This window comes from Strix uralensis, chromosome 13 (genome assembly GCF_047716275.1).
Source record: "Strix uralensis isolate ZFMK-TIS-50842 chromosome 13, bStrUra1, whole genome shotgun sequence".
Classification (NCBI taxonomy): domain Eukaryota; kingdom Metazoa; phylum Chordata; class Aves; order Strigiformes; family Strigidae; genus Strix; species Strix uralensis.
Genome location: NC_133984.1, coordinates 13,274,412 through 13,345,826, shown reverse-complemented (window position 1 = coordinate 13,345,826; position 71,415 = coordinate 13,274,412). Strand labels below are relative to the sequence as shown.

Genomic DNA, 71,415 nt, shown 5'->3' with positions numbered 1-71,415 from the left:
GGGTTATGGTTTGGTTTTAAGGTTTAGATCTAGGGTTAGGGTTAGGGGTTAAGGGGGGCTTAGGGTTAGGGTTAGGAGTTAGGGTTAGCGTTAGGAGTTAGGGTTAGCGTTTAGGGTTAGGGTTTAGGGTTAGGGTTATGGTTAGGGGCATAGGTTTAGGTTTAGGGTTATGGTTAGGTTTTATCGGTTATGTCTAGGGTTAGGGGTTAGGGTTAAGGGGGGGCTTAGGGTTAGTGTTAGTGTTAGGAGTTAGGGTTAGCGTTAGGAGTTAGAGTTAGCGTTTAGGGTTAGGGTTTAGGGTTAGGGTTACAGTTAGGGGCACAGGGTTAGCTTTAGGGTTATGGTTAGGTTTTAAGGTTTAGATCTAGGGTTAGGGTTTAAGGGGGGCTTAGGGTTAGGGTTAGTGTTAGGAGTTAGGGTTAGTGTTAGGAGTTAAGATTAGCGTTTAGGGTTAGGGTTTAGGGTTAGGGTTACGCTTAGGGACATAGGTTTAGGGTTATGGTTTGGTTTTAAGGGTTATGTGTAGGGTTAGGGTTAGGGGTTAGGGTTAAGGGGGGCTTAGGGTTAGGGTTAGGGTTAGGAGTTAGGGTTAGCGTTAGGAGTTAGGGTTAGCGTTTAGGGTTAGGGTTTAGGGTTAGGATTACGGTTAGGGGCATAGGGTTTGGTTTAGGGTTATGGTTAGGTTTTAAGGGTTATGTCTAGGGTTAGGGTTAGGGGTTAGGGTTAAGGGGGGCTCAGGGTTAGGGTTAGGGTTAGGAGTTAGGGTTAGCATTAGGAGTTAGGGTTAGCGTTTAGGGTTAGGGCTTAGGGTTAGGGTTACGGTTAGGGGCATAGGGTTAGGTTTAGGGTTATGGTTTGGTTTTAAGGCTTAGATCTAGGGTTAGGGTTTAGGATTAAGGGGGGCTTAGGGTTAGGGTTAGGGTTAGGAGTTAGGGTTAGCGTTAGGAGTTAAGGTTAGCATTTAGAGTTAGGGTTGAGGGTTAGGGTTATGGTTAAGGGCATAGGGTTAGGTTTAGGGTTATGGTTAGGTTTTAAGGGTTATGTCTAGGGTTAGGGTTAGGGGTTGGGGTTGGGTTGGTTAGGGTTTAGGGTTAGGGTTAGGGTTAGGTATTAGGGTTAGGAGTTGGGGTTAGGAGTTAGGGTTAGCGTTTAGGGTTAGGGTTTAGGCTTAGGGTTACGGTTAGGGGCATAGGTTTAGATTTAGGGTTATGGTTAGGTTTTAAGGGTTATGTCTAGGGTTAGGGTTAGGGGTTAGGGTTAAGGGGGGGCTTAGGGTTAGGGTTAGTGTTAGGAGTTAGGGTTAGCGTTAGGAGTTAGGGTTAGCGTTTAGGGTTAGGGTTTAGGGTTAGGGTTACGGTTAGGGGCATAGGGTTAGGTTTAGGGTTATGGTTAGGTTTTAAGGGTTATGTCTAGGGTTAGGGTTAGGGGTTAGGGTTAAGGGGGGCTCAGGGTTAGGGTTAGGGTTAGGAGTTAGGGTTAGCGTTAGGAGTTAGGGTTAGCGTTTAGGGTTAGGGTTTAGGGTTAGGGTTACGGTTAGGGGCATAGGGTTAGGTTTAGGTTTATGGTTTGGTTTTAAGGCTTAGATCTAGGGTAAGGCTTTAGGGTTAAGGGGGGCTTAGGGTTAGGGTTAGGGTTAGGAGTTAGGGTTAGCGTTTAGGGTTAGGGTTGAGGGTTAGGGTTATGGTTAAGGGCATAGGGTTAGGTTTAGGGTTATGGTTAGGTTTTAAGGGTTATGTCTAGGGTTAGGGTTAGGGGTTGGGGTTGGGTTGGTTAGGGTTTAGGGTTAGGGTTAGGTATTAGGGTTAGGAGTTGGGGTTAGGAGTTAGGGTTAGCGTTTTGGGTTAGGGTTTAGGCTTAGGGTTACGGTTAGGGGCATATGTTTAGATTTAGGGTTATGGTTAGGTTTTAAGGGTTATGTCTAGGGTTAGGGTTAGGGGTTAGGGTTAAGGGGGGGCTTAGGGTTAGGGTTAGTGTTAGGAGTTAGGGTTAGCGTTAGGAGTTAAGATTAGCGTTTAGGGTTAGGGTTTAGGTTTAGGGTTACGGTTAGGGGCATAGGGTTAGGTTTAGGGTTATGGTTAGGTTTTAAGGGTTATGTCTAGGGTTAGGGTTAGGGGTTAGGGTTAAGGGGGGCTCAGGGTTAGGGTTAGGGTTAGGAGTTAGGGTTAGCGTTAGGAGTTAGGGTTAGGGTTTAGGGTTAGCGTTTAGGGTTAGGGTTACGGTTAGGGGCATAGGGTTAGGTTTAGGGTTATGGTTAGGTTTTAAGGGTTATGTCTAGGGTTAGGGTTAGGGGTTAGGGTTAAGGGGGGCTCAGGGTTAGGGTTAGGGTTAGGAGTTAGGGTTAGCGTTAGGAGTTAGGGTTAGCGTTTAGGGTTAGGGTTTAGGGTTAGGGTTACGGTTAGGGGCATAGGGTTAGGTTTAGGGTTATGGTTTGGTTTTAAGGCTTAGATCTAGGGTTAGGGTTTAGGGTTAAGGGGGGCTTAGGGTTAGGGTTAGGGTTAGGGTTAGGAGTTAGGGTTAGCGTTAGGAGTTAAGGTTAGCGTTTAGGGTTAGGGTTTAGGGTTAGGGTTACGGTTAGGGGCATAGGGTTAGGTTTAGGGTTATGGTTAGGTTTTAAGGGTTATGTCTAGGGTTAGGGGTTAGGGTTAAGGGGGGCTCAGGGTTAGGGTTAGGGTTAGGAGTTAGGGTTAGCATTAGGAGTTAGGGTTAGCGTTTAGGGTTAGGGCTTAGGGTTAGGGTTACGGTTAGGGGCATAGGGTTAGGTTTAGGGTTATGGTTTGGTTTTAAGGCTTAGATCTAGGGTTAGGGTTTAGGATTAAGGGGGGCTTAGGGTTAGGGTTAGGGTTAGGAGTTAGGGTTAGCGTTAGGAGTTAAGGTTAGCATTTAGAGTTAGGGTTGAGGGTTAGGGTTATGGTTAAGGGCATAGGGTTAGGTTTAGGGTTATGGTTAGGTTTTAAGGGTTATGTCTAGGGTTAGGGTTAGGGGTTAGGGTTAAGGGGGGCTCAGGGTTAGGGTTAGGGTTAGGAGTTAGGGTTAGCGTTAGGAGTTAGGGTTAGCGTTTAGGGTTAGGGTTTAGGGTTAGGGTTACGGTTAGGGGCATAGGGTTAGGTTTAGGGTTATGGTTAGGTTTTAAGGCTTAGATCTAGGGTTAGGGTTTAGGGTTAAGGGGGGCTTAGGGTTAGGGTTAGGGTTAGGAGTTAGGGTTAGCGTTAGGAGTTAGGGTTAGCGTTTAGGGTTAGGGTTTAGGGTTAGGGTTACGGTTAGGGGCATAGGGTTAGGTTTAGGGTTATGGTTAGGTTTTAAGGTTTAGATCTAGGGTTAGGGTTAGGGGTTAAGGGGGGCTTAGGGTTAGGGTTAGGGTTAGGAGTTAGGGTTAGCGTTAGGAGTTAGGGTTAGCGTTTAGGGTTAGGGTTTAGGGTTAGAGTTACGGTTAGGGGCATAGGGTTAGGTTTAGGGTTATGGTTAGGTTTTAAGGGTTATGTCTAGGGTTAGGGTTAGGGGTTAGGGTTAAGGGGGGCTCAGGGTTAGGGTTAGGGTTAGGAGTTAGGGTTAGCATTAGGAGTTAGGGTTAGCATTTAGGGTTAGGGCTTAGGGTTAGGGGCATAGGGTTAAGTTTAGGGTTATGGTTTGGTTTTAAGGCTTAGATCTAGGGTTAGGGTTTAGGATTAAGGGGGGCTTAGGGTTAGGGTTAGGGTTAGGAGTTAGGGTTAGCGTTAGGAGTTAGGGTTAGCGTTTAGGGTTAGGGTTTAGGGTTAGGGTTATGGTTAGGGGCATAGGGTTAGGTTTAGGGTTATGGTTAGGTTTTAAGGGTTATGTCTAGGGTTAGGGTTAGGGGTTAGGGTTAAGGGGGGCTCAGGGTTAGGGTTAGGGTTAGGAGTTAGGGTTAGCGTTAGGAGTTAGGGTTAGCGTTTAGGGTTAGGGTTTAGGGTTAGGGTTACGGTTAGGGGCATAGGGTTAGGTTTAGGGTTATGGTTTGTTTTTAAGGCTTAGATCTAGGGTTAGGGTTTAGGGTTAAGGGGGGCTTAGGGTTAGGGTTAGGGTTAGGGTTAGGAGTTAGGGTTAGCGTTAGGAGTTAAGGTTAGCGTTTAGGGTTAGGGTTGAGGGTTAGGGTTATGGTTAAGGGCATAGGGTTAGGTTTAGGGTTATGGTTAGGTTTTAAGGGTTATGTCTAGGGTTAGGGTTAGGGGTTGGGGTTGGGTTGGTTAGGGTTTAGGGTTAGGGTTAGGGTTAGGTATTAGGGTTAGGAGTTGGGGTTAGGAGTTAGGGTTAGCGTTTAGGGTTAGGGTTTAGGCTTAGGGTTACGGTTAGGGGCATAGGTTTAGATTTAGGGTTATGGTTAGGTTTTAAGGGTTATATCTAGGGTTAGGGTTAGGGTTAAGGGGGGCTCAGGGTTAGGGTTAGGGTTAGGAGTTAGGGTTAGCGTTAGGAGTTAGGGTTAGCGTTTAGGGTTAGGGTTTAGGGTTAGGGTTACGGTTAGGGGCATAGGGTTATATTTAGGGTTATGGTTTTGTTTTAAGTTTTAGATCTAGGGTTAGAATTAGGGGTTAAGGGGGGTTAGGGTTAGGGTTAGGAGTTAGGGTTAGCGTTAGGAGTTAGGGTTAGCGTTTAGGGTTAGGGTTTAGGGTTAGGGTTACGGTTAGGGGCACAGGGTTAGCTTTAGGGCTATGGTTTGGTTTTAAGGCTTAGATCTAGGGTTAGGGTTTAGGATTAAGGGGGGCTTAGGGTTAGGGTTAGGAGTTAGGGTTAGCGTTAGGAGTTAGGTTTAGCATTTAGGGTTAGGGTTGAGGGTTAGGGTTGAGGGTTAGGGTTACGGTTACGGGCATAGGGTTAGGTTTAGGGTTATGGTTAGGTTTTAAGTGTTATGTCTAGGGTTAGGGTTAGGGTTAAGGGGGGGCTTAGGGTTAGTGTTAGTGTTAGGAGTTAGGGTTAGCGTTAGGAGTTAGAGTTAGCGTTTAGGGTTAGGGTTTAGGGTTAGGGTTACAGTTAGGGGCACAGGGTTAGCTTTAGGGTTATGGTTAGGTTTTAAGGTTTAGATCTAGGGTTAGGGTTTAAGGGGGGCTTAGGGTTAGGGTTAGTGTTAGGAGTTAGGGTTAGTGTTAGGAGTTAAGATTAGCGTTTAGGGTTAGGGTTTAGGGTTAGGGTTACGCTTAGGGTCATAGGTTTAGGGTTATGGTTTGGTTTTAAGGGTTATGTGTAGGGTTAGGGTTAGGGGTTAGGGTTAAGGGGGGCTTAGGGTTAGGGTTAGGGTTAGGAGTTAGGGTTAGCGTTAGGAGTTAGGGTTAGCGTTTAGGGTTAGGGTTTAGGGTTAGGATTACGGTTAGGGGCATAGGGTTTGGTTTAGGGTTATGGTTAGGTTTTAAGGGTTATGTCTAGGGTTAGGGTTAGGGGTTAGGGTTAAGGGGGGCTCAGGGTTAGGGTTAGGGTTAGGAGTTAGGGTTAGCATTAGGAGTTAGGGTTAGCGTTTAGGGTTAGGGCTTAGGGTTAGGGTTACGGTTAGGGGCATAGGGTTAGGTTTAGGGTTATGGTTTGGTTTTAAGGCTTAGATCTAGGGTTAGGGTTTAGGATTAAGGGGGGCATAGGGTTAGGGTTAGGGTTAGGAGTTAGGGTTAGCGTTAGGAGTTAAGGTTAGCATTTAGAGTTAGGGTTGAGGGTTAGGGTTATGGTTAAGGGCATAGGGTTAGGTTTAGGGTTATGGTTAGGTTTTAAGGGTTATGTCTAGGGTTAGGGTTAGGGGTTGGGGTTGGGTTGGTTAGGGTTTAGGGTTAGGGTTAGGGTTAGGTATTAGGGTTAGGAGTTGGGGTTAGGAGTTAGGGTTAGCGTTTAGGGTTAGGGTTTAGGCTTAGGGTTACGGTTAGGGGCATAGGTTTAGATTTAGGGTTATGGTTAGGTTTTAAGGGTTATGTCTAGGGTTAGGGTTAGGGGTTAGGGTTAAGGGGGGGCTTAGGGTTAGGGTTAGTGTTAGGAGTTAGGGTTAGCGTTAGGAGTTAGGGTTAGCGTTTAGGGGTAGGGTTTAGGGTTAGGGTTACGGTTAGGGGCATAGGGTTAGGTTTAGGGTTATGGTTAGGTTTTAAGGGTTATGTCTAGGGTTAGGGTTAGGGGTTAGGGTTAAGGGGGGCTCAGGGTTAGGGTTAGGGTTAGGAGTTAGGGTTAGCGTTAGGAGTTAGGGTTAGCGTTTAGGGTTAGGGTTTAGGGTTAGGGTTACGGTTAGGGGCATAGGGTTAGGTTTAGGTTTATGGTTTGGTTTTAAGGCTTAGATCTAGGGTAAGGCTTTAGGGTTAAGGGGGGCTTAGGGTTAGGGTTAGGGTTAGGAGTTAGGGTTAGCGTTTAGGGTTAGGGTTGAGGGTTAGGGTTATGGTTAAGGGCATAGGGTTAGGTTTAGGGTTATGGTTAGGTTTTAAGGGTTATGTCTAGGGTTAGGGTTAGGGGTTGGGGTTGGGTTGGTTAGGGTTTAGGGTTAGGGTTAGGTATTAGGGTTAGGAGTTGGGGTTAGGAGTTAGGGTTAGCGTTTAGGGTTAGGGTTTAGGCTTAGGGTTACGGTTAGGGGCATATGTTTAGATTTAGGGTTATGGTTAGGTTTTAAGGGTTATGTCTAGGGTTAGGGTTAGGGGTTAGGGTTAAGGGGGGGCTTAGGGTTAGGGTTAGTGTTAGGAGTTAGGGTTAGCGTTAGGAGTTAAGATTAGCGTTTAGGGTTAGGGTTTAGGTTTAGGGTTACGGTTAGGGGCATAGGGTTAGGTTTAGGGTTATGGTTAGGTTTTAAGGGTTATGTCTAGGGTTAGGGTTAGGGGTTAGGGTTAAGGGGGGCTCAGGGTTAGGGTTAGGGTTAGGAGTTAGGGTTAGCGTTAGGAGTTAGGGTTAGGGTTTAGGGTTAGCGTTTAGGGTTAGGGTTACGGTTAGGGGCATAGGGTTAGGTTTAGGGTTATGGTTAGGTTTTAAGGGTTATGTCTAGGGTTAGGGTTAGGGGTTAGGGTTAAGGGGGGCTCAGGGTTAGGGTTAGGGTTAGGAGTTAGGGTTAGCGTTAGGAGTTAGGGTTAGCGTTTAGGGTTAGGGTTTAGGGTTAGGGTTACGGTTAGGGGCATAGGGTTAGGTTTAGGGTTATGGTTTGGTTTTAAGGCTTAGATCTAGGGTTAGGGTTTAGGGTTAAGGGGGGCTTAGGGTTAGGGTTAGGGTTAGGAGTTAGGGTTAGCGTTAGGAGTTAAGGTTAGCGTTTAGGGTTAGGGTTTAGGGTTAGGGTTACGGTTAGGGGCATAGGGTTAGGTTTAGGGTTATGGTTTGGTTTTAAGGGTTATGTCTAGGGTTAGGGGTTAGGGTTAAGGGGGGCTCAGGGTTAGGGTTAGGGTTAGGAGTTAGGGTTAGCATTAGGAGTTAGGGTTAGCGTTTAGGGTTAGGGCTTAGGGTTAGGGTTACGGTTAGGGGCATAGGGTTAGGTTTAGGGTTATGGTTTGGTTTTAAGGCTTAGATCTAGGGTTAGGGTTTAGGATTAAGGGGGGCTTAGGGTTAGGGTTAGGGTTAGGAGTTAGGGTTAGCGTTAGGAGTTAAGGTTAGCATTTAGAGTTAGGGTTGAGGGTTAGGGTTATGGTTAAGGGCATAGGGTTAGGTTTAGGGTTATGGTTAGGTTTTAAGGGTTATGTCTAGGGTTAGGGTTAGGGGTTAGGGTTAAGGGGGGCTCAGGGTTAGGGTTAGGGTTAGGAGTTAGGGTTAGCGTTAGGAGTTAGGGTTAGCGTTTAGGGTTAGGGTTTAGGGTTAGGGTTACGGTTAGGGGCATAGGGTTAGGTTTAGGGTTATGGTTAGGTTTTAAGGCTTAGATCTAGGGTTAGGGTTTAGGGTTAAGGGGGGCTTAGGGTTAGGGTTAGGGTTAGGAGTTAGGGTTAGCGTTAGGAGTTAGGGTTAGCGTTTAGGGTTAGGGTTTAGGGTTAGGGTTACGGTTAGGGGCATAGGGTTAGGTTTAGGGTTATGGTTAGGTTTTAAGGTTTAGATCTAGGGTTAGGGTTAGGGGTTAAGGGGGGCTTAGGGTTAGGGTTAGGGTTAGGAGTTAGGGTTAGCGTTAGGAGTTAGGGTTAGCGTTTAGGGTTAGGGTTTAGGGTTAGAGTTACGGTTAGGGGCATAGGGTTAGGTTTAGGGTTATGGTTAGGTTTTAAGGGTTATGTCTAGGGTTAGGGTTAGGGGTTAGGGTTAAGGGGGGCTCAGGGTTAGGGTTAGGGTTAGGAGTTAGGGTTAGCATTAGGAGTTAGGGTTAGCATTTAGGGTTAGGGCTTAGGGTTAGGGGCATAGGGTTAAGTTTAGGGTTATGGTTTGGTTTTAAGGCTTAGATCTAGGGTTAGGGTTTAGGATTAAGGGGGGCTTAGGGTTAGGGTTAGGGTTAGGAGTTAGGGTTAGCGTTAGGAGTTAGGGTTAGCGTTTAGGGTTAGGGTTTAGGGTTAGGGTTATGGTTAGGGGCATAGGGTTAGGTTTAGGGTTATGGTTAGGTTTTAAGGGTTATGTCTAGGGTTAGGGTTAGGGGTTAGGGTTAAGGGGGGCTCAGGGTTAGGGTTAGGGTTAGGAGTTAGGGTTAGCGTTAGGAGTTAGGGTTAGCGTTTAGGGTTAGGGTTTAGGGTTAGGGTTACGGTTAGGGGCATAGGGTTAGGTTTAGGGTTATGGTTTGTTTTTAAGGCTTAGATCTAGGGTTAGGGTTTAGGGTTAAGGGGGGCTTAGGGTTAGGGTTAGGGTTAGGGTTAGGAGTTAGGGTTAGCGTTAGGAGTTAAGGTTAGCGTTTAGGGTTAGGGTTGAGGGTTAGGGTTATGGTTAAGGGCATAGGGTTAGGTTTAGGGTTATGGTTAGGTTTTAAGGGTTATGTCTAGGGTTAGGGTTAGGGGTTGGGGTTGGGTTGGTTAGGGTTTAGGGTTAGGGTTAGGGTTAGGTATTAGGGTTAGGAGTTGGGGTTAGGAGTTAGGGTTAGCGTTTAGGGTTAGGGTTTAGGCTTAGGGTTACGGTTAGGGGCATAGGTTTAGATTTAGGGTTATGGTTAGGTTTTAAGGGTTATATCTAGGGTTAGGGTTAGGGTTAAGGGGGGCTCAGGGTTAGGGTTAGGGTTAGGAGTTAGGGTTAGCGTTAGGAGTTAGGGTTAGCGTTTAGGGTTAGGGTTTAGGGTTAGGGTTACGGTTAGGGGCATAGGGTTATATTTAGGGTTATGGTTTTGTTTTAAGTTTTAGATCTAGGGTTAGAATTAGGGGTTAAGGGGGGTTAGGGTTAGGGTTAGGGTTAGGAGTTAGGGTTAGCGTTAGGAGTTAGGGTTAGCGTTTAGGGTTAGGGATTAGGGTTAGGGTTACGGTTAGGGGCACAGGGTTAGCTTTAGGGCTATGGTTTGGTTTTAAGGCTTAGATCTAGGGTTAGGGTTTAGGATTAAGGGGGGCTTAGGGTTAGGGTTAGGAGTTAGGGTTAGCGTTAGGAGTTAGGTTTAGCATTTAGGGTTAGGGTTGAGGGTTAGGGTTGAGGGTTAGGGTTACGGTTACGGGCATAGGGTTAGGTTTAGGGTTATGGTTAGGTTTTAAGTGTTATGTCTAGGGTTAGGGTTAGGGGTTAGGGTTGGGTTGGTTAGGGTTTAGGGTTAGGGTTAGGTATTAGGGCTAGGGTTAGGGTTAGGAGTTAGGGTTAGTGTTTAGGGTTAGGGTTTAGGGTTAGGGTTACGGTTAGGGGCATTGGTTTAGGTTTAGGGTTATGGTTAGGTTTTAAGGGTTATGTCTAGGGTTAGGGTTAGGGGTTAGGGTTAAGGGGGGCTTAGGGTTAGGGTTAGGGTTAGGAGTTAGGGTTAGCGTTAGGAGTTAAGGTTAGCGTTTAGGGTTAGGGTTGAGGGTTAGGGTTATGGTTAAGGGCATAGGGTTAGGTTTAGGGTTATAGTTAGATTTTAAGGGTTATGTCTAGGGTTAGGGTTAGGGGTTAGGGTTGGGTTGGTTAGGGTTTAGGGTTAGGGTTAGGGTTAGGTATTAGGGTTAGGGTTAGAAGTTAGGGTTAGCGTTTAGGGTTAGAGTTTAGGGTTAGGGTTATGGTTAGGGGCATAGGTTTAGATTTAGGGTTATGGTTAGGTTTTAAGGTTTAGATCTAGGGTTAGGGTTAGGGGTTAAGGGGGGCTTAGGGTTAGGGTTAGGGTTAGGGTTAGGAGTTAGGGTTAGCGTTAGGAGTTAGGGTTAGCGTTTAGGGTTAGGGTTTATGGTTAGGGTTACGGTTAGGGGCATAGGGTTAGGTTTAGGGTTATGGTTTGGTTTTAAGGCTTAGATCTAGGGTTAGGGTTTAGGGTTAAGGGGGGCTTAGGGTTAGGGTTAGGAGTTAGGGTTAGCGTTAGGAGTTAGGGTTAGCGTTTAGGGTTAGGGTTTAGGGTTAGGGTTACGGTTAGGGGCATAGGGTTAGGTTTAGGGTTATGGTTTTGTTTTAAGGTTTAGATCTAGGGTTAGGGTTTAGGGTTAAGGGGGGCTTAGGGTTAGGGTTAGGAGTTAGGGTTAGCGTTAGGAGTTAGGGTTAGCATTTAGGGTTAGGGTTGAGGGTTAGGGTTACGGTTAGGGGCATAGGGTTAGGTTTAGGGTTATGGTTAGGTTTTAAGGGTTATGTCTAGGGTTAGGGTTAGGGGTTAAGTTTGGGTTGGTTAGGGTTTAGGGTTAGGGTTAGGGTTAGGTATTAGGGTTAGGGTTAGGAGTTAGGGTTAGCGTTTAGGGTTAGGGTTTAGGCTTAGGGTTACGGTTAGGGGCATAGGGTTAGGTTTAGGGTTATGGTTTGGTTTTAAGGCTTAGATCTAGGGTTAGGGTTTAGGGTTAAGGGGGGCTTAGGGTTAGGGTTAGGGTTAGGAGTTAGGGTTAGCGTTAGGAGTTAAGGTTAGCGTTTAGGGTTAGGGTTTAGGGTTATGGTTACGGTTAGGGGCATAGGGTTAGGTTTAGGGTTATGGTTAGATTTTAAAGGTTCTGTCTGTTGTTAGGGTTAGGGGTTAGGGTTAAGGGGGGTTAGGGTTAGGAGTTAGGGTTAGCGTTAGGAGTTAGGGTTAGCATTTAGGGTTAGGGTTTAGGGTTAGGGTTACGGTTAGGGGCATAGGGTTAGCTTTAGGGTTATGGTTTGGTTTTAAGGTTTAGATCTAGGGTTAGGGTTAGGGGTTAAGGGGGGCTTAGGGTTAGGGTTAGGAGTTAGGGTTAGCGTTAGGAGTTAGGGTTAGCGTTTAGGGTTAGGGTTTAGGGTTAGGGTTATGGTTAGGGGCATAGGTTTAGGTTTAGGGTTATGGTTAGGTTTTATCGGTTATGTCTAGGGTTAGGGGTTAGGGTTAAGGGGGGGCTTAGGGTTAGTGTTAGTGTTAGGAGTTAGGGTTAGCGTTAGGAGTTAGAGTTAGCGTTTAGGGTTAGGGTTTAGGGTTAGGGTTACAGTTAGGGGCACAGGGTTAGCTTTAGGGTTATGGTTAGGTTTTAAGGTTTAGATCTAGGGTTAGGGTTTAAGGGGGGCTTAGGGTTAGGGTTAGTGTTAGGAGTTAGGGTTAGTGTTAGGAGTTAAGATTAGCGTTTAGGGTTAGGGTTTAGGGTTAGGGTTACGCTTAGGGTCATAGGTTTAGGGTTATGGTTTGGTTTTAAGGGTTATGTGTAGGGTTAGGGTTAGGGGTTAGGGTTAAGGGGGGCTTAGGGTTAGGGTTAGGGTTAGGAGTTAGGGTTAGCGTTAGGAGTTAGGGTTAGCGTTTAGGGTTAGGGTTTAGGGTTAGGATTACGGTTAGGGGCATAGGGTTTGGTTTAGGATTATGGTTAGGTTTTAAGTGTTATGTCTAGGGTTAGTGTTAGGGGTTAGGGTTAAGGGGGCTTAGGGTTAGGGTTAGGGTTAGGAGTTAGGGTTAGCGTTAGGAGTTAAGGTTAGCGTTTAGGGTTAGGGTTTAGGGTTAGGGGCATAGGGTTAGGTTTAGGGTTATGGTTAGATTTTAAGGGTTATGTCTAGGGTTAGGGTTAGGGGTTAGGGTTAAGGGGGGTTAGGGTTAGGGTTAGGGTTAGGAGTTAGGGTTAGCATTAGGAGTTAGGGTTAGCGTTAGGGTTACGGTTAGGGGCATAGGGTTAGGTTTAGGTTTATGGTTAGGTTTTAAGGGTTATGTCTAGGGTTAGGGTTAGGGGTTAGGGTTAAGGGGGGCTTAGGGTTAGGGTTAGGGTTAGGGTTACGGTTAGGGGCATAGGGTTAGGTTTAGGTTTATGGTTAGGTTTTAAGGGTTATGTCTAGGGTTAGGGTTAGGGGTTAGGGTTAAGGGGGGCTTAGGGTTAGGGTTAGGGTTAGGGTTACGGTTAGGGGCATAGGGTTAGGTTTAGGGTTATGGTTGGGTTTTTAAGGGTTATTTCTAGGGTTAGGGTTAGGGGTTAGGGTTAAGGGGGGCTTAGGGTTAGGGTTAGGGTTAGGAGTTAGGGTTAGGGTTGGGAGTTAGGGTTAGCGTTTACGGTTAGGATTTAGGGTTAGGGTCCACAATTCAAAATGCACTGCTATGTGAAGATACGTAATCTCGCTCTGGAGAGCTAAATTCTTAGCAGTCTAAAAGGAAAATAAGGCTACAAACTGTTATAGCTCTCCAGCTTAAATATAATTTTTGAAAGGATATGGAATATAGGTAACCAAAATAGAATGATACTTTAATGACACTTTGCCCATTAGGTTAATTAAGGAGATCAGTCCATTTGTTTCAGTTGCTTTTAATTATCTTCTGTGGAGTCATTCTGGTTTTATACTGGTATAAACACATCATATCCCCTGCTGTTTAATTTCCTTAAAGATTTTGTGTGCTTGTTTCTAATTTTATGAGGACTTTAACTTCCAGGTGTTTAAATCAGCAATGAAAGAAAAAGAAGATAATCTTAGAATGAAATGGAATCAATTGAAACTATATTTTAAGAGTGTTCATTTTCTTATACTGGCAATTCCCAGTCACCAATCTCAGGCAAGATAGCCTGACACTTTTAACCATATAAATACCGTAATTCTGAAAAAAATATGGGCTTCTGCTTGTTATTGCTTAAGATTCAACAGAGGATGCATCATAAATGGGCCTTTAAGGAAACCAATTGTATTATTCCTGCTAGCTGGGGCAATGACTACCATCGTGAAAGTAAAATTACTGCCATTAAATCAAGAAACTAATTAGAATCAGATCATCAAGTTCATTTTCTGCTGGAGACTTGGTCTACTGGCATGGGGTAGAATGATTTACTCAAGAGTACATATCAGGGCTGAACCAAGTCTGCTGGCTTAGCATATTTCTGATATTCAAGTTGCCTGAAAGCTCAGCAGTTCAAAAAGGCTCACAGGCACTTGTGTTAGGTAGATCTGGGCTAGCAACTCTCACTGAGAAGAAGGTTGGGAACATGCAGATCTGGAAATCTGGCTCATGCCTATACATGGAGGCAAAAGGAATCAGGTTTTAACCTTCCTCCACAATCCCAAGTGGACATGAAGCTCTCAGAGGACTGCATCAAAACCAAAGACACTATTTTTGCTTTTACCTTTCTTTTTCATTATCAAGAGCCCTCCATCCCCAAACTCTGACAGCAAAGATCAATATGATATCAAGTGGAAAGGATTATGGTCTGTCTATGTTCAAGCCCTTAAAACAGAGAGAGAATAAATCTCTCTAGTTCACATAATGAGACATGAACTGCATTTGACAGTATTTGTGAGACACTCTTTACGCTGAAAATCCTCTTTCATACACAGACACTGGAAATCCCCTATGCACATCATCATTTAACCTGTCTGCCAAACTCAATGTCTGCTTCCTACTGCCTATCTTCTCCCTCTGTAGGTGGTTCAGCAACTCAAAAGGCACATAATTCTTTCATAAATATCCATCAGAGAGCTTATTAAACTTCAGAAAAAAGCATAGGACTTTTTAAGTTCTGATCTTGTCCATACTTGATAATGCCATGATATGGTGATTCACTCCAAATGTAACATAACCATTTAGACAACTTTTCATTATCAAAGGATAATAATGAAAAAGATAATGAATAAGAGGATGCATCTTGCCACAGCAAGAGGTGCCATGATTAGAATCCAGGACCATTTTCTGAACTGTCAAAACAACTCATTAGTTTGAAGTAAATTCGGAAAGATTCCCCAAAAAGTCAACCTATTACCAAAGAAAACTCATTAATAAGTCTAATATCGATCTGTCAAAAGTGTATGATGGCTTTGCCTTTCCCTTTGAAAGCTCTCCCCACAGCAACACACTGGGAATTCACCAGAATGGTCCATGGGGAAATCATTAAGCAAAAATAATAGAAGGAGAGAAGAAAATGAAGAAAAGCTCAGACGTTTACTCTATGGGTTTCCGAGTTTTCTTTCACATGAATTAATGTCATGTTCAGGAAAAAAACCCAACCTGTCCATCTAGAGGAATGCATTATCCTTCAGAAGCACAATGACAAACCACTGGTCTCGAATACCCAACTATTTAAAGCATCTCCTTGAAGGCACCTACAATAACTCTGCATGGGGAAAAATTAAAACAAACTACTGCCAACATGTACACAAGGATGCAGACCAAGTTAAAAAACATCATCTTTGCATGCCTCTGAAACCAAGAGGATCACACATTGGAACTTTCTTATGCTCAAGTTGCTGTTGCAAACAGCACTGAATCTATTCAGACACAAAAGATCAAGACTATTGTGAAAGACGTGATTTAGAGATTCAGTCCCATCCCATACAATCCTAGGTTTGGGATCAGCAAACAGACAATTCCAGGTGAAGTACTTTGAGAAATTAAGAGGAGATCTAACTAACACTTCTCCACTACAAGGTTTACTTCCTCGGTAAGAAACTATAGTCACATGCCTGGTCAGCCTCCTCTCTGCTCTTCAGACAGAGCACTTCCCACAGCTGTGTCTGTTCTCCAACAGGCCTTTATGTTTCTGGTGAGGAGTTTGGATGCTTCCATATAAATGGAAATATATACATACATACATATACGAGTAGGTATTTTATAATGCTGGCTAATGGAACGTTATTGCATCTTCAGATGTTTTCCCATTAGGTTATTGCAATTTCTTGCTATTGAGAAAGGACTCACAAGGAAATCTGCAATCTGTATGTGCAGTTTGCATCAAAATGCACCCAAACATGGGAAGGTAGATGTTTGTTATTTATCACCACCTCAGGACACACAGTAAGTAAGAATATTTATCCAGTTGAAAGTGCAAAGCAAAATTAGGAAGGTAGAGCATAGTCATGCTAACTGGAATCTAGCCTATGCACTGAGGCTAATACCAAACCTTGGAAATGCAGCTGTAGCTTCTTCACAATCGCAAGTGGTAATTTCTGGTTTGCATCTCATCCTAAGGACAACCTTTCCTCGGGTTACGCTGGGGAGAGCATACAACACTCTCCAGCAACTCACAGAAGCAACACGTTGTACAAAAGCCTGGCATAAAAAGACACTTCTCTTCACAACCAGGATCTTCACTCACTGGATATTTCTCCCCAGGGTGGTTACCAGGTCTGACCAAGATGAAAGTATGCCTGCCTGCAGAGATGCTACTGTGACCAAGGACAGGATAGTAAGAGACAGTTTATCTTTTTTTCACAAAAGACATTTAGTCCTCTTTTCTCCACCATGAAGCCCAACGAAAAATGCAGCTACTGTGGTTTCCTACTACCAACCAAAGCATAGTTAACAACAGCTACCTACAAACACAGGTCTACATTTTCTTCTGTCTGAAACTCAGTGTACACTTTTAACATTTAATTAGTATGCACACTTCTGATCTTCCATGGATATCAGCCAGTCTCTAGCAACTTTAAGTAAAGATCAGTTTATTTCCTAATTAGAAATGTGAATTAATGGAAACTGAAAAACATTTTAAATACAGCAGGCCCTAAACAATGACTTCCTGAGATGCTGCATACCCTAGAGCATTTCCTTTGTAATATTTTCAAACTATCCACTCTCATCAATGATTTATGGTGTCTAGGTGCTACTTGGCAGTACTTTCCATGTCTGTGCTGATAAAGAAAACCTTTATTGTATCTTGAACTGAAAACAAATGCTTTGAAATTTCGTAAGTTCTTACGTTTGTTCTTCATATTTCCGGAGTTTAAAAAAAACAACCTCAAACTACCTGCCCTTTCATATAGAATAATGCTTATGAGCACCTCATTAGTGAGTCACATTAGCTTTCTCCATGTTGTGATTTAACCCCAGCTGGCAACTAAGCACTACACAGCTATCCCCCCACCCAGTGGGATGGAGGAGAGAATCGTAAAAAAAAAAAAAAAAAAAAATTGTGAATTAAGATAAAGACAGTTTAATAGGACAGAAAAGGAAGGAAACAGTAAAAATGGTGATAATAACAACAACAACAAAAGAATTAGGATCTAGAAAACGAGATGCACAATGCAATTGCTCACTACCTGCTGACTGATGCCCAGCCAGTTCCCAAGCAGTGGTCCCCGGCTGGCTTTTCCCCCCCACTTTATATACTGGGCATGATGTCAAATGGTATGGAATATCCCTTCGGCCAGTTGGGGTCAGCTGTCCTGGCTGTGTCCCCTCCCAATGTCTTGTGTCCCCAGTCTTCTCGCTGGCAGGGCATGAGAAGCTGAAAAGTCCTTGACTTAGTATAAATACTACTTAGCAACAACTAAAAAGGTCAGTGTGTTAACAACATTATTCTCATAATAAATCCAAAACACAACACTACACCAGCTACTAGGAGAAAAATTAACTCTATCCTAACCGAAACCAGGATGCTCCACCATCAGAATACACTTAATTCCCTTGACCTCACACCATAATTCTCCAACTGGGTACTGAACCTCATTGTGACAGCCCAATTAGTTCTGCTGGCAACATTAATGAGATTATGATTATTTGAGAAACATACCTAGCAAGTATGAATTCTTATGCAGCCCTCTGGTTAAAAGGGCTATTAGAACTTTAATAGAAGGAAACATCAAAAAGCATTTACCCACACAAAGGAATTCAACATTTGTGTTTAAATTTAATATAACATATGATAAAGAGATGAGCTGGAGTAAAACCTGTCACTGCTTCTCACACAATAGTATTTATGGCTCCATATAGGACCAACTCCATGACATTAGCAGATGGAAATCTTAATACCTTCTGACACAACTGGGTTGAGCCATCTATTATCACCCACAAATCCTTCAAAAACAAATACTGGTTTAAATAATTATGCCATTCAACATATTAACTTCCTAGACACCAACAAAGGGAACCACAGTGATAAAATGACATGTTTTAGGGAAGACCAGTGAAAAGAATTATCTGTATCCTGGGCTTCAAACCAAAAGCCTTTAACATTAGGATCACATTTTCCACTGAACAAATGTCAGAGAAATAAACTTGATAGAACAATATATTTTCCATGCTCTAAAATTATGAATTTTAAAAAGGACCAAGAACATGAAACTACAAAGTCTTTAACCTCTATGGAATAAATTCAAATACCAGGTCAGTAATAATCTAATGTCAACTGTTACCATAAAAAAAGTGGATGATGATAAATAATGAAGTATCAAGCTGCCAGGGAGGTATTTAGTGGGAACTGTGAGGATCTGTGTTATTCTCAGTTGTTCCATGTTATTCTCTGTGTATCTTGATTTGAATTTTAAAGAAAAGCTAATGTTTCTCCCAACCCTATTTCACCATCGTTTATAACCCTGAGCATGAAAACTGTCAGCCTACCTCTTAGATTCTTCCAGATACTGATCTTGTTCAGATTGGGTGCTTGCTAGCTTGTTTGCATCATTACTTTCTTGAGAAGGAAAATACAACATAGAGCCATCAATGAAAGGTGAATCTTTGGGTTGGAGAGGGTTAGTACACAATGCATTTTGCTGATCTAAATGGCATATACTTTCTTAATTACATTTTATTCCCTCCATAGTGTTGACAGCCCAAGTCTCATTGGCATTCAGCTGACTCCCCCTTCCTGTCGTATGGATAACTGCCCCTTCGATTCGCAGTTGCACACCTCTCTGATCACTACTATAATTTGTATGGTGGATAAAAGAAATGTTTATCATGTATAAATTATTTTAATTTCTTGTAGCAAACTAGATGAAAATGGAAATGGCCAGCACCAAGCAGTCCACTCTCTACAGAAAGCACTGAATGACTGAATCTTGAAATATTTGCACAATATGTAGGCAGACCTGTTTATTCCACTTTGCTTTACACTCCACTTCATCAATGCATTTACTCTTCTGCAACACTGTGGATCTATCTCATTAAGCTGGCCAAACTTTCTTTATGTTATAGGTATAGTTATACATATGTGTATATATATACACAACTATAATATACAGGTATAGTTGTAGCACAGAGGTCTCTCTTTCAAGAGAAACAAGATCACTTGAGCTGCTAACATCATGTGCAGCACTTAATCACACATGGAAGACAGTATCTCTGTCCTAAAGATCTCAGCCAAGCTGAGGCCTTGGCAAATCAGTCCAAATACAGCATGAGGTGCTTAGGCATAAAATAGCTCAGTGACTTACATGTGACAGACAAGACGCTATGCATCCCAGAACTGAAGAATAAGCTTTCTTGATAAAAAAAATTACATCCCTGAAAAGAAAAAAGTGTTATTAGCTAACCTGAAATAGCAATATTAAACCAAGGTCCCAGTATACAGAAGAGCTGCTTTTATCATGACGTACCTATCGAAATTGGACCTCGAGCTACAGGTAGATTTCATCCCCTGCAATACAAACTTCTTGCACCTTATTCCCATGACAGTGTCGCCTCCAAGGCTGTAGCTACACTACCCCTAGCAGAAACAGGTAGGCACCAGGCTGCCCACCAAGCCCCTGGCACCCCGAGCCGAGGGCCCGGCCTTGCCACCACCCTCGCCCGCGCCAGGGCGTGTGTCCCGCCACGACGCGCTGCCTGCCGCGGCCGGCACCCCGAGCCCGCGTTTTTCATAGAAAACGAACAACTACTGGAAAGCAAGAAGTAGTTTAAAGAAAGGTTATCTCTGTCCTCGGCTGCCTGAGGGGCGGGGAGGACGTGCGGAAGATGGCGGGAAGGCCCTCACACCGCCCGCGGCCCCTCAGCGGCTGCCGCCCCCCGCGGGGAGACGGGGCGGAGCCGCGCGCGAAGGGAACCGTGAGGGCGCCGGGGCCTGGGGTGAGTCGCGGGGAGCGTGAGGGTGGGCAGCGGGGCCTCGGCCCCCTCAGCGCCGCTCGGCGCTCGTACCCCAACGCCCCGGGGCCCCTTCCAGTGGTGGGGCGGGGGGTGCGGCGGGCTGCCGAGGGGCCTCGGCGAGGAGCCCCGGCTCTGGCGGCGGCGTGTGGAGAGGCGGCGGCCGTCTGAGAGCCCGCTTGTGCCTGGAGGGAAGGCTGGCCTGCAGGGGAAGGTGCCGGCTGCCAGCGGGGCCTCAGAGGGAGGCCTGACGCGGGTGTGGGTCCCTTCGGTGCGACAAGTTCCCTGCTTCGGCCACAGCGGAGCGAGTGAATGGGCCGGGGGGGCTCGTCCCTGGGATCGAGGAGGGCCTGATGTCGGTGCTAGTGGAGTGGTAAAAGATAGCCTAAGCGCCTGGGTCACCTTAGGGTTTTCTAACAGGGAATTTGTCAATTAAAATATATGTTAAATAGTTCTGAAAAATTCATGGTTTTGGCCTGGAAATGCAGGATTGTGAAACTGAAAAAAACCCCTAGCAAACCACAAACCAACACCCACCTCTGTGGCCTTTGGCTTTTAGCTAGAAAGGGCACAGTGAAGAGTTTCTTGACTGTTACTTGGTGGAATGTAGGTTTTTGACGAGTGTGGTGTGTTGCAATCACATTTTTACCTGCTGAGCAGACAGGGCTTCCTTCCCTCAGGTTTTCTTCTAATGCATTTCCCATTTTCAGTGACATATCACAGCAGGCTCTTCTCGGTGGTGAGGGAAGGTTTTGTCACCATGTCTGTAAGACAAAGTGATTCTTAGGAAAGAAACTCAAACAGTTCTGTGACTTCTTTTTCAGAAACCTTTCTGAAGCACAAAACTTGCCTTCTGCCCATCTGTTAAGGTAGATATTACCTCAGCCTTGTGAGGAATAAAAGCCGTATGATAGCAGATGCAACTTTAACGTTGTCTGTAAACGTTTTAATTGCTGTTTATAAATAACTGATGGCTTCTAAGTTATTTATCTGCCGATTTGTAACAAATACATATTTTTCACTGTGAAAATTGGCTACTATCAGTCATATCTGATACTATGAAGCATTTCTAGTTCAGCCAGTCATGTTATTTGATGAAATTCATCTTCTCCTTAACCATCCATGTGCTGCTTGTGCAGCTGCAACTTCTTAGGTCAGCTGTGGGCTGAAGAACTAATTGATTCTCTGTTTGCAATTCCTATTGTTTTTCTGATAAGTAGATCAGATCTTAATAACCAGTCTCCAGCCTGAATCGGTGGTGGTGTAATGAACAAAAGAGTTACTTGGTGTTTATTAAAACTTAACGTTTAGATCAGAACAATTCTTTAATTTTGGGGACCATGTTAAAACAAAAAGAAAACGTTTGGACCTAGAAATTTGACACTACAGATTAGTTTTAGAAGTCTAGCCTCAGGAAAGAAGTCCTGAATTTGGTTTAGGGGCACAGGGTCTTTACACAGTGCACAGAAAGACTTTGGCAGTAATGTGGCATGTCAAACAGGCAGCATGGCCATTTCCCTACAGAATATGCTAAAGTCAGCACCTTTAAAACGAAGTTACCTAAACCCCAGTAACAAACACCAAGTGCAGTGGCATACCTGAATTTCAGGCATGACAGAAAGTGCCTTTGTCTACCTACTGTTATCACATTGGGGTTCCTATCTTTCTGATGAAGGAGCCATGACTGCTGCAAGCATCTTTCCAGAGGGATGTTGCTCATACATTTACTCTCCTTACTTTATAGAGTAGGGAAGAAATTGGAGCAAAATTTTTCAGGACAAAATTGTTTGGGTCGTTAAATTCAAAGGAAGAAGGGGTATTGCATCATTCCAATAAAAAAGGGTAAAATAAGTAAGAACCAAGCTTTAAAATAAATCTGTTACATGATGGGTAACTATCTGAGGTCTGTTTTGTTCCTAGAGCTTGAATCTGGAAAACGTTATTTCTCTTTTTCACATTAGGAGCATGACTCCTCATTTGAGAGCATCAGCTGGCTGATGCTTATTTTGTTTTTTATTTTCTAGACAAAATCTAAGCAGAACAAGGAAGTTTTGCATTCTGAGTGGTGAAGAGGCTTCATAATCTGAAGGCAAAAAAATACCAGTTTTAAATTATTTTTTTGTTTTCATGAATGGTTTTATACAAGTGTCACTGTAATTCACTACAACTTTGAAAGGAAGGCTGCGCAGAATTCATTGCAAATGTTCAGTGATAATTGTTACTGAGGGTTTACCAGCAGATCTTAATGTGAGCTCCTTTGATCAGCACTAGTGCTTTGAAGGGTGTTGCCTTGATCCAATGTGCTGATTAAGTACTTATTTCATCCACCTGTTGTGGTAGCTAAATTGGGTCTGAGCTGAGTTGTAATAGTCCTCCATATGTCCCCCATTGCTATAAGTAATCCAGTCATTCTTCCTGTATAATTGAATCTGTTATATGCTTTTGTTTTTATTTGCAGTGCTTCACCATGACGACTGCCTCAGCAGATAGCTCTGGTAACTATGAAAAGTGGTGGATGGAATTGAGCCAGAGTTATGGTAGCTCTGGTTTGGACTCTGCAAAAAATACCTTTGAGTCCTTCAGTGAGGAGGAAGAAGATTTCTGGCAGTAAGAGAGTGAACCATCTAAATTGTATTGTTCCACAGAGGATTTCGAAGGGTGTGCTGTGTCAGATAGGTTGGAAAACATGCTATGGTTGGCAGGCCAAAATCATGTAGGTATGCAGAGCTTACCATGCTTGAGACCCGACTTTCACAGCTTTGAATCAGTGCAGTGGAGACTTGAATCAGCAAAAATAAAAATGTAGGAATTGTGTACAGTGTTCTTTCTGTGCAAAGCAACAGAACCTCAGTATGGTGACTAGATCTGTGTTTTGCACTCTTAGGATTTGCTGACAGCTACATGCAGAAGGGTGTGATTTGGCCATGAAAACCCTTCCTTAGTAACCATGTGATGTTGAAATTCTGTTGGCACGTTGAAAAAAAATCTTTAGGGTATCTTGACTGAGTTACCATGTATGAAAAGTAGTTGGGCTGTAAAATAATTTTTCTGAGGGGCACAGGGAAAGTTTCAGGACTTGAAATACTGAAGAGGGCTAGCTAGTACCTTAAAGCTACATCAGATGAGTGATAGAGCAGCAGGCAGCAGGACAAACTGCCTTAATGTCTTGTTAGGTTTTCTTCTGTCTCTGTGGGGTTCTTTGTCATTTTTCTACATTCTCCTTTTCTCCAAGTTTGGTCTGGTAAGTAGTGTGAGTACTTGAAGAGATTACTATTTTTTTAAATTTCTTTTTAGTTTTGGAGCTTGTCAACATATATAAATATAATAGTTTTAAAGATTAGCTACCACACTTTTAATACATTTTTAAAAGTAGTGTAGATTTAAGATACATTTTACCATCTATTTAGCTGTTACTCTTTTAAACCGTTTCTACTCAGCTCAACTTGATCAGCTGGCATATACCATATAATTAACCTTGTCTATACTTTAAAATTGGCAATATGTTTCTTTTCCTACTACAGACAAGTCTAGTAGAGATGTTCCTCCTGTCCCTCATCCATCCAACACTTCCTGTGTGTTGGTTTTTTTTTTTCACTCTGCAGTAATAACAAGCACCATTATCATTAGGAATCCTTTTAAAATACAGTTTAAGCATGAAATCCCAACAGTGCAGGATAAAATTTGCTGTCAGATATGTAAATGTACATGATTGTAAACCCTGTTTATCATAGCACAGAATATAGCATTACGTATCAGTGCTTCAAATATCTGAATAAAGAGATGACCATTGCCTTGGAGTCAGTTCATGCTACATTGATATATTTAAACAGCGTCTAATAGATTTCAAAGTTTTGCTTAATTTTTTTTTTTTTTTTTTTTTTACAAGTGATAGGTTTTAATAGACCTTTTTTTTTCTGGAGGTATAACAGGTTTTTTAAAAATTATTCCATGTCTAACTGTTGAAATCCTTCTGTCATCAAAGAGTACAAGGTAGGAGGTATCCTTGCTGTGTGTGTAGAGGTTTTTTTAATAACTGTTACCATTTTTTATCTTTACAAGGTTAATGTTTCATAAAATTATGGAGTCTTCTGAATACTACCAGTTAAATGAGAAGCTAGGGAATAATTCTTAGGAAAATGTTGTGGGAAATTGATCACTTTCCATGGTATATATCTTACCAAGAACAGCATATATAAATAATAAAAACTATAGAAAACCTGTCATGCTGGTGTCCCCATAGGGACATACTATTTCCTTGTATAAGCGCACTGAACTTGCTGTTAGTACCCTGAAAAATAGAGAAGTCGGGTGCTTCTCGAGTATGCTCAGTGTTTTGAACTGGGACCATGCCATCTGCATCTTGCTGTCAGCGGCAGTGACTTTTCAGACCTCTCAAGTCTTTTGTCTTTTTCCCAGCTATTCGCTTTCACATCTTTGCTGTTTCCTCAGTTTCTGCAGAACTGAAGTTGTATTGGAACAAGCTGGAGAACAGGGAGCTGATACAGATTTTTTTTTTTATTTCCCCTGTCCCACATTATTTTTCACTTGGATCAATACCTTGAGACAGTTCACCTGAGCTCCCAAGAGTACTTGTACTGCCACAAATGAAGAGCCTATGCAGGGCTGAAATTAAGTGATGGGGCTGAATGAGGGAGAAAGTAGATTGACGTTAAGTTAACATTACAGATAAAATTGAATGTGTCAACATGCTCTAAGCAGTAGTCTCAGTTTTTCTCAGTGTATCCTATATTGTCATTGAGTGGGGTGATTAGCAATGAGCAGTATGAGACGCTTTGTGAGACAGAAGCTTGCTCAGCATTTCCTCCTGAAATCGCTGATATCATCTGTGTAGTCCTGTGGCTTGGGGTTTCTTTTTCCTCAACAGGGAAAACTCATGTTCAGCTGGAGGATTATTTGCCTTCCACTTTGTTTTTCTGCAGTCCTGCTTTCTTTACAACGTATGTTCAAAGCTACCTTTTTTCATTATAGATGAGCAGTCTGAAGTAGCAGATTCTGTGGCTATAGGAAGAGATGTCGTAGGAAAATGGATTGATCTAAAAAATAAAGTAGCTGGCATTAAGCAAGACAAATCTGTCATCAAAACTCATGCTGGTGAGTTCAGTAACTTTAATAGAGGTTATAATTCTTGTTTCTTTTGAAAGGGGATGTAAACTTTTAACTAAACTTAAATTTTATATACAAGCTATTAAAGTTAGGCCAGGTAATTAGCCTGGCTTAATTAGCCAGGTCATTAAGTATGAAGTTTCTCTTTTATGCTTTCTAGGAAAACAGTTTGTCTCCCATAACACACATGGCTTTGATGCTCCTGACATAGTGACGTTATCCTAGCGATGCATTACCACAAGATCTGGATAAATACATTAAAAAAAAGTATCCACATTTTAAATTTATCTGCAATCCTCAAAATTTTACTGGACTCTTTAGTTTTTCCCTCTTTCCCTCCAGCTGCACAGGTCCTAGGAGTGGGGTTTTTTCCCTTCCAAAATAAACACGACTTCCGAATTTGTTGTGTGAAATGTTTTTCCCCCTCTTGATCAGCTGTGTTAATTACTGAATTACTTGTTTGCCATGTTTTAGTTCCTTTCCCAAGCTGAGGGAGGCAGCAGGGCACCAATTTTGGCAAGAACAATGGAGCAGCCTTAACCAACACAATGATGTGGTGTATGGAGGAGGAGAGGGGAAGGGAGGAAGGAAGGATGCTGTTTGCATGTACTGGTTATGCAAGCAACTGTGAGAGCAGATGGTGGGATGCAAGTCCTGCTTAAGTCTTTCTAAAAAGTGGGTCAGAGATACTATTTTTAATTAAAAAAAGAGCAAGAAAGCTGTAGTTGAGCAAAAAATAATTGAAGCAGAAGGGGAATCTTCCTCAGTCTGTATGTATATGAAAAGTGGACAAACTCAGAAGTTCTGTAGGTCACCTGTAAGACTGACTGACCAGGTTGATCTTCTTGCCTAGATGCTTCGTGGCATTGCATTTGCATGCAAGCGTCCTCAAACTGCCCGTATATCATAGGGAAACATGACCTAAGATAATTTTTAGGCTATTCCTAATTTCGTAGCTCATTCACAACTGGTGAGTCAGTGTTATGAATTCCTGACTCATCTCAGCATTTATCTTTCTATAACTGGTTTTCCAAGACTGCCACGTAGTCAAGTGAGAAGACAGTTAATGTAGATCATCTCATCTGTAGTAGAAAGGCTTCTCCTGGTGAGCTGCTCTGAGATAGTCTTCCTAAAATACATCAGAATCTTGTGACAATTTGATTCACAGAGAAATTGAAAAAGACCTGATGAGTTCAGATTCACTGAATGAATGATAAACAACAGTATAACATTGAGGAAGCTTCCCATCTCTGGAGAGCTTTCCCCTGAAAGTTACACTTGGGAAGATTTTATCCTCTTAATCAATTTCAGATTTTTGTAGTTCTGCACAAGGGGCTTTTGCCTTTGGTTTATGGACTTTGATGGACAAGGAGAGTCAGAGTGGTCACTCAGTCTTGAGTAGCAAGTTCTGTTTTATTAGCTTGCGCTGATGTATGAAGTGAAGCATTGTCTTCTGTCTGCCTGTCCTGTCGCTTGTCAGCAGCTAAGTACTTTATAGGTACATCGTTAACAGTGCTTCCAACCACTGTCAATAAGAAGAGCACAACATAAGGTTCATGCTTATGCTTCTTCCATGCAAACACAGTATGCTGTCATGTGAGTGACAAGTTATCCCCAAATTCATCAGCATCAATTATACTTAGCCATGTACTACATTTTTTTTTGGCAGAGTATTAACATACAAACAAAATAAGCACAGCAACTTTTGTATACTGACATCTATAAATGCCTTCTTCTCTTTGACTTATTAATTCAGTACTCAGTAGCCCCCAAGCCTCTTATTATTTTATCAACTTGGAGATTTATTTTTTAAAATATAATAGAAGCTGAGCTCACCTAGAACTAGGTTGCTACACAGTTACTCCCCTCTGGAAATTCAGCAAAATGAATGATATATGCACTGAGCATCTGTGGTACTTTTGAATTTATCTTCAGGTAATAAAACAAAAATTCTTTTTATTATATTACTACTGATAGGGTTAAATGTGGGGGGAAAAAATCGAGGTTTGCATATGGGAATGCTCTGAAATGTTGTTTTTCATAGTTGTCTTTGTGGACTGAAAGAAGAAAAACCTAGATGCTGGCCACAAGAGAAGGGAAAAATTTTTGTCATAGCTGTCTTTCTGTCTTCCTTTTCTCTGGCTACTTACCCAGTGTTGTAGCAACTAGCTGTTATTAGACAAATGCATCATAAAATGACTGTAAGTTCCCAATTCTGTATAGATTATTCTACTGTTAGCCATCTTTAAAATTTACTGCAGGAAACTGCCATTCTTCAACTTAGATGTATCTGAAAGTTCAAGTGGGGTTTTTTAATGCTCTGATTTGTACTGTATTCAGAAATTTGTTCTCACCTTTGTAATGTGTCTACATTAAACGTTTTGCTCCTCTATTTTTCTGCAGTGTTACCACTGCACTATTGCTGGCAAAAGTGAGAGAGCTTTAGTTGTTAATGTATGTTATTTAGGAGCATAGCAATGTTTGAGCAGCATCAGTTTTTGTGGCTGAAATACAGTTCAGTCAATATTACCAATTTAACCATTATTGTTATTATGACAGTGGTGTCAACGATGGGAAATCTAAAAGTAAAAAAGGCCAGTGTAGATACAGGCAAATAAATACCTGTGGTTTGTGTTGCTAAGGTGAAAGGTGCTGCCATGTGCGTGTAGACATGTGTGCACTGAGGGAAGTATGAGTTTCTTTTTCTGCATCAGATTTTTTCCAGCTTGCCCAGAGTATTTCTGAGTAGATCTAGTTTATTATATTCACTTTGTGAACAAATTTTCATATGTCCAAGCGTCTAATTATTGACTTACCAAATAGTCACAGTAGTTTATTAAGAGTATTTATTAAACACAGTAGTAGTCTTATTTATGAGAATTTAGAAAACATCCTACTGCTGTGTTTGGAGAAGGGAGCAGGTATCCAGTCTATACTGTTGCTTTCTTATTCCTGAGCTTTTCAGCACCAAAGCTTACTGCTTGATAACACGTGCAGGTTGTGGGATTCCTGCAGACCTAGTTAGGCCCTGAGATTCCAGACTTTTCTTCTGATTCTGTAGTAAAATAGTATGAATGTAGGCTAGATGGGGAAATTCCAACCAGAAACATCTAAATGGAAACACCTGCTTGTAAAGAAAGTTCATCGAGTTCATTAATGCCTTTATGGAACTGGGAAAGAATGAGTTTCTTCCGAAAAACATGGATTCTGCAAGAGAATTCAGACTGTTTATATCAGTTCTGTGTTATCTGACAAATCTTTCAAACTATGTTTGCTGATTGGACTGTCAGCATGTTAATCTGAGCTGCTGCACTCAATTGTACAAATGCAATTTAGATAATTATGAAAATGTTATCTTGAGATGTGGAGTTAAAATCTTTCTGAAGAGTAGTTATCAGTTACTGCCTTTCACAGTTATCTCCCCTTTAAATGTTTTACATATTTTTCTTCTTAAAATAGAGTATTAGTAGAGTATAACAACAACAAAATGCCTGCCTATTTTCCTATTAAATCAAAGTTAGACATCAAAGGAAAAGGAAACTCAATAAAGATTTTCTTTATTTCTGTCTCTTCACTCCTATGGATTTAAAATGTCATTCTTAAAGATGTAGTTGCACACAGAAAGCAAAATCTATGCAGGTCGCTTAGTTATAAGCCACATAGCAGAGTTTAGAGTGTAGACATGGAGATTAGCTTATCTCCATTGGTACATGCTGAGTGCTTCTGTAATGAGAGCAGCTTCGTGGTCCAGTTTGTTGTGTTTTACTTTCTAAATATTATGTGCTTCGTGACCTTACTGCTGTGCGATACATGACTCTGACTTGATGTCTGTTCTAGTGTCTGGCTTTGTTGCTCTTGTCACCTGTTCCTGCCTTATTCCTCTCCAGTGAAGAGGATGTGGGAATACAGGATTCGGGGCAACCAAGCATCAGCAAAATGTACTTCTGGAACAGTAATTGGCACTGGCAGGGATTCTCTGTAGACAGACGTGCAGTGACATTTAAGTCTGCCACCACAAATGGAGATTGAGCGTTCGAGCATGTCTAGTTCAAAGATGGAATGGAGGGAATATGTGAAAGACACAAGAAATAAAACCATCCACCAAAGCAGGTGCATAGATCCTCTTGTATGCATCTCTTTTCTTTGAGCTGAATGACAGGTGAACCTCGTATACCTGGAAGAAAGTCTGAAAGTGTCATTGTGCAGTTAAAAGACTAACTTTTCAGAATTTACCTGTGTGCTGATGTTTCTCATCCTTTTTTTTGTTCTTGTTTCAGTAAAATTATAGTCCTTGATCTTTGATAATTTTTATTCTTAGCTTATTTACTGTTGAACGTGGATGAATATCAAACAAGTAACTTTTTGAAATTGGTTGTGCAGTCAAGTTTAAAAATTGCTGTTCTCTTTGCTAGTGTTTCTTCTAATGTCTGTAGGTGTAAATGAGCAAATGGGTGGGTGTAGGGCAGCACACATTCATGCACTATTAGAAACCAATTCTTAATTAAAATGCGTTTCTATATGTCATGAGAAACTTAAGTGAATTAATTAGGCTGGTATTAAATTGTCACAAAATATTTAGCAGACCCCATGTGTTTTACTTATGCATTTGGGTACTCAACTTAGTATATGTAAATGCTTCTAGGGTTTTTTTTCCCCCCACAGTAATAACTTTTAAATCTTTTTATTCATTCTATGGGCAACATAATGAATATGCCACTGTTTTATTAGTGCAATCAAACCCAGTGTGGCCCATGATTTACACTGTTTTACAGGAATTCTACATTGCAATTGTAAGGAAAATAACCTGATGACTGAAATGGTAGTTTCCACTGAGATGTTTATGATCCTACCCAAGAAAAGCTTTTCATTCAATTATATTTTAAAGTTTTGTTAATTCTTATTCATCTGTCTGTAAACTATCACTATGTCTTTGTCCTAAGTCAGTTTGATACCTCATCTTCTAAGGAGGCATAAGTTGCTTTATGATGCTTGATTCTGAACTGTGGTAGTTGCACTTAAATCACATCTCTTCCTTGCTGTCTAAAGCAAAGCTCACTGATTACTGCTTTGCTTAGTCTTAACTATAGATCCACTTATTTTTTACACAGATTGCATTTCTGAAGAGATACTGAGTTTTCTTGCAAAATTCCACAGCTCTATCTTGTGTATTTGAGATTAAATTAATCGCAGGATATTTAGGTGAAGTTTTACGTTCATATTGTTCAGTGTTTTAAGAATTTGTATTGTGGTAATGCCAAGGTACCCCATAGGACTGGAATGTCAATCCACTAGTAGTCAGACAAGCACCCTGAGCTATGCAGTGAAATACGCAGTGCCTGTCTAGAAAAAGTAAAACTGAATTTAATCACTGAAAATTACTGAATCAGGCAATATGGATGATTGTTTAAATGATATAATCATACTTTCCAGCTAAATGGGCATTATAATTTGTTTCTGAATACTCTGAGTTAAAACAAACTGACCCTACCTTACCTCTGTAGTCATTATCAGTTGTCTTGACTTTTTTTTGTGTTAGCACTAGCTATGTGCAAAGGTGTTCACAAGACTTCTAGTAATGCTTACTGTAATGTTTCATTTTCTCCTCATTTCTCCTTTAATTACACACATTTAGTTTAGTGTTTAAACATTAGTGTTTAGTTGGGCTTCAGTAGTTGCGTAAAAGCAAAATCTGTGTAATAAAGGTAGAGAGGTACTCTTCCCTGATTAAATAGTTGAAAACAGTGGTAGCTCTTCAGGCCGTGTAGTATTACACAGCATCATTACATGCTGATGCTCTTGAAATACTGTATTGATTGACTATGTTTAAGCCTGTGGAAAATGTCCCACAAAGCAACTGAATGAAGTTGTAAATCCATCTTTACCTGCCCATCTGAAGTCTAATCTCTCAGTTTTTATTTATTATTACATGCCACTGGGAAGGATAAGAACAGATAAAAGAGTGAAAGATACTGTTTAAACATCATATAAAGAATTTAGGAAATGGTCATTGAAATTTCAGAGGAAGGTATTTTCTAATATAATTGCATTTCCTAAAAAAAAAAAAAAAGCCTAATTATAGGCTGTAAAATATATTTGTTTTCCAGAGTTAGAAATAGACACTGCCTCTAATTTTTCAGTGTCTTAGGAATTACTCCTTAGTTTCTAGATGAGTAGCTCTCCTTAAGTGTTAATTCATTTTGGTTTAGCAAGTTGCAGTTTCAGATAGGAAGAAGCTAAATCTGTATTAGGCAGTTATTGAAACTCAGTTTATTTAATGTCATAGTATTTAAGTACTTGCTTTACTAATATATTTGTGCTGTATCATCAAATAGTCTAATTCTTTAGGGTTCTTATCCCCTCCCCTCTTTGGAGACTATTCATGGAGACATTTATTGTGCAAGTTCCTGCAGTTATCATCCGGATTTTTATTTAAATTCTGCACTGCTCTTATTACAGTCATTGCCTCTAGGCTTGACATTGGGTTTGTTTTTTTCTTAAATAGATAATACAAAATCACACAGATATAAGACCAGTAATTCTTCTCTTTCCCTGATACGGTAATTGACACTTTTGTTTTGTTGATTTATGCCTCACAGAAATTACTGAATTATTAGATGGAGAACTGGATGCTCTCCGGTCTTTTTGCACCGTTAAGATAAGCAAGATGCGTCAGCAGCTGATCTCTAAGCAGGCAAATGGTTGCAAGTCAAGAAGGCTGCAGCATGGATTCACAGCAAAGAAAGCGAAGACAAGTGACTTGAACTGCATTGTTCCTGATCGGCTAGTGAACACAATCCACCTGAAAAACATCAGAGAGACTGTTAAACAGGTACTGCAAGGAAGAAAAAAAAAAAAAAGATTTTTGCCTGTGCTTTTGGGAGAACCACTGGGGAAAAAAAAGCTGTAATATAAGGATCAAATCAGCCAGACCTTATTGATGCCATGCTCAGGCCTCTGAAAGAGATTTTTGCTTGATATCTCAAGATTTAACTTCTCATCTTTTTGTTAGACACTACTGCAGAACTGTTGCTAGTAAATAATCATATCATTGTAAAATATTGTCTGGTGATGAAATCATGATTTGTGTAATTGTGAGGCTGGGTTAGTCAGTTATTGCAGTTCACAATAAGCCCTAGATCAACTGAAGAAAAAACCCTTGTTTTCTGGTTGTGTTTGCACCTGTTATTTATAGAAGTATTCTGTGTATTATTTGATTGTGGAGTCTTTGTGAGTCCAGTATTAAAAGTATTCCAAAGGCAAAACCTCCCCAGCTTTCTCAGAGATTAGGTAATATTAAGAATTAAAGCATGTCCAATAGAATCTTGGTGACTTTATTAAGAAGCATCTGTATCATCTTTGCACAATTGGAAGTACTCTTCTTTTTCACCAGCCCAGTGGTTTTCTTCGCACCACAGAACAGGTGTTCTGACACAGCTCCTCCTTTCGGCTCTGCATCTGAGAGTCTCAAGATTGGTGTATTTTTGAGGCAATGATACTTGAATTCTGGCTTTGTGCTTGCAGATGGATTTGAATATGTGGTTATGTGGATTTGAGTAGTGACCATTACCTATAGATGCTTTTACCCATAAATCTGGGCCTTGGCAAATGTCTATAATTTGTTTGAGATTGGTACAAAATGTCTGCACCTGGGAAAGTATATCTTGATAAAACAAAAAATGAGCTTTGAATAGTAATTCCAGTCATCGATTTTGTTTTATCTCTATCACATTTGCTGGCTTTAATTTATTGCTGTATAGCATAATAACTGATAAAGTATTCCTCTGCAGACCCTGTGCCAGGTGAGCAGGGGGTAACACTTTTAAAGTCAGTTCCGGCATGATGATCATTTGAGGCTTCCTGTTTAAATTGTTTTGAAATTTCAGCAGTCTGCATTCTTTCATTGTATTAATCTTAACCAACCCACCATCCAAATTTTGTAGAATTTTTACTGCCTCTTTATTACCATGTTGTAAGGCAAATACATTTTCTAAGAAAAGTAACTTTGCTATGTCTATTTGCTTCTATCTTTACCTCCATGTAGTACCATTTTTGTGCAGAGGCAAAGAAATCAAGAAAGAAGACAGGGAGGCTTGAGACATAACTACCTAGGATTGATTCCACTGCTTTTGTAGCAACTTACTGCATTTGTGTAACCAGATGGAATGTGTATAAATTAAATCAGATAAAATTATTGATATTTCATAAATGCACAAATAGTAGGATTTGTATAATGCTATTAAATACACTTAAGATTTCAGGGTGGATAAACTAACATAGGAATTAATGAGTAGTGCTGTTTATCTTACAAAGAAAACTAGAATTTTGTTTGTATTCTGACTCAGAGCTATGTATAGATATTGGAGCTAATTGCTTCAGAGTTTATTTACATCTTAAAATTTGTAAGGTAATCATAACATCTATGGTTGATATTTAAGGCCTTACATATACTGTTAGCATAGGAACACTGCTGTTCCTATAGCTTCATTACAGACAAGCATGGTGGAATTATTGCTGATTAATGAATTGCTGTTACTGAGTTGTGATGATCAAGTATTTGAAATGTGAAGTAAAACACGTTAATTTAACTTAATCGAGCCTTCAAGAATTAGTGTATTTGCTATTGTGGAAGACTGGTTAGCATGCACAGGCTGGCTTCCTGAAACATCAGGTACTCATTAAGCAAGAGTAACTAATGGCTGGTGATGCTCTGAACATATGTAACACTAGCAAAACACATATAGATTTACATCGGCAAAATTGTACTGAGCATCCACCCAGGGTCAAATGAGTTATGCTAATTAAAACAATTTTTTTGCCATTATAACTGTATCCTCACAGTTGGTTTTGGCTGGTCACCGATGTGTTGCTTGGCAGTCACATGACTTCAGTTTTTTTGACCGTTATAGTTTCTGTGGAAGAAGTCATTAATGTCCATGCAACCTCAAACATCAGGGAAACTGCCTGTTAGAAGAAGAAATAGTATATTACAGAACAGTGCTATGGCTCTGAGATACAAGTAGATAACTTAGGGGTTTTTTAAATTATCAGTGCTGGAAGGGGTAATACCTGGGGAAGAACAAATATATTTAGTGTGAAAGCATTCAGACAGGCTCATCAAGATGATACTGTGACAAAGATTATAAAAGAATTTACAACTGCCTACAAAAGCAAATTTTTGTCTTTAGGCAGTATCTATATCTGTATTTTTATTGATTGTTCTTAATGGAGTGGCCATCTTGATAGGACAGACATTGCTCATTACATCAAAGTCTCATTTTTCAGGTGAAAGAAGCTCAAGTCCATGAATCTTCAGTATGCCCTGACTGTCAGAATAAGAAAGCAGAGCTAGCCAAGATTACCTTTCTCAGACAAAAGAAGATTCTAATGGAAAGTGCTTTAATCCAAGAGAAGTTGGAAGAACAGATTTACTCCAGAGTAAGCAAATGTTGTTAAAAAAAAAAGTTGTGGTACATTTTATATATAGTGTAACTGAAGAATCTGTAAGCCAGATTTCCCCCTGATTTATGACAATGAGATCAGATTGACCTGAATGCAAGTCAAAATAGAATTTGGCTCCATATCATTAATAAAATGCTTGGAACTAACATACCCATCAAGTCACTTGAGCTTGCCTGATTTATATAAGCTGAAGGTCTTTCCCGGGACTTCTGCACAGTTTGGTTTCTGATGGGCTGTCCAAGACAAAATGGTAAATAACAAAATGATGTGATAGCAAGTAACTATGCCCATACTAGTCTTCCTTACTCATCCATTGGTGTAGGAGTCTTGGAATAGGACACTGCAACATGTTATGGAGTATAAGGCTTTTTAGATACATTGAGATTTCTTCTTGGAAGAACTGTCTTCTGTCTGTGTCTGTTATCACAAAGATTCGAGCTTTATTGTTAAGAAATACCTCTGGAACGGATGGTAGGCAGTGTAAGCTGAAACTTGCAGAATTCCTTGGGTCTTCTGTGACTGTTCCTCAGGATGATTTTCCTCCTGAAGGAAGAACTCTTCTCTCACTTTTTGAAAGGGAGTCGGATTGAAAGCTGATTGTTTCTGAGCAATGAATAAGTAATGCTTCCTAAAGCCTCAAGATCTAGCTTTCTGTGTTTGTGAGCAGGGTGGGAATTTCTGCTCTGTACCACATGTTCTTTTTTTACCTGATAATGCCAGTCTCCAGATTTTTGACTCTCATTCACTCAATACCCAAGATTTGTGAACTTCAGTCTCAAGTGAGGCTTCACTTTTTCTTCTTGTTTTTCTCCCAGCTTCCCTGAAAAGGCTAGCTGCTTTTTCCTTCACCTTCTTAAGAAAGCAAGCTGCTTTATGGGGCAGATCATTAGCCACACTGTTCAACAAAGTTTTTTAACAGGATGCTTTAAAAATCCAGCAAAGTTTGCTGATGACTGCTGCCTACCTGGTTGCTTTTGAGGGACTGGATGTAGCTGTCCATGGTAGACCTGTGATACAGGACATGAAAAATGGCAGGATGAGTAATTTCCATGTTTCCTTTTTATTTCAGGATGTGCTTACACATATAGGAGAAGCACTCAGAAGCTTTCCCAAACCTTCAGAGAATCCCATGAACTTATGGCAAAGGCTGAAAGGTCAGAAAATGTAAAGTCTGAAAGTAGTAAACATAACTCAAGGACATAAAGAACTGGGAGAGTCTTCTGCAGGCAGTCACATACTGAATGTCAGCGATTGTGGATATAACTTGTTTTGTCAGTGATGAATTGGGTGGTGGTTTAATATTCTTGCAGGTGGAACCAGATACGCCCAGCATGCTGGCGTCTGGGTTATGAGTCAACCCTTTATTCTTCCTAAATGCAAGTGTTGCAATATATTGTAATCCAACTATATATATTTTTCAAATTATGGAAGCCAACACTTTCTATTATTAATCTGACAAGTAATAAGTATTGTTTTTTGTGGGATTGCTTGTGGGATTTCAGAGCAGCTCACAGATGCTTCCATCCATAAGAAAAATAAATGATTCCATTTTTTGGGCAGGGAGGTATAATTACTGGATTTCAGCTCAATCTTTGCCCACTGTCTCATGTTAAATTGAAAGTGAGAACCCCAGGTGGAGGAGGAAAAGAAGGTTGCAGAGTAACTATAGAAAGGAGTAAAATGAAATGGGGTATTTATAGAACTGAAATAGTGAGACTATAACAGAAATTAATCAGCAAAACTGAGGATGCCAACAGGACAAGAAATGATAATAAATTAAACAGAACCTGTATGGGATAGGTGTCTAGCAAGAGAAAAAATAACATAGATTAAAATTGGAATAAGATGCCAAATAATATTTTTGACCATTTTTTGAATATATTTTGGAATTTGTTGTAATTTTCTGTGATTTTTCAAGATGACAAAGTCACTATCTTTCAGGGAATATATCTGGGTGAAAGATTGGTATTCAGTACACAGCCAAATAAAATGGCTGGGGATCTCAGTGAGTTAGGCAGGGAAATCATCCTCGTTGTGGTCTCAAAAGATGTATGCTGATCTGTGGGCACAAATACAGCCCACCTTTCTGATTATTGCTGACAGCAAGAGCTCACTGCATTGCTCCTGCAGCGATCTTGTGGCCGTTGGACTTGTGTGAGTCATAAAGTTACTAACTCTCATCAGGATCCAGTTTCCTGACCTCTGTGCATTTAGATCTCTAAAGGCTGTGGAAATCTTGAAGGAATAACATTATCTATGAACTCTTACTGAGTTTTTGTTACAAAGCAAATATGATTAAATCTTAGTGTTGCATTTTATTTTCCCATTTTGGGACAAGAATATGTATTGTTGAAGTTGGTTTTGTATTTTACATCCATGTCATTATTTTCTTTTGTAAGCTATATATTGTTTATAAGAGTGCTTGAGGGCTGTTTAGCCTCTTGTTTTCACTTCCCACAAATCAGTGGAAAACCTGAAAAGAAATGCTAGGATATACAGGTAGATAGGCTCACCTATGTTAGCGAATATCTGCTTTTTGATGCTTAAAACCGACCTTGAATGATTTCACTGGGAGTTGACCCTGAGTAGGTCAAGCCCCAAGTGAAAAGATAATGCAGCCCTAAGTTGTTCAAAGCTGACTGTTCTCACTGCTTCATTGGCAGTTTATTCTTGTTTCTTGTAAACAGCAGGTTTAAAAGTCCATCGAAAATATTCCCCTAAACTTGGCTTTAACTTTTGAGTTGTCACTGCAGGTTATGTAGCTTCCCATTACTCTGTAATCCTTAGAAATGTTTAAATCCCTTAAATCTCCTACCTTCCAATCTTACAGACCTTTTCTTTATGGATACTCTATCTCTATTCATTACTTGCTTTGGACTACACTCACTGTTTCTCTCGAGTCTTTCGAAGTCTCTAGCAATCTGCCTAACACTAGGCAAAGGATGCCTGTTACTCCATGTGAAGTCTCATAAAGGCTGTCAGATATAGAAGTGGTGATCAGGAATTGAATCCTTTGAAAATGTAATTTTGTTGTTATTGCCAATGAACACAGCTTTCAGCCCTTACAAAAAACACAGAAAGTGAGTTCCAGGACTCTAAATATAGATTGATTATTTTTATGAGCAAAAGAAGACATTTTGATATTTTTTGCTTTCAGTGCATAGATGCTTTCTAGAAATAGTGGAATATTTCTTTGCAACTCTTGTCAAGCCTTTATGTAAATACATTGAACTATAAGCTATTTGGGTTAGGCATCTGACAATATTTGTCTGTAAAATAGTATTCATACTTGCACAGCACAGTGGCTATACAGTTCTTGTTTATTTGCATAAATGTTATAAAGACAATTCAGATAGAGCCTCTAAAAGCATATTTTACTTATGTTTGTTGCATGTGTGTTCCTACTGTTTACTCCAGTTCTTTCATTTTTTTTATCAAGAATGACTCTGAGATCTGAGTGTTTGTCTTCTGCTTTCTTGTAGCAGCTATTAGGGATGTACAATGGAATGAATGATCTGAGTCTTTAAATAATTTATTTAATAATCCAGCAGTGTTTGGTACTAGAGATCCAAAAATTCTGACATGGAGGATGTTGGGGAAAAAAAAAAGTAGATAATGTCTCTTCCTTTTTCCCCCTCACAGAACACCCCCCTCACAGGACACACACACACACACACCCCCCCCCCCACTCCGCACCCCATCCTCAGCAGTAGATTTTTTTTCTTTTGATCCAAAGAAACACTCTAAAACTATGATCAAGAAATATTTATTCATCTGCTCCCTTGTTTGTGCTTGCTGGGGCATAAAAGGAGCGAGTTGGATCAAGGGTGATTCATGTGGTAAGCAGCTGTAGTACTGAAACAAATCAATCTGCCTATTAAAAGTACTTTGGAGCTTTTGCTTTCTCACTTTCATGCTACACATAGTTGCATTATTTGATCTTCTGAATGATTTGTGATGTAGTAGAGTTTATTGCTCTAAACTTTGTACAAATACAGAAGGGTTTTTCATATATACATTGTTTTATATTCTGTGTATGTTGATATAACTGGTTTTGTGATGTTATACTTTAACTGACCCTTTGGATAAAATTACATTCCTCAAATTATCATTAAGATCACTTTCTTGTGCACTGCAGCAATGTAATTTCCACTTTCATTTGCCCTAGCTTTCTCTCTTTAAAAAAAACAAAAAATTAACCTGACTTCCAGGCTTAGTCATTCCTTAGTCTTGTTTCTAACCATCTGTTGGGCCATGGGACTTTATATTCATTTCTCCTCTAGGATAAACTTCCATCTAATTCACAATAGGCTACTAGCATGTGTTTGAATGGGAATGAAGTCTTAGTGCAATAAACTTGCCTGGATATGAACTGGGAACAAAGATAAACACACTTAAATACTGATGTCCACTACTTGTGAAATATGTAGTCACGGAATGGTGGAGGTTGGAAGGCACCTCTGCAGGTCATCTAGTCCAACCCCCTGCTTGAGCAAGGTCCTACTGTTCCACTAGTCCTTACATTAATCTTGAATCTTTTCTCTGAAGCTATACTAAAAACTGATATGCTTCAGGCCCCCTTGGGGCCACTGCCTTTTCATAAATCCATCTCCCAGTCATGGTTTTGTTATGTGGCAAGAGTCAGTTATTCAGTTATCCCCCCCCCCCCTTTTTTTTTTTTAACCATATAGCCAGTTTGATCAGCTTCCAAGAAGAGGAGCTGAACCCATTTATTCATATTGGGAGATTGACAAAAATTTTAAACTGGTGGCACTGAGGACAAGGTTTTGCTGCTGGAAGGGATCGTGTTTCCCTGTGAAATTGTTAGCTGACACAGCGCCCAGATTCTTCTTCAGTAAAAACCTGAATTGTGGCTTTTAGTGCAGTGATTTCAAATTATACATACATAGTCCAGCAAGAGATGGAGTGCTTCCAGCTATGTATTTTTAAAGCATTTGAAATATACTTGCATTCTTCAAATTGTAATTTTATTACCATTCAATATGATTTTCAGAGAATGACTCTTTATTGTCTCCACTCAATAAGAGCTAACCTAGATACTATGTGCAAATTGTTACTGCCTGCAACAGAGTTGGTATTCTAAATGCCACTGTGTTTAAAAAATGTCTTTTAATTTTGTGAATACATATGTTAATCTTATGAATACTACATTTGCATTGTTTTTATGCAACTAGCTAAGTGTTCCTTTTTCTTCACTGACAGCAGCATGATCTGTATGGGGGTATTCTGGGAAAGGATGGGCAGTGTATACCTTTTGTTACTAAGGTACTAGGTCCTTTTATCTCTTCAAATTACCTATAGAATTGATCGGGGTACCTTAAAAAAACAGTTTCCAGCTTCTGGGCATGGATATTCACTGCTTATTTATTCATTTATTTTGTAATAAAATAGTACTGTTTGTTCTCACATAGACTAGTGTGTATAATCCATAAATACGTTTGTAAAATATATCTGTAACATGTAACAGAATCCTTTAGAATATTCTGTGAAAATTCATATTTTTAGTTGATAGCGCTTTAAGAACATTTACATCCTTCGTCTTGACATTTTTAAATAGAACATTTTTTTGCCTACAGAAGTAAGTTTACAGCATCATCACAGTATTATAGCTTGTTTAAAAATACATACAGCATTAATGGTAATTGCAAGCAAGCTATATACTTGAGCAGGGTTTTTGTTTGTAATTTTACATATTTTGTACTTTTTAAAACAATTACGTATATTAATATTACATCCATCACTTTGTTAGAAAATATTACTTATATATACTACTCACAATAGATCTGTCATTTTTCTGTGACATAATATTACAGGCTATGAAAATAGAAACACACCATTGTATGGTTGGTTTAAAAATAATTACAAGCCTAGTTAAAAAAGTGCATTAGGCTTGCTCTTTCCTTGGTAAGTTAGGTTCCACTAACGTTGGATGTCCTTAATCCACTTATGGTTGGAATGCCACTAGCACCTCTCGGCACTGAACCTTATGTGAAAGAAATACTGACTTACCACATGCTAATGAATTTAGGGCTTGGTCCTGCCTGCTCTCTGCATGGAACTGTTGCTGAAGACATGAAGAGTTCTTCAGCCACAGGCTTTCAGGACCAGGCTGCTACTGCTGAGTAGCTGTGAATCTGATTTACTCTGATGACTCCAATTGGATTGCAAAGTCTTCAGCCAGATGATTAGATCAGTGCAAGACAACACAACTCCACTGATTTTTATGAGCTGTGTTGCTTTGCAGTAACCAAAATCTGACCTTTTGCCTTCCACAGGCCAGTGGTTATTTGAAAGAGTGCAAGCAACAGATCTAAATTTTACTGTTTAGTAATACAATAGAGATTAAAAATACATGATTGCGTTGGTTTTACTTTGCACAAATGAGACTAAATATATAAATATATATATGTATAATAAAGCTGTAGGAAATCTCCAAACTGCTAACTCTTATAAATGAGATAAAACAAGGATATATTTGCTTGGAAATTTCACAGTTGCTATTCTTTTCATTTTCAGGTAATGCAAGAGTATTTCATGGTGGATCTTTTTTTTTTTTTTTTTTTTATGAAACAAGTCCAGGCGTGCTTTGAAAAATGCTCTTTTCGTGGTCTTTCTGATACTCCTCTTGTGCTTTCTGCAGTTTTTTACCTCTCAGTTTCCACTTGTGAAAACAGTAGGTTACTAGGGATGTCATTATCAAAGAGAAAATAATAATCAGCACTATTATCAGTGCAATAGTGGATGAGAGGGACCCCTCTAGCTGCTTAGTTTCAGTGTCTCTTGTTGTGTTTAGTTTAGCAAAGTTTTCATAGTCTGTTGAGGCCAAAAGTGCAGGTACAGGAACTTCTTTGAACTTGGGCCTCATTTGGGATTCAGTAGTTGTTCTCACTCGGTCAAAATTTCTGAAGAAGCAAGAACTATGATTCCCTTGTCACCTGTGTCATTCGTAAGACAGTTTTCTCCTCGGGTTCTCCGGGCATAGATGGGGCTCAGAAGCTTTGCTTGTTTATGAAGCCAGGGAGCGTAGGAATAACAGTGTGTGTCACAAAGTTTACAGCACAGGTCATCTATATCCGAAGTTGTGTAAGTCAGAAACGTGTGTGCACTGTTGTCTTCTTTATCAAGGGGCAGGGGAAAGCTGCTTTAGCTGACTGCCAGTTTGTGATTCTTTGTTTTCTTGAAGAGATAATTGAAGAAAATCGAATCAATTTTCCAGTAACATTGCGGTGGCAGGGCTTATCCTCAGGCTTAAAAGAAAAACAAGCACTGCAACAAGTGTAGTTTATATCTTATGAATTTTTTCAGTGACAGTTTTTCTTCCCCCAAATATTCCCAAAAGAGAGTGAAATCAAAGGCATATTTTTTTACTGAGGGGCAGGCTTAGTTTTGCTAACATCGTAGGCATTAACAAAATCAGCTATGAAGCAGGAGCTCTCATGTTAATGAAGGGTTTTTATTTTCCCCTCTTCTTTGATATTTTCTCTCAGACTTGGCTTGTCTGGAGAGGATTTTGATTTGGGGTTTTTGTCCTCTTTATACTGGAGTTTAGGAGATGTCCTCACTGATTGCAAATCTGGAATCTGGAAAAATGACCTGGGTGAAAAATGACACAGGATTATTTAAGAGGTGATCTCCCCTAAAGGCAGTGAGCTGTAATCTAGAATTTCAAAACCTTACTCTTTCATAATTCTGATAGAATTTAAAATACATTTAAGTCATTTGGCTTTGATACATGCTGTGTGTGACAAATCCTAAAAAATTTACTCATCTGATCAGTTCTGAAGTTAAGAGCAGGTCTGGAGAAGATGAAGAGCTGGTCTGCCCTCCCTCTTCCCTCCCCTGTTCCAAATTTCATTTTAGAGTTAAATCTGATGAGGAACAGGGCTGATTTCTGCTTCCACTCAGGACACTAGGATTTGGCCCCAGGATATTTTACTCTGAGGAGCTGTAAGCACTTTCAGAGCTATTTATTTCAAATAACAGATTGCACTGAACCCCCTCCACCCTACTCCCAAATGCTTTGAGGCCAAAATTAGGTTTCAGAGATCTTACAGCATAACTGTTTGGAGATGCTCTGTTTGATAGGATGCAATTCCAATTCATCCTCTTTATAGAAATCTGTGGTTCATCCCACTCAGGCTAGCAAAGAACCGAGGGTCTCTCTTACTAATTAACAGCACGTTCTTGTTTGTAATAAAGACTGTTTACTATAGATTAGCATTCTGTTGATGTTAAAAGATGTAAATGAGCAGTTCTTGCCAGTTTGGAACAATATGTTCACATAGTCAGAAATAAATGTTGATTTTTAAAGAAAGTTTAAAAGCCAGATTTTACTATAGTTTAAGACAAAAAAAAAAAAGTGTTTGTAAAACTGATTGAAAGTTCATTTCACGTAAGGGAACAAGTGCAACATACCACATCTTTGATGAATGTCTACATGTTGCACTACTGGCAAGTCGTATATCAGGAGGTTATGACAATAGAATGTTTTAGTGCTACTTAGCTGTGTAGTCAACATCTTTCTCAAGTAGCCTAAAGAAAGAAACTGCAGTAAAAGAACTTAAGAAACTGAGAAATGCCTTTCTGATTTATGGAGTAGCTAAGTGTCCACCACCCACATGAAAGTCCAGGCGGGTGGAATGTCTCGGCACTAGTGAAAATCAGATCTTGTCATACTTGCCTGAACCTGTATTTCATCTCATCTGTATCCACAGCTATCAGATTCCTATGGGGAATATAAAATATCAAAGATATAAAATCATTAGGCATCTGGTACTGTATGGTACTGTTCCAAGAAGGTGAGTGGATGTTATTTGTAACTCCACTTCACCATCAGTTGAGGTATGTGTATTTTCAAAACCAAAACAGGAATGCTTTTAAAATCTTAAGTCTGCAAAGTACTGCTTGTGCTTCAGCTGCATTTTGGGAGAAGGTGGCTGCTTTTATGGACAAATCCCTCCCCTTCAAAACAATATCTGAGCCTTCTGTTTGTGGCTCTGCTGCAGACTTCTGAGTGACTGTGGCCACTTGGTGTCTGTGGGTGATACGGCAGTACTACCACCACTTTCTAGTCTGCCTCGCTTTTAAGCTTCTTGGGGACAAAGAATGTGTCTTCATGTTGCTTGTGGATGTATTGGTGAACCAGGTTGGCAAGCAAAGGGTGCAGGGTGATGTGGATGAGAGAAACCTCAGAAATTGCAAAACATGGCTGAAGGGAGTCCACCTCAAGTGTCTGCACAGAAATAAGCAAGTGACAAGAAGAAAGCTTTATGGCAGAAGCTCTTGGTTTTTCCTGGCAATCAACATGACTGGATGTCGACCTGAAGTGCCTGTACACTAATGCACAGAGTGTGGAGAAGAAGCAAGAGGAGGAATTAGAGGTCTTCATGAAGTTGCAAAGTGATGATTTCACTGGAATTACAGACATGGCTCACACAACCAGTGTGCTGCCATGGAAGTTCAGGAGACCAGACCTTGGCCTCTTCAGGGACCTGCTTGAAAGACTCTCATGTAGGACACTTAGAGAGAAGAGGGGTCCAGGAGATCTGGTTGATTTCCAAGGATCGCCTCTTCCAAATTCAGGAACAGTCTATCCCAATGTGCAGGAAATCAAGTGATGGTGGCAGGAGGTCCACATGGATGAACGAGGAGCTCATCAAACATAAAATGGAAGCATACAGAAGGTAGAAGCAGGGACAGGTGACCCAGGAGGAATAGTGTAACACTGTCTGTTCATGCAGGGATGGGGTTTGGAAAGCCAGAGCCCATTGGGAGATGAGTCTTGCTAGGAACATAAATGCAACAGGAAGAGCTTCTATAGGTATATCTGCAGCAAAAGAAAGGCTAGGGCAAATGTGGACCTGAAAGGGGCAGGGGGCGTGATGACCACGAACATGGAAGAGGCCAAAGCACTGAATACCTTCTTTGCTTCAGTCTTTACTGGTCAGATTTGCTCTCAGCAATCCCAGCCCCCTAAAACCAGTGGAAAAGTGTGGCACAGTGAGGACTTCCCCTTGATATGAGAGTATTGAGTTAAGGAATGCTTAAAGAAACTACTGAACATTCACAAACCCATGGGAGTTTTGGGATAGACCCATGAAGTGCTGAGGAAGCTGGATGGTGTCATTGCAAGGCAATTCTCAGTAAGTTTTTAAAGATCAGAGTGACCTGTGGGAACTTTCAGAGGACTGGAAGCAAATAAATTTCATTCCTATCTTCAAGAAGGGCAAGGGGGAGGATCTAGGGAAGTACAGGCTGGTCAGCCTCACTTCAGTTCCTTGGGAAGGTAACACAGAAGATCTTCTTGGAAGGCATTTCTAAACATATTAAGGACAAGAAGGTAATTGGGTGTAGTCAGATATATGAGAGGGAAAATAACCTTGACCAACGTGGTAGCCTTCTACAATGAAATGATTAGCCCAGTGGATGAAGGAGAGCAGTAAATATTGTTTATCTTGATTTTGGAGAGGCTTTTTATACTGTCTCCCAGACCATTTCAGAGACAAACTGATGAAATATGGACTGGATAAATGGACAGTGAGGTGGATTTAAAACTGGCTGAGTTGCTGGTCTCAAAGGGTTGAGATCAGCAGCACAAAGATCACTTGGAGGCAAGTCAGTAGTGGAGTAGGGTTTGATATGGGGATCAGTGCTGTTCAATACTGTCACTGATGACTTAGATGATGAGATAGAGTGCACACTCAGCAGGTTTGCAAATGATACAAAACTAGGAGGAGTGGCTGATAAACCAGATAGTTGTGCTGCCATTCAGAGGCCTTAACAGGCTGGAGAAGTGGACAGAGAGGAACCTCATGAAGACCAAGGGGAAATGCAAAACCCTGCCCCTGGAGAGGAACAGCCTCGTGCACAAGTACATGCTGGGGGCCAACTGGCTGAAAAGTAGCTTTGCAGAAAAGGACCTGAGGGTCCTGGTGCACACCAAGCTGAACATGAGCCAGCAGTGTGCTCTTGTAAAGTCCAGTGGCATCCTCACCTGCATTACAGTGCTGTCAGCAAGTTGAGGGAATCACTTCATTATTCACCTCTACTCAGCACTGGTGAGACCGCAGTAGTAGCAGAGGTAAATGTCTTGGCATCAGCTTGTATTGCAGTGTCCTACTGAGATGTCAGTTTTGAGAAAGAGTTGGACCTCTAGTACTCTGCTTAAATTTTGAGAAGACTGTTCATGTTATTTGTAATCATTGTATTAAGTACACATGCACACATTTCAAGTTGAGTCAGGTTCCAGCTACTGAAGTTTCAATGTCACCACATTCTCATGAGGAAACTTTCTATTAAAAAAACCCCAAAACATTCTTCATTGTCCATGCTCTAATTTAATTCAAACAGTAGAGAATAAATTATTCTTACATTGTTTTGTTGTTTTGTGTGAGTCATAAGTCTTCAGTGTATTTTGTCTGAGCATTATGAGCATGCAAACTTGTATCTCAGGACTACATATTTAATTTCCATTAACATTTAATAAAATAGAAAGGTTCAGGTATTTACAAAAATAATTTGAGTCATTTTTTGGTCTGGAAATACTCATTTGTTGAAAGAAACTTTTCATTAAAACATACTAGAATATCTGTAAGCTGAATACATTTCTAAACCTTTAAATGAAATAGTAATGTTTTACTTTGATACTTACATAAGCATAGGCTATTGATGTAGTACATGTCCTTGCCTAAAGATGGACTTTGCTACTGTGACTTATGTTTTCATACCTTTCTGTTTTAGCAAGCTCATGTTTCAAGTAAAGTACAGCCCAGAATGGGAAGGACAAAACCTGCTCCTTGTTTTGCAGTATCCTTAGGTCGCTCAGAGAAGCTGTGGCTGCCCCCTCCCTGGCAGTGTTCAAGGCCAGGTTGGACGGGGCTTGGAGCAGCCTGGTCTGGTGGAAGGTGTCCCTGCCCATGGCGGGGGGGGTGGAACTAGGTGGTCTTTAAGGTCCTGTCCAACCCAAACCATTCTATGATTCTATGACAGGCATTGTCTTTCCTTCTGTTCTTCAAGGTTGATCTCTGTGCCTCTAAGTAAAGTACTTCTAACAAAGTAGAGACGAATATATTTCTGAGGTTTTGTGTAGTTTTTGAGGGTGGAAAGTAAGAGTAGGTTGGATGTAATTTATACGAGAGGAACAAAGGAAATGACAGTAACAAAAATCAGCATCTGAGATATTAATTCAGGTTGCTGGCATTGGTCAAATACAGAATTACTGAAAAGAGGTAAGAATGTTATCAACAGCTTTTTGATTTCACTGAGACTCCTTCCTTCTCATAAGGGCAAAACTTGCCTCTGTTTGCTAGTTAGTAATAATGATGTTATCAGTGTTACATTAAAAAGAGTAATGAAGATTTGCATTGAATCCTTAAAAAAAAAAAGTCAAAATGCTGGATGGGAAACCAGACTTGTATGAAGTTTTAATTGGCTATGGTTTGGGGTTTTTTTATTGTTAAGATAACCCTGTTTTCTAATTCTGTGTTTCAGTTAAAGGAAGGACTGAGTTTGGTGAATGTCTGAAATCTTCAGCTTCATTGGAAGGATGAAGGCCAGAAATTATATGTAAGCTACTGCAGTTTTGTTGTTTTAATAGGAAGCTAATTGTACATACCTGACCCTTAGGGTAACTCGAACTTCCTTTGACTTCCTGATGATATTGATTGAGTAGGAATGTTGATAGGGACATATAAACCAACAGCAAGAGAGAAATGTGTAATACTGTTCTCAAATGAACAATGAACACGAAAACATCTTTCCAGAGCAAACTGACCTGAAACTATAAACCTGCCCCTTGTGAAGTGATATAAAAAATCAGTTTGATTTCAACAGTAGGAGAATCTCTGGTTTCTGTCTTTGTGTGTGTCTCTCATGTACTCATCCATATATACGCTGTGCATTTCCAAATGTTGAATTACTTCTAGCATTTATATAATCTTAAATATATATTGGCTTTTCAATATAGTTTCAAGCTTGCTTGCTTGCTTGCTTGCTTTCTGCCTTCAGCTTGCTTATAAATTTCCCTGCTGCCTTTCAAATTCTCTCTTCTATTTTTATTGCATTACGGAAGAATGTGCCTTCTCTAAATCTAGGTCTTTTTGATATAAAAACATTTGTATGAAATGTATCCATCATGCTGTAAACCTAATATGTAAATGATTCTTTTCTCCTCCTCCAGAGCTAGTGTAGCAAGACATCTACTAATGCACTTGTGCACAAAATTGCAGATGAAAGCCAGGGTGGGAGTGAGAGCAAATGAACGTGGGGACAAGGAGGAGAGAGAGAAAGGAGGAAGGAATAGGAGAAGGAGAGAAGGCAGGAAAGGCTTCAAAAAGCATGGAGTGAGATGTTTTAGCCTTGCTACTTATTTTTCACTGCATCTTCTATAAATTCATGTGTAAGAACAAAGGGCCAGGTTTTAAGAGTATTTTAAATATGTACATAAGACCACCTTTGCCATTTTCAAAATCCATGTGCATACTAGTACCCATCTGTCTCTATCTTTGGATGCTTGAAATACTTTTGGAAATCTTAAGGTTTCAAGTCTACAAAGTGCTGATCAGCTTTCAGCTGAAAGCCAGCTAGGCTTCATACTTCCCGGAAGGTTCTGTGTACTTTGGGGGTGTGGGCTTAAATAATAAACATCTGGTTGTTACAGAATAACACTTTAGGTATGTGTGTAGTGTCACTGGGTTTGTAGGTGTTAAACACCATAGATTTATCTGAGAAGTCCTAAAATCAAACAACTTCTTTATGCCTTTGTGTTCTGTATTGTTAACCTCTAAACAAAATAGAAAAAATTATCTGTATTAGACTTTTACATGTAGTCATCCTTAGAAACTTAATTTGCATAAACCCCTTGCAATTACGTCCAGTGATAGAACTGACAACTTAAAGATTTAAGCAAGCTGATCTCTCAATTAAGTATATAAAATTCTAGCCCTAGTCTCTCGGAATGCTTTACACTATTTTTATCCCAGTGAGCAAGAAAACTCTGCTTTTAGTAGTTGTTCAGCCTGTTCTGTCTTCATTATACCTGAGGTTTTCTCCTCCCTTATGTGAGACGGGGAAAAGATGGCAAGTTTTGGAAGCACTTGTAATAACTCATTCCAGCATTGGCCAGATCCATAAGCCAACAGAAAGTTCAATCTTGTTCCTATAAAAGCAACAATATTTAGTGGGATCCTGGCTCTCCTTAAAGCTGCAATGGGCTTGGCTAACTTTCAGGGACAGTCGGTATGACAAAAGCAAGTCAGTTTAGAGAAGAACCTGATACCATCTTACCTCTGCATTGAGAGATGCTGAACAAAACAGTTTTCGTTGATTCAGGTGGAAGTTGTAGGCTGTGCGACTGCTCAGGACATCTGCTTTTAAGTTCCAGAAGAACTCATGTGGGCAGGTGTATGTGCTTAGTGTGGACCATAAATGTCACATAACTCTTTTCCTGGACATTTAGTTTATAGAGAACTCATATGGAACTAACTCTGTTTTTTAAGGTTTTACTTTTAATTAAGTAATCCCTGAAGTGTAGAGCAATTGAAGCAACAGACCCGTTGTGTTGTAGATTTAGACTCTCTGAAACTGATATTCATCCCACTGATTCTATTGGTGACTTCTCATGATAGTATGACATGTTAATTTAGTATAACTGTGGTTTGCACCAGCAGCTTTTTAGGTGTGATTACAGCCTTCTTGTACCTGAATGTTTTGTCTGTACAAAGTCCAAATCCTTATGGAAGTTGCTGGTGCCTGTTACCAGGTACAAACTACGTGTAAGTTATATTATAGACTGAAAGCTTGACAAATTCCCTCCTTAAACCAATGTGTTACTAAAATGTACCAGTGATACGTATTTTAGCCTTCTTGTCTGTGTAGTGGTGTGAGGAAAGTTTATCATCCTGATCAATGAAATCCTTGTATGACATTTTTAGAGTAGCTTTGAAAATCTATATTAAATGCTCCCCATAGGTGTGCTGACTGAGGCTTAAGCATGCAGTAATAAAACCTGTTAGGAAAAGACACTGAGTCTTATTCCTTTCACATGCTCATATTTGGGGAAGGTTTTGGGTTTTTTGCCTTTTCTTTTAAACTTGGAAAACAGTGCTGTATGGAAGTGCTGTTCTCTGAACAGTTGGAACAGATCTGTTCCTTCATGAAGTTCACTTCAAAATAGGCTTCGCTGCATTTTAAAAACTATGTTGAGATTGTTTTTCTCAAAACAGCACACACTACGCCTCTTTTTGGAGGGCAGATTTTCCTGTAAGCCATTCTTTGTTTTTCCTACTAAAGGAACAGTCTTATATCATCATCTAAAAAATGTACCCCTTAAAATGTGGATTCTTTTTTCCTTTTGAAATTGTCTTTCATGGTTAACTTTTTGCTAATTTAGTTCATTTCTTTTGCACAAGATTCTCTGCTGTTCTTCCCACACACCTTTCAAAATCAGGGGCAATTACATCCTGTGATTACAGAGGCAGCCTGTGAATTTTTCCATTAGTCTATATTTTAAATGTTATTCTGTGAAAATGCAACTCCTGGAGTGCAAACAATTCCCTAGCCTACACTGATGCTTAAACTTGCTCAGCGATTTTTTCCGTTTGTCTGTTTCTAGGATCAGTTTATCCTAATGATCTGCATTACATGTTTTTGGAGTCAGAACAAGTACTTACCAGTCCAGGTACAAGTGGATGTTTAATTGTTGTCTTGAGTTATAGGATAAACGAAAACTGAAAGCTGAATTCAAATGAACAAAACCAAAACCTAAGAACCTTCATAAGATAAGATCTTAAGACAATCAGAGGCCTTTTCATTAAATTCTCATTTTCTTTGCAGGTGAAGGGGGGTTCTGAGTCTGGGATAATTGATTGTGAAAGGGAGATCAACAAATGAGATCTGCTTTTGTATCCTACTCCCTTTTTTAATCTCTCCCCTCCTTTTTTCTCCTTCCCTACTGCTAGCAAGGAAAGTAATTACAGATGGGATGCTTTGCAGCCTTTCTCTTGGATCTAAAATCTGCCAAGATTGAAACTCCCACAGGGATAACATTTTTTTTAAATGTGGCAAAGAGTAAAAGATTGTTTGAACATTCAAGTATTCATCCAACTAATTTAAAAAGAAAACTCTTCTCCTTCCAGTCAGTGTGCCTGTTCTTGATGAATAGTTACAGTCTAGGACTACAATATATTCAATACTCAGGAAATTTCACCTTTAAAATTGTGCAAGAAAAATAGTAAGTTAAAGGGTGGGAGGGAGCAGGGGGCTGAGAGGAGGAGTGATGAATGTCATTTTAGATGCAGCTACTTTGTGTCTATACATTTCTGGAATAAGATCACATTTATTTTCCCACAGCAGGGACTGGGGACAGTGTCTGTGTAATTTGAGAGTTCTAGGTAAGCAGAAAGCACCCTTCCTTCTTTCTCACTGCCCTTCTCCCAGTCTTAAAGCCCAGGTAGCTTGTCTCTGTGGTGGGTAGAACTGGTGTGCAGTAAGCTGGTCCCAGCACTGAGGCTAAAGGATTAAGCGGGAGAAGGGAATAAAGACTCTAAGCATTCAGTGCTCACTGGTCAGTGTTGACTTTCCTGTTAGCTCCAAATCACATTCCAAACAGGAAAAGTTATGTGAAATGCATTTGAGATCAGTGAATTACATGGCAGGCGCCTGTGTGCTGCTTTAGCCGTGGGTGGAAGGGGATGAGGAGGGCATGTCACCTTCCCCCCTTTGTGGGTCAGGGGGCTCAGCCTTCATGCATAGGTGGCAAGGCATACTGACCAGGTATGGAGGGGGAGGAAGGGGTGTGCTACTTCTGTGGGTGAACAAAGGGGACGAGTAACATGGGTGACTGAGGGGGAGGCTTACATGCATGTGGAGAAGTGGGTGCATGATAAATGGGGAAGAGTGAGGGGTTCCTGGGGCCCCGGTGGGGACAGGGAGGAAGATGCACGTTGTGTGAGAGGAGGAGGAGAGTGTGTTTATAGAGGTGTTTGCGCACCTTTGTGCTATGAGGGAGGATGTTACATACGTCTTTGTGAAAGGTGGGTGTGCGGTGGGTGTATGTGTGGAAAGCTGCTGGTACCCAGGGGAGGACGGTCGCGCCTCTGACTAGAGCTGGGTAGCCCCAGTGGGGGCCACGACCCTGGGCTGGGCTGGGGGTCAGCGGGGTGAGCAGTGCAGCCCTGGATGCTGCTCTGTGCCATGCCAGTCCCACACACCGGTACCGCGCTGCCCGGTGCGGTGCTGTGCCGTGCCAGCCTGCGTGCTGGTACCGCGCTGTGCAGTGCTGTGCTGTGCCGTGCCAGCCTCGCACGCCGGGTGCCAGCTCCTCACACCGGGGATCGCGGTGCCGTGCCGTGCCAACCCTGCACACCGGGTGCCAGCTCCTCACACCGGGTGGGTATCGCAGTGCCGTGTCGTGCCAACCCTGCACGCCGGGGATCGCCGTGCCGTGCCGTGCCAGCCCTGCAAACCAGGAGCTGTGATGCCCAGTGCCGTGCCAGCCCCGCTTGCCGGGTACCGCACCGTGCCGTGCCCCTGGCTGGTTGGCTGCGGAGGGCTGGAGCGGGATGCAGCGGGAGCAGCCCGGCGAGGCACCCGCCTGCCCTGCCGGACGAATGACACGTCTGCAGCAGGCGGTTTCTGAGGCTTGGGCTTTTTGCTGCTGTGCTCTGTGCCCCGCGCCAGGAAAATGAGCTTTGTCGGGAAATCAGCTCATTAGGTAGGTTCCTTCTGAAAGGGGCACAAATGCCCTTCGCGTAACAGGGAAGGAAAGGAGGCTTTTGATTGTGTTAATTTAAAAAATGCAACCGCTGCCCCCTCCCTCCTCTACTTTCTAATGAGCCTCCGGTTCCGCACAAAGGATTCATCATAGCCATGCAGTACTCACCTTCTCCGGCCACATCTTCCGCGGCTTGCTGAGCTACTTTCAAAAGGGGAGAGTGATCGGGGGTGGCAAGGCTGGGAGCCCGTGCTGAAGCCTGACCATGGAGGTAGCCTGAGACCTTGCTCACTGGCCAGTCTCGTCCCCCCTTGGTCTTTAAAACTGAGAGGCAGATAACGCTGAACAGGCGTGTTACTTGTGCTGCAGATGCAGGGAGGGTAGAATAGCTCCACACGCCCGCTACCTCAGCAGCACTCACTGATCCCAGCCAAATTTTCAACTTTATTTAGGGGGAAGAATAGATCACATGGGGAGCTTCACCAAACTGGGAGGAGCATGTTAGTGCAGAATCAGGTCACTAACATAAAAACCCAGGAGTTAGTCACAGACACAAAGATTAATAGTGTTAGCATAAGCCAGGCATAAAAAGCAGGCTGAAACAAAGACTGGAGATGCTTATGGGAATTAAATGCTTCTGTTTTCTTCCTTTATGTGTGTCATTAAGCAGGGTAATTTCTTGCTCCTTTTATCAGGTGAGTTTTCCTAACTAAGAAATGGAGTAGAATGTAAAAGAAATGTTTTCAGCTTCCAAGTGCTTTTGAGCATATTCTTCTTGGCTGTCAATCTAGCATTTCTACAGACTTTTTTTTTTTTAACATTCCTGAAATGCTGTCTGTCTCTGTCCTCCCATGTTGTATCGATTCAGTCCCAGAGAAACAGATGCTGCAGACCCATTCCAAAACACACACATGCCCACATAAAATAGTCTAGGTTGAATAATTGCCTCTGACTCCAATCTTTAATTTGCATCTCTTGCTCAGACAAAGGCAAGAAGGCTGCTGTCTGATCCCTTATTGTCCCACTGACTGAGAAATCATTGTGGAATTAAGTTTCTACAGCTCCTTTTTCTGATCTTTTTCATGCATTAATAGATGAGAAAGCTCCCCACAGGAGCATAGGTAATACAAAATCTGTCCCCGAGTGCCTAAGAGCTGATTGCTGCCAGGACCGCAGCGTGATTCTTACGACTGTTAATATCTTTGTTTATTTAATCAACTGCACATTCCAAAAAACCTGTGATGGACTTAGGTTATTTAGAGGCCAAAACTCAAATGTGGATGCCTAAATATGAGTACCTAAATACATACGTATCTTGTGAAGAAGTGGGCCTGACTTTTATAGGTGCTAAGCAACTGTTCTTCTGCATTTCCATCTGCTTTTAAGTCACATCCCACCCTCTTCCACCTTCCTCATGTCCACACTTTTAAAAAGAAATTAGCTTTGAAAAGTAGGCTATCTAGTTCCTTTGCTTACAGAAGCATTCTGCCCAAAAGAAGCTCTATCCTAAAACATGATACTAGATGAAGGGGAAATTGGTAACCAGGTGGATTGCCACAACAAAGCCAAGAGGCCTGATGATGTGTCCAGTAAGTATAAAACTACAGGAGAGCTTATCTGCTGTGTACCCAAAAATGACTCAAACAGTCATCGAGCAAGTTGCACCTGCCTACAGAGTGACTATCCTTCCTTCAGTTTGCAGAAAAATTAACCAGCTTTGGCAGTTAAAGGCTGAAACAGTCAAAATGTTGATTCTTGGCAACTTCTTAATGAAGTGCCTCTGGATTAGAGATGATATCAATCAGGATATCACATCAAGAAAAGCAACCTTCACATTAGTGTAGATCAAAATATGTAACAGAATTCTTCAGTGTGCAATACAGTTCTCTGCTGTGTTATACTGTGGAGTATGATTTTACACTCCTTGCTTTCATGTCCCCAGCCTGGGGTGCAAAGGAGTAACCCGTGCCTATTCCAGGCTTCCTGCTTCCTGCGGGTCTCTTAAAGGAATCAGGGAGTGCAGCTGCTTACACTGCAATTGGTTCTTTTATAGGGCAAATCAATGAAGTGGAGAAAAAGCACTTTACATCTTTACTACAATACGGGCATGCTGAAAACACAGCTAGAACCTGTCCCTGTGCTTCAAACTTGAAAATGGTGCATTTTTCAGCTAGTCTTGAAGAGAACCTGGGTTTTATTACCTGGAGACTGACCTTTATGTATAACTTCCATTTCAAGTGCGCAGAGGCCTGATCTTCAACGGAGATGCCATCCATTCCTCTGTAGGTATAGTTTGAGATATTTTAATTGGTTTTATTTTTTAATAATTTCTCTGTATTGCCAGCTAGCAATGGAAGATAACAAGCCTAACAAAGGCTGTTACAGGTCTGGTTAGCCCTTATTTATATTTTCCTCCCCAAGTTCTGTTTTTCTTACTGACTGAAGTTTTCTGTTATGCATTTCATAAAACTTCCTTTTATATTTCTTTTTATATACAGCTTCTTACTGAAGTATCTTATGTCAACTGAAAAAGCTATATATAATGTGCATGTATACATGCATATTTATGTATATGCATATATATACATATGCAAAGATCTGGGAATACAAATTTCTACCAGTTTGTATTAGTACATGGGTAGTTTTTCCTCCATTTTTATTTATATTTAACTCTTCCAAGGTTTTGCCTGTGAACTCATAAGTAAGCCAATAAGGAATGTCTGAAGATGTTCTAATATATTTTTATGCTGCATTGAATCTTTTTTTCAAATACTTGTTCTTAATCCAATATGACTAATACACTAAAATTTCTTGTGCTCTTAAATCTGCTACTTCCTGAATCTTCTCTATTTCAAGGCTCGTAACTGGTCAGAAGCTGTATCAGTGAGTTTGAAAATTATGGCTGTGTCAGAGGACTGTTGACCACCTACAGGAACAGTGTTTATATGGTATAGGCCTATCTCCTCCAGGAAAACTTACACTTCACAGAAAATCAGTGGTTCAGTAAATACTTGATATCATGGTTAAGCCCACAGATCCAAATCAGCAAAGCCATACAAAATGCCCAACTCCTGTTGATTTCAATAGGACTTAGACCGAAGTATCTTTGTGCTTTGTGATCTCTTGACAATGAATGCTGTTCAAAGTTCATGGGAGCCATTAGAAAGACCACAGTATGTTCTGACAGTAATTGAAGGGCTAGAAGAAAAATGAGCATTTGTAACTCCTTGAGAAGTTCTTCAAGCTTTGAAAAATGGCCCAAAGCTTCTCTCCCAGTCTGCAGTGAAATGTTCCTTATTCATCATTGCAAAAATCTCTGATGTCCCAGTCAGCTTGTTGACATTTCCATTGCTGCTTCTATTTTAAATGTTATAATTAGTAATTTTTCACGCTTCCAGATTGTCCTTTCTCTTAGAAATTTAAACTACAAACAGTGACAAATTAAAGCACATCGGATACCACTGTAATGTAGGTATGTGACACAAGGAGATTACTCCCAAGGTAATGTTTTGTCCTCTTCTACCTTCAGTGCCTATATTCTTGTCAAGGTGATTACGTAGAGATTGAAACAAGTCCATTACATGTAATGGGTCACCATTTCACCTTGGCGCAGTGAGAAAGGAATATGACTTTCCTGATTTAGAACTGAGCAGGCATGCATTAAAAAAAGAATTATTAAAAGCAAAGTTTCTCATCAAAGCCAGACCATCAAATTCCTCTTTGTTTGATAAAGTTATAAATATTGACTTCAGGGGAAGAGCAAAATTCATAGCCAAACATAATGTAATGAAGCTCCATTATGCAAAAAGTTTCAGTGCTTGTGTGTTGTTCTTCTCTTCAATCCTAACCAGAAGGTTTCATTTTATTAGGAGAGAGAAAATTTACTTAATAAAAAAATCAGTTAACAGTCTATTCCTGAATGAGCACATAATGTAAAAATGGCTTACCCTAGTACTGCTGCTACATCTATCAGTATCACTAATTTTAGTTGAATGCAGCCCGATCATGAAACGTGGAATGAGTTTTGAGATTTCAGAGGCATTGTTGGTGGGAATTATCAGACTGTTCCACTAGCATTGTACATGGGTATCAATGAAATGGCTCTGAAGAAGGCTGACAGTCCCTGAATTCTTTATTCCAGAAAGAAGGCAGGCAAGAGAAGGGTATGGTAGGAGTATATAAAATACATAAAACTGAGGAAGTAATTCCGAAATTCCTGATTAATCTCTGCTATTTTTTGAGAGTAAGAGGTTCAGTGAAATTGAAAGACATTACAGATAATAATAGAAGGGAATGCTTCTGTACATAGCACAGTATTCTCCTGTAGAATTCATTTCAGCAAGTGTGCACTGAGGTTGAAAGCTTTGAAGGATTTCAGTAAAGGTGTCTGTTGACGTTCACGTGGGAATGAGAGCATCCTTAATTATAAGCAGTATGTTTCTGTTGTGGCCTGCAGTTCTAAGACACACACTGCATAGCACACATAAAGAGTAAATTCCCTTTTGGGCAGATTTTCTGTATTAATTTTTCTCTGTAGGTGTAAAAGCATTTTTAAAAGCACGTGGAACCGAGCAGTGTCAGAATCCTGGGCTACATGTTTGATCTTAGCAACTTTTTTTTTTCTTACCATGAGACAGTTCTGGTTTCATGTCTACTAGGTGAGGAATAAATTCTGGTTCAGCAACAGCAATATAAATCCAGATTTTTCCACTGAAGTCAACTCCTTCTGTGTATATCTACATGAATTTCTAGTCCTAGCACTAGTGGCTAGAGAGCCAATGTGTTTCTTTTACCAGATCAAAAATTGACTCAAAACAGCTTGAATCAAATAATGAACATTCTGGAAATGTGAAATATAGTAAGAGCATTCTAATGCATGTAGGATAAGTACATCTTGTCTTACACTGCTGAATTGCAAAAGTCGGAACTGTTAAAGAAGCTGATACATTCTTTGAAATGACCCCAAGTAATCCCAGAATAGCTCTCTGCCAGCACCAACCTTGTAATTTCTTGGATTTTCTTTTGTTGCCTCTCTTGCCTCACGTAGAGCGCTAGTTAAATTTAAACACTAATCGTGTCTCTGGACAATATCTCCCATTCATGAAATAGATGCGTACTCTTGTAAGTGGACTTCCACATGCTATACGTACCCTCCTGTGTTTTGTGTCTGAGGTTCTTTCTTCCCACCTCTGATTTTCTTTTAAAATGGAAATACAGCAGCTTTCGGAGCATAAGAAGGCCCTTTTTAACAGTTGCCAGACCTAAAGTTAACAGTGTCTCTCATTTCTTTCAATAGGGAAACTGCAGGAGCTGTCTCTCTTCCTGCAGAGATTGCCTGGAGGGCCAGCGAGGAGGCCTTGGAGCTGGGCTCTCCTGCAGAGAGCTGTTTCCTGGGATGGGACTACAGGAAAAGGGAGTAAACTGGTCACTACAAATTCCACTTTTCCATCTTTTTATCTTGCTTCTACGATTGCATCAATACGTTAGGACACAGAACAGGGTTAACGTTTTGGCTTATTTTAGACAGAAGAAGCTTGTTAAATCACAGCCAGTCTCCAGTGTAAGGTGCTGTGTGCTGATTGCACTGGCCTGACAGGAGTCCAGATTTCAGAAGGTGCAAAGAGGGCTGAAACCACCTGAATTCTCTTAGGTTTCTTGTTTTCTAGTCGCTTGCATCATTTCTTTTGAATCCTGAACTAGCTGTTCCTGCTAGCCACTCCTGCCCACGGTAATCTGTGCACCACCTTCCCAACCCATTCTTTCTCCCTATACTTCGGAGACAGTCTGCAGCCACAAACCCTGTGTTTTTTGCTTTCCTGTGCATCTGTCTCTGTTTTCTCTTCCCATGCCAAGAGATCTGTATACTTCCTCTTCTCCCTTAACTCTCATTCCTACTAAGTCAGTGTCCCTTACTCTTCTGTGGTGGGCTTCTGAGTGCCCTGCACTGTACCCTGCCACTTTCCTGATTTCTGCCAGAGGCGATATGGTTCTGTACATTTATGCTTGAAGGCAGACATACAAACAGGAAAGCATCATCCGTTTGAGTGCAAAACCTCATATCACTTGACTGATTATCATCCCTTAGATTTCCTCGAGCTTTTTGCTTAAGCTCTGCTTTTCAGTTGGAATTGTTTGGCGACAATTTGCCAAACATGTAACACTGTCAGCCGTGTACATCTGGGGGTTTTTTAGTCTTTCCCTCAAAGGTATTAGTGCTTTTAGTCCTGAAGTGTGGAACTAAATGCTGATGGAGTGATGAAATTTGTCACCATTAGTAGGCTTTTTTCCCTCTCTATTAAAATTCACCCAAGTTTGGCCAAGTTATAAGTGTAGTACAGATTATGAGTTGCTCAGAGAAGTTAACATTAGCCTGTGAGGATAAACATATTAGTCTGCATGCCATAATCTATGCTTGCCATAATCATGGCAAACAGAGACTCCTTCAGAGAGCAGTTGAAGGAAGAGCCTGAATTTTGGTATTGAGAGATCTTACCTCTGGGCAGTATGAGGAAGGTCAGGAAACTAGGTTTTCTATAGCGATGTGGACAGCCTACCCTTAAGCCTAAGCACCTACAGATTTCATCTCCACAGACCATGTGGTGACCTGGATCAGAAGAGGTCTTTTAGGAATTGTAACTCTGGATTTTGGCAGGCTGAGTTGTACTTGGAGGTAAAGTGAAGGTAGCCCAGGACTGATCAGCAAGGACACTGGGAGTGGGAGGGAAGAAACACTGTGTTCAGTTAAGGATTTTGTAAAGGGTGTTTAGGGTGGAGAGCCAGTACATACAGGGAAAGTGGAAAAGATGTACTTTATCAGGGGAGCACATCGTTTAGGGAATATGCTTCTCCAAGATGGGAGAGGAACTGGTTGGGGAAGATCTAGGAGGAAAGCAGCTGGGTCCAGGAGCTGATGTGGGAGCGACTGCAGAGACTGGAACAGGAACGTGGACACTGATAGTGTCTGGTGAGAGGAAAATGGGAAAATAGGATGAAGAATCAGATGTGAAGACAGGACTGGAACAGAGACAGTTTGGCAATGATGGTAAAGAAGGGGACCTGAAGGAAATAGACAATGGGCTCTGAACACATGCCCCTCCACAACCTGGCGTGGAACCAGCGGCTCCTCGCTAAAACAACTCCCAACTAAAACAAGTGATGCCCACTGACAAAGAGTCTTATCCCTTCTTGCACTTGTCCACATAAAGCTTACCAGATTAGTAATAAACTGGAAGCCCTGGCACGCAATGTTGCGAAAAAGTCTTTGACTCTTCTACACAGCTTCAGTGGTTGCAGAAGTTTGGAAATATATTCTGAACAATGACTTAAAGTGCAGGAAATAAAGGCGGTAGTCTCTACAGGGTAGTTGACATGCAAGAATATGTCTGTCATTGGTTTTGATGGAAGGAGAGTAGTGAGTCCCCTTATTCAGGTAACTGTAGGTGCTTCTCCCTCTCTTCCCCCTGTCTTTCTGGTCTGGCACCTGAGTCTTTTGGGTCTGTGGATCTGGGTGCATTTGCACTGCTTATTCTGTGTATAACCACATCACTAGGTCTCATTGTTAATTCAGCCTTGGAAAACTTGATTTAATTTCTGCCTTTACTACTGAGATTCTAATGCCAAGATGCTGCAAATGAAACCTTTTTTGAAGTGTTCATTAACGGAATGTTCCTCATTTTCTGGATACTCAATTTGAGGCGATAACTGATCTGCAACAGCACCATATACTTAGTGCTGCTGCTGGACCTGAGTTTTCAGCATTTAAAGCACCATATAATGCTAAGCACTCTACAAAAAGCATGCTCTCATTTTTTAAATTAGATACCCCAAATTAATGAATGCTTTTACAACACAGAAACTTTCTAATAATTTTTTCAGCAGTCAGTCTAGGTAAAATGGAAGTGTTGGGACAGTAAGTTCATCAAAAATGTGTTAGTAATGTGAACCCTAGAAATAAATCCCATGAATAAATTAATCATATGCACTTAGAGTAGAGTATGCGTTTGGTGAAGTGGGTTAAACTAAGCAGAGTTGAAATGATCTTGTTCTGTAATAAAGCATTCAATCAGGGAGTTGTTCAACTGTTTCTGAGTAACCCCCTGTGGAGGCAAGCCATCAGAAATGGGCTGCACACTAAATAACAAGAAGAAAACAAATATTGAATAGCTGCTCATTAACTGAGAATCATCCACCCTCTACACTGAATGAGGCAAGGGTCCTGCAGAAAAAATTATATGTGATTGTATAATTTAAAGCAGTAGCATCCTGCATAACACAAGAGATTCAATTTAAGATTGCACAGGTGATCTTAATTTTGGAATTGCTTAACTTTTGAATATTTGACTTAGCATTTTCGATAATGTTCTTTTAACTTAGAATATTGTGTGTAATATATATAAATGTTGTTTTTAAATAAAACTGGTTTGTCTCCAAGTCATGTCATTTTCACACTGCCTGCTGTCACCGTTTCTGAAGGAGAAGCAGCTGGTGTGCTAAAAGAAGTTATGGACTTTGAAATCCTGCAAGGTTAGGAACTGAGTGGTTGGAGGCAGATATTTACACAAATGTCATCTTTTTTGGCCTGCTAGATTCCTCCCACTGTTTTCACCACTGTATTTTGTGGAACAAAGTGTAAACATTTGCTTTGAGGTGTTTTGTGGCTCTAGGCTGTGAGTGATCCTAACAGTGACTTCATGGGGTTCCATGGTTGTGGTTTCTCAGTGGCTTCTCTATCTGGTATTCTCACTTCATAAATAGAAAGTTGAGGTTCTTCATAATTGCCAGCTGCAAGCTCAGCGTGGGATCTGAGAGTCAAACCTGAGCTCTGCTGGCTCAAACGTTACCAGCGGGAGAGATGCTGTGATCAGAATTTGGTTAACTAATCTGTTCATCATGTTTGGGCCAGAACAGAATCCAGCTCCCACTCTGATAGCTGTGTAGGCTCTGCCATGCTAAATAAAGACAAAATACCAAAAATGGGTGATAATCATTAAAGTGAGCAGGTGCATGTTTGACTACAGGGAACAGGTCTAGTAAATAGGAGCTTGTGGGTTTTACTTATTTCCTCTGAAGCAAATGAAATTTTGAGACATCTCTTTAGTTAAGGAAATTGTAATCTGCCAGTAATTCTGTTCCGCTTATTCATAGTTACATAGAGCGTAAATGAAAACTGATCAGTTTTTCTTAATTGCATAATCTTGTCACAAAAGAAAGGGCAATGTTTAACTCCTTGAGAAAGACGAGTAGATATAACACTGTAGTAAGGCATAAAACTAAATGACTAAAAGTTTAGGGTTTTTTATGAATCTCCCATTGATGGGTGATCAGTGGTCAAAGAGCTCACCCAGGGTTGCTCCTGGCAGTGTAATACAAGTTGATCAGGAGTGGGAAGAGCTAGGAGGAATGTTTTGCCCAGTACACAGCACTGTCTACCTGGCTAAATTTGTTGGGTTGAAGGTTTATCTTCCTCTAGTATGGTTTCTATCATCCATGATAACATATCCTGGAAACATAACCAGCTTTAGAGTGGTCAGGATTATGGTGATATTGAGACAACCTCTGGTAGAACGGGATGAGAACTGAGTGATCATTACACAACTTGGTCCGTTATGTGTAACAAATACTATGAACATATGCTATCTAAGGTGTTCTTTGAGCAGTGTAGGATGTTTGCCCTTGGAACTGGGATTCTGGAAGTCAATACTTGATTTTTGCAGAAGACTCAGTACTCTGTTCATACGCTGGGACAGGAATTGTAGCAGGAGGGAAGAGAAAATATAGCCAGAGAGATGAGTTTTGGAAACTCACAAATTGCTTGTGCTACCTTGCTATGATATATGCACATATATATCAAAAAATAATTTTTCCCTGTTTTGCCTTATTTCTAGGCACAAGTAGATTTAATGTTGATTTTGACCACTGTAGAAGAGGTATTGGCTTAGGGCTCCAAATGGGACTTTAGAAACAGATTTCAAGAACACAATGAGATTATCCTGCTGTTTTATCAGGTTCTGTTAGCAGTGCTGTATTTGTACTCAAGGTCATGTAAGCCACAATATAATCTTACTCCACATTTCTGTGGGTAGTTTTTAAGACAAGGTGTGCATTTTCATCCCCTACTCATGTGAGTCATCAGGTGTATTGCAAATGAGCTTACACTGATTTAGTTCTCTTAGTCAAAAAACTCTTTGCTGTAAGAGGAGGTTGCTGTAAGGAGACTGTTACTGTTTCTTTGCTCTATCCAGCCTCTTTTTTTCATGAAACATTTTCTCTGAGCCTTTCTGAAATTGGATTTGAATTGGCCAATGGCCTCAGAAGTTATTATCAGCAGGACATTCTAGATGGACATACACAGATGACCACCTAAGGAAACAGAACTACAAATACAAAATGTTTGGACTAAGTTTGGGTATTCGTAAGAGAGTGACGGGAGGACATCTAAATCCTGCATTCCAGTTTGAGCTCCACTCTGAATCTACATGCTCTTTCTGCTGTGTGATAAATGAACACAGTTAAAGTAGAATTTCTGGCCAGTTGCCTTCAGGTCTGCTACATGGTGTGTAGTGATCTGCAGCAGTAAATTTCCAGTTTTCCTTCCACAGCAGTACCTATCACCCTAGGAAACATAGCAAGTGTGACAAGTTTTTGATCCATTTCTGGTTTGGTTTTTGTTTTGTTTTGTTTTTCCCCCAACAGTTGGTCTAAAACTTCTGTGTTGCTGTTTAGATATGGAGCTTTAATGGATTTTTTTTCCCATGTGCTAGATGAATGTATCTTATATCTGCATAAGCCTTTATGTGGTTGCCTGTGTCTCAGTCTGTGTATTCACTATTCTGTTTCCTCATTCTTGGGGTGAAAAAAGTAACTTCACGCTGTACTAGTGGTGTTAACTTGTGAAAAGTTTTGTTGGCTCATTTGTGCATCTATCACTTGTTACATTTCACAGACCCTAGCATTTCTCCCCCTTTCAGTTTTATTCTGAAAAGCTTTGTTCCTACTGATCCACACACCAGATGCTACTGTATTTTCTGGATGCCTGAACTCTCCACTCAAAACCTGTCAATGTCTTTTGTATAGCTATTTCGTGTAGCTAACTTGAAAGTGGTATTTGTGTACTGTGTCACTCCATGGTAGGATTTTTTTTATTCTTTTAATTTCGCCAGTAGAAACTCTACACAGTTGAATTTGTGCTGAAAAAATAGTGGTTTTGCTGATGTAGCTAAAGTCAGGTCTGCACAGTAGATTTTTGATAACTATGTCATTCAAGAACAGGAAATGATGTACAATGCCAAAGCCCGAGTGTCAGCAGATCTTGTCTTTTTGTGGTGCGTGTTTTCCTCAAGCAGATAGTTTTATTATATTTGTACAAATGCAGCTTTACTGGTGCAGTTTCATTTGCCTTGGAGCTCTTTGCCAGCAAGGGAGACTGTAATCCTATCTCAGCAAAGTGGTGCTAGTACAGGGCTGACCTTATGAGGATTCCCTAGTGTATGCATTTTTAAAGCTGAAAAATGAATCTATACTTGAGAATTTTGCTAACTTTAATATCACCAAGCTGCACAGTTGTACTAAAAGTAGAATTAGTACCAGCAAAAGGAGCCTTTGGATGGCTGGGAAATTGGGTTAAGATTACTACAAGAGGACACAATTGGCTGGTATAAGTGTCACCTCCCTGAAAGGGTGTGGGGTATAACTAATAGATAGCTGTTGATATGTAGTATATTACAGTATTATTAATTATTACTTCTACTGATAATAATAATTCAAAAATAATGTAATAAGCTGTAGCTAAGACTGGGGTAAAGCCTTTCCAAAGGCTTTATCTATTAAATGTCAGGAGAATGCATCTGGAGCAGACAAGTCTGGATACCTACTTTTTCTGAATATTTTTGAAATAATAAGTGACACTGAGAAATTTTATATAAAACTGCAGTGTGTTGGGATGCAGATCCAGTGCTTCACAAGGAAAGCTCCAGCAAACAAAAGTTCATGGTTTAAAAGAATCCTGTCAAAATGCCACTTCTCCGAAGGCTTTTTTTCCAACCTTCTGTTGTACTGGTTTTAAGTTTTATTAGAAACTAAGGCAGGCTTCATCATGACAAAGCCTCTTAAGCTGGTATTTCACATGCACAGTTCATGTCTCAACATCTGCTGAACACCCAAAATAAATGATCTAGAAGTACACCTCTTTGAACCTGAATCAGCAGGCTTTCTGAGCAGGTCGGTTTCGCTTCATATTTCTCAGCAGCAAGAGGTACAAGCTTTTAAGTGATTTAAACTACTGCTTCCTACTGTCCCCCTCAAAATTAAATCACTTGGCACAGTAATTGGCATGTCCTCATTGCCTGGAGCCTTTTAATGATGTCCAAACAAATTAACTATTAAACAAGTTATGAAGCAGCTCAGTGGGAACTGACTTGTGGAAGCAGAGGATCAAAGCACAAAAGTGCTAATAACTTCTGATAATTTTTAAAGGGAGAGAATTAAATTGTGGAAAGAGCAGCTCTGTCATATTCTGATTATTTAAAGAGAATCATGGTTGGGATGTATACCTGTTTGTATTTTGACTGGAGGAAACTAGTGAGAAAGCCTCAAACTAGCTTGGGTGATTTAAGGAAGTTCCTGTCCAAAAATGAGAGAAGAACCAGATAGGATGGATCTGTTGTCTGGGCATGAGTTGTATCTGCATAGCTCACTAGGAGACAGCAAAATGTGTTACTGCTTTCTTCCACTCCTGCTTGCCCTTGAGATGCAGCACCAGGGGAGTGAGTGGGAATCCAGCCCTTTCCAGAAGAGCAGTTGAACCTGGGCAAAGCCATCCCGAACACCGTGCTTACCTGGCTGCAAGTGACGACTCCATTTGACCTGAAGAACCTGCATCCTAATATGTGCAAAATGAGAATCCAGCTGGTCCCTTTCTGTCGTACACATTTAGAAAGGACCATCCTTTTGTTTCCATGCTCAGTAAATTTGATACAATGCTCAAAGCACAAGAAATGCAAAACCTTCCTTTCCCTCCCCTTCCTCTTCAAAGTTGTCTCAGAAACTGGTGTGACTTTTCCTTTCCTGCCTTCGTTCCTCTCCATCTGCTTCCTTGTCTTTGCTCCCTCTAGTGTTCCCAGGTAGGTGCTGTCTTGCTCTCCTGCTCTAGGCAGGGAGATTATGAAACTATTGGGTTTGTTTTCCCTGCGTTTCGCATAATGTGGGAATGACATCAGCCCACCTGTCATACCCTTCAAAGGGTCTCTGCTGTGTCTCTGCAACCTTACCTCATCGCCTTATATTGCCATAGCAGCACGCTAGCACCAGCCTTTCAGAAACCTTGAGGCCAACTTAAAATTCATGAGATTTAAAAAAAAACACCTGTATCTTTTTGATGATTTCCAAGCCTTTAATTCATTCTGAGTTTATGGGTTTGGGATTTCTTTTACAACCCTTAAAATTTCTTTCTAATTCAGGGAGCTGGGAATTTAGGAATAATGTGGAATATGACACTCAGGATTAGAGCCACAAGTTTTGGTAACACCGCAACACCATCCATTGCACCTAGGTATTGTGCTAGTTCACTTTTGACTCTTAGATTTACTATGGCTACAAATCTTTCTTAGCCATGAGATGTACTGTCCTGCTTATTAGTTGAAAATCAGAAAGCATGAAAGGGGACAGGAGATGTGTGTATCACTGGATCACTGCTGCAGAGAGAATGTGTAATTAAAAATGGGGACTTCTCTTTGCACCACATAAGTTTCAGTAAGAACTCTGTAAAGAATCTAACTGTTCAATGTGCACTAAAACTGTGTGTTACTTTCATATATATTCCATTTACGTGAGAGTATCTGTGTACTTGTATGTGCACATACATATTTCAAAGATGAGAAAATACTTTGAAGCCTCCCTTTTTAACTAGGAATCCAGATCTAGACTGTAGAGACTAGTCTTTCAAGTTTTGGAATTACTTGTTGGTATTTAACGAATAAGTTCGGAAGGTTTCAAACAGCCCTCTTAAAAGCCACACACAGTCTTCCCTCATCACTGAAGATGAACTGACATTTCTTATGTTAGGAAAGAAGACTACAGCTAAATAAGAGCAAAACTGGACTTCCCACTTTAGCTTGAGGAATGATCCATTTGTTATCTAAACTATGTAAGATTAGCAAGGCAAAGAAGAGGGCCTGAATTACTGTAATGTGCATGTTTTCTATGAATAACTGGTACAATAGAGGTGGGTGAGTTAGATTAAATACACAGTTTCCTCACTAGTAATAAATTTAGTAAAAAAAATAAAGGAGATAGTCATACTACAACAATTTGAAAATCAGTCCAACAGAAAACTGTCAGATGACATGATATTAACTCTCTATGGACCATTCAGCACCCTGATGTTGAAACCTGACATGATCTTTGGTTGGGATTCAGATTTATAATGATGAGGAGAAATTCCACCCACACCCCCCCCCCTTGCAGCTGATGCTGGGCAGATGTGGAGTTGGTTGGCTAGAGACAAGGAGTCCTCTGCTTTTGCAGGAACAGTGAAGCAGAAGAGTTTCCTTCACAGATGCCCATTTGCACATTACATGGAGGGATGCTATCTCCAAGACACAGGAATGTCTTCCACAAGTTCCCAGGAGTGCGTGAGTGGGTGAGTGACAGCTGAACACCGAGTCCATGGTGAGCCGCAGATCTGCTAATTACCACCTTCCTCCACTCACCCTTCCAACAAGCAACTTCCTGAAATCTGTTTCAGAGAGTTTCGTATTTTTGTCACTCTGCATTAGGCTACAGTGCAGCGCAGCTTGTCACTTTTGTCTTACATGTGATCGTGCTGTCTGGAATCGGACCCAACGTCATGAAAAATGACGTGGTTACAGTGGGATTTAACTCATCAGGTTTCTTTCAGCACATCTTTCACGTTGTATTATCAGTCTGTTGCAGACCTGGGTGCCTGTTGCATTGCAGGGGAGTAGAGCAAGTGATAGAATACCCCACCTAGACCAAAACGTTCATTCTCCAGAAATATTTGGACCTGTTGCTTCCAGCTCAATGGAGTGATGTTACTTGGTGGTAGACACTTCCTCACACACGTTAAAAAAGTAGAAAACCAACGCTTTTTCGAAAAGCCCAAAATATTACCATATAGCATATGGCACCCAAATAAACTTGCAACATCCGCTTATGTCTGTCTTCGTGTGGTATGCTGAAGGTGTTGCTTTGGGATTTTTAGTGTAGAAATGGAGTTGCTACAGGGCAAGGAAAGTGTTTTATGCCATGTTATCTGTGAAGAAGACGAAAGCAGATACTCTGTTAACTCCTTAAGGACTGTATTGCATGAGTACCCTGTGAGTAAGAGGACTGGATATGGTGATCTGTAGGGAGACTTGATTCCTAATTACCTGTGTCAGATAATGCAGCCCACTCTTGGTGACACTGGTTTTTGGGGTGTCTCTAGGGTAAGCTGAAGACTGAACACATTGCTGAAGGCCAGATGGTGCTAGAAACCTTCTCCTGTCACAGCTTACTCAAACACCACCAGTGGTCCACAGCCCCTTCTATATCCAGGCCTGAGGAGCTCAGGAAAGAGGGCAGCTGGGTACAAGCTGCTATGAATTTCTTCAATGTCAGCAAATGCATAAAGAAAAATTCCAGGGCTTCATTCTCCTTTCACAAGGTTTTTACAACAGTGCATATCCAACAGAGTTCCTTCTAATGTATACAGCTAAAATGAGAGGAAAACCAAACTTTTCATATCTATGTGCTGAAATTACCTGACTAGTTATGTAGATGTAAAACTACCCCAGTATATTTGGGCACTGAAATTCTGTAGCATGTGTAAATTGTGTGACATTGCTGAAGACACCATTTGCCTTTCCAGTGAAACTCTTTTACCAATAGAGTGAATGTATGATATTTTGGGCATCTGGGAGCCTGTTCTGGAAAAGCAGACAGTCCAGATTGCACTGAGGACAATGTCTATTACAGGCCTGATTGTGCAGCACGCGTAGTTTTGTGCTTGAAGTGAAACAACTAGCATTTTGCCGATAATAGTCAGTGACCTCTCTGCTTCCTAACAGCTGGCTTACAAAAAGAAGCACATGGTGAAATGGCACCTGCTGAAGCCTGAAGTATGGAATGACAGTTGTAATCCAGGAATGTCTCATTATCTGATCAGCACTAATACATATTTTCCTCTCATTGCTGCACCCTTGAAGAACATGGCTGAATACAAGGTGCTTTAAGAGTTCAGGGGGGCCATTTTCAACAACGTTAATGCTGCCAGCAAATTGACATTATTAAGATATGATTGCAGAATCCTGGCAACAGGAATGAAAGGCAGCAGAAATGCTGCTCCTTTTGTTCCACCCAAATGATACCAATCACTGGCCATGTTAATGACACCTTCATTAAAACGTGCCAATAGAAAATCACTGTCTTTTTTTGGCATATGCGTTCCTAGATCACTTTTTTCAATGTGACCATAGGGGGTTGACACAAATTACTGTGCTGCCAGCACAGCTGTCCTGCATAATTTGTTGTTGCATAAAGTTAGAATTAATGATTTTAACAAGTATCAAGGCAGGGATATTAGGAATGCGCACTGCAGAGCTTCTGGCTCTCTAATAAGACCCATCTGTTATAAACCATATACAGTGTAGCATCAGTGCTAAACAATGGGCAGCTTGACCACCTTATGTAAAGAAGATCTTAGTGGGATCAAACCTGCTTCAACAACTGGTGGAGGGCTTTGTGGCTTGGGCGTGGCACTCACTATGTCAGGACGTGCTCATCCATCTCAGAAGAGGATGGCGCTGGGCAAGGAGTTGAAGCTGGCGTTGTGGTGCATCCAAAGTTGGGCAGAATGGCACTTGCTGTCTTGGTGATGCCACCTGTGAGAAAAGGTGTATCCTGGTTCCCTTATTGCAGCTGAAGGATGCTAGGAGCATGTAGAAAGAATAAGCCTGAACCAGTATAACTGCAACTCTTAACTGGAAGCTGCGAGTAAACCAGTATGATGGCAGCCAGTGGATCCATAAACCAATCAGTCTCATCTAGAAAAGAGAACGCTTACTGTGTCCCTTTATTCACTGATTCCTTGAAAAATATTTTCATTGCTCACTGAGATGAGAGATGAATATTCTAGGGCTCTGGGAAAGTTTAGGATCACATCCAAAATAAGCAGGTCAGGTCTACTGATGCACAGCTTGCACTCTGGAAAACCTATAGAAGGTTGCAGGGAAGTGTAGAAACAGTAGCTAAACCAATATTTACATTTTCCACTCACTTCTGATTAATGGAAGTAACAGAAGAAGAAAGAGGATGGGAAGCTGTATGAGGTCAAATTTTTTGTTCACTTGGTGCTTCCTTGTATCACAGGTCCTGCCAAGTACTAGCTCTTCACAGAGAAAGGGAAATCAGACATGTTTAAAATATTTTTTTTCTTCTTTAAACAGAAGAAAATAACAGTCCTAGAAATTTGACTTTATTTTGCTACATCTGAACTTTACTAAACCACAGAGAAATAGTAGAAGAAGCTTTATTGATTTGGAATTTAGGCCAAAGCTCAATGAGTCATGACTCAGAAGACCTAAGGGAAGGGGAAAAGGCAGCGAATGGAGAGGAATAGGTTACTTATGTTCAAGGTCAAGTTATGGAATTTGCAGAACTTGTGTCTTCCGTCCTCAAGATAGCTGAGCACAATATTCTCATTTTTGTAAAGAGTTTTGTTGTTGCTGTTGCCAATTAATCTTGGAGTTTGGTCTCAAGAGGTGCTGAGCACTGCTTGCTGTAGCTGGTAGAAATTCTGAATGCTGATAGTTCACAAGATCGATACTTTTGCTCTCCAGGGCCTTTAAGTCTGATCCCATATGGAAAGCATTTTTCTTTAGTCATGCATTAGCAAATTATTGCTCAGTGGAAAGAGGAGAGTAGTTTAAGCTTGTGAAAGGTGTTCCAAAAGTCCTAAGAAAAGTAAGTAATTCCAGTGAGTCTCATTGCAAACTGCCATTAGCAGGATTACATCTTTATATCCACAGAGCAAATAAGTAGAACTGAAAGCAACAGTTTCAGACGAAGGAGAATCACTCCCTGAACTGCTTTAGATGTTAGCAACAGCAAGACACAAACAATGCAGACACATTGAGAGGTAAGTTAAAAGTCTTTTGGTTCATCTTCAGGCACTTTGTTGTAGGGGAAACAAGCATGGTATCAAAATGTGCCTTTTATACAGAGCTTGTTTACTCAAGCAGCACAAACCAGGAACCCAGCTTGATAGCATAAGATGTGCAGAACATTGTCATTTTTGATCTGTTTGCTTTTATCTGAGACATTAACATCGTATTCTCTGGTTCTTCCAATCTCTGTAAAGCAATTTTGCAGTCACTGCATTAAAGAGGGCTTTCTGCTGGTGCAGTGAAGCCTGCGACTTAGTCCTACTGCTGCACTGACAGGTGCAGATCTCTAGTTGTTCTGTAGTACCAGACCTTGTTTCCTTACAATCAACAGAGAAAGGCAGAAAGCACACCCAAGGAAGGCAGTTATAATAAGCAATCCAAAAAGATCTGCTACCTCTCTTCTTTGTTACATAGTCTGAAGCAGTTTTGTTCTCTTTTAATGTAGGGGCCACTTAAGTCTGCAGATAGGTGGTTTGAATTCAGCTTAATGGCAGTAAAACTTTTAGCAGAGACTGAGCCATTTCCAGGAGATATGATCCTCAGTGCACCAGATATGAAAGGGTGCTCTGGTGTGTTTAGGGCAGGAGAGAGGAAAAATAATGAAAGTGTCCAAGGCAACAGGTGTCTTCCTATGCAGCTGTAGGAACAGCTGAGGAAGGAGCCCTTGGCCTGATGAGAAATCCTACTGGAAATTTTGCCAGTGGTGGTACACCCCAACTTCCCAGTGGGAGATTTTCTGCTGATTATATTGCTTTGGTGGCTTGAGGACCATTCACTACATCCTCTTGGCTTTACAAACAGCAGCTATCTGCCCTCTACAGAAACAATGTTAAATGGTAGCACATGTGGCAAGGTCAAATTTGGTTGTTGGTCAGTGTTACTGACACCTTCCATGCTTAGAGACACACTATAGTATCAGACTATTAACTGATGCTCATTAAGATTATCTGGTTTGCGCTTCCTCTTAACTTTGCTATTTCCTGGTTCGTGGGAAAAGCTCCTAATACCAGCACCAATATCGTGCTCGTTCACAGATGGTTGCCGAGAGGAGACACCTGGCACTCTCTGGGTCTCTTTGCATTGTTCAGATAATATTAATTACAGCTCCAAGGGAAACAGCCGCCTGCCAACCTTTGACTCAAAGCTGTTTGTATTATGAATGGCACAGAACACAATTCTTTCTCCGCAGACATGCAGTTTACCCTGCTGAGAGTAATTCGTTGCCACTTTCCAGGTTTCCGGATACTCCATGAGTGTTCCTGAGGCTGGGGAAAGGGGCACTCTTGCTGATTACAGCACAGGGTGTGTCAGGGCTTGTTACTGCTGTCTGCTGCTTTGTTCCTAGCTTGACTGCCTACCTTTACAGAGGTGTCATGAGGCTGAATGTATTGACTGTATTTTTATATACACATAAAAAGTGGTTTGAGATCACTGGATGAAAGGTAGCCAAACATATATTTCATTCAGAGCTGTTTTTTTCTGTGTTTTAGAAGGTCTTTGTTAGCTTTATCCAGAGCCAGGGAGCTAAATATTTTCCCAGGTCATTCTCCTGTTCTCTTGTTAACAACCCTTTCCCATTGCAGCCAGAACTTCCACAGTGATGATCACAGGGCAGGAGGATAGGAGGGAAAATGTGGAGATTTAAGAGATCTAACATGCTGAGAGAAAGAGAATGAGCACAGTTCTATAAAAAGACTGGGTTCATTATGATTGCCCAAACACTCCTTCCCTTTCTCCACACCCTTGCTTCAGCTTTCTCTATATATTCTCTCAAATGATTTCTTGCATTTGCTGTACAACTGCAATTC

The 71,415-nt window shown here is 40.8% G+C and overlaps 1 protein-coding gene across 1 annotated transcript; it reads left to right on the top strand.

Annotated features, from left to right (window-relative positions):
- The first annotated feature begins 19,006 nt into the window (after positions 1–19,006).
- On the top strand, positions 19,007–59,737 carry C13H8orf48 (chromosome 13 C8orf48 homolog). The gene is made up of 10 exons (XM_074882347.1): positions 19,007–19,117; positions 19,212–19,403; positions 21,591–21,739; positions 22,365–22,373; positions 23,985–24,244; positions 30,853–31,085; positions 33,539–33,691; positions 34,785–34,869; positions 53,500–53,728; positions 56,743–59,737. The coding sequence occupies exons 1-9, from the start codon at positions 19,007–19,009 to the stop codon at positions 53,697–53,699; spliced, it is 1,392 nt and encodes a 463-aa protein (XP_074738448.1). The 3' UTR covers positions 53,700–53,728; positions 56,743–59,737.
- Positions 59,738–71,415: the final 11,678 nt, after the last annotated feature.

Excerpts from the sequence above, each read along its gene's own strand:
- C13H8orf48 (XM_074882347.1), top strand. The coding sequence starts at position 19,007 with ATGGCGGGAAGGCCCTCACACCGCCCGCGGCCCCTCAGCGGCTGCCGC. Across the intron at positions 33,692-34,784 it reads AAGAACAGATTTACTCCAGA|GATGTGCTTACACATATAGG; the intron begins GTAAGCAAATGT and ends TTTTTATTTCAG. Across the intron at positions 34,870-53,499 it reads CTTATGGCAAAGGCTGAAAG|GGCAAATCAATGAAGTGGAG; the intron begins GTCAGAAAATGT and ends GTTCTTTTATAG.